Below are 70,979 nucleotides of genomic sequence, written 5' to 3'. Positions count from 1 at the left end.
TCACTTAAGCACACATTAGGTGGTTAGTCATAAAAAAGGAATTAAAACAGTAAACCAGGTTGCCTCCCGGTAAGCGCTGATTTTTAAGGTCCCGCACGACCCTACTCAAATTGTTAATCAGAAGAATCCAACGCCTTGAGTAGTTTATCAAATGCCCTTGCAAACATATCATTGAGCACTACATATGGCTTGAGTAAAACCATATTCATCCTCTCAAATAGGGTATTAGATAAATAAGCAGAAAAACCAAAATCAAAAGAAAAAGAATCAGAAGAAGAAGAAGAAAAAGAAAAAGAAAAAGAAAAAGAAAAAGAAAAAGAAAAAGAAAAAGGAGAATATATACAACTTCCCTCTAATTGCTCCTCAGGCAATGTAAACGTTTTAGAATGAGCATCAAGGTCAGCAAGGTCAAATGTATCATGGAATGGAGACCTATTGATAAAGTGCGAAAGACTTAACATGGGGGATGTAGGAAAAAGATCAAGCCTCCTCGAGAACGGGACGTAGGCGGGAGGAGATATAGGGTCAACATTAATGCTTTTACCTATAATTCCACCCTCGTGTACAAACTCGTCACTAAAATCGTCAACCAAAAGTTTCGCAACCAACGGTTTCTCAACCATCGATTCTACAACCATTAGTGATTCTTCATCCTCTAAAGTCTCCGTTATATCCAACTTTTCCTCATCAGTACCAAAAGTCAAACGATAACCTTCCTCTAATGAACTAACATTCTCAACAAATCCACCATCATCATCATCATTATAAAGGATTTTCATGTCACAATAAGATGGTTCGAGTTGGAAATTTTGCATATCAAATCGAAGGAAAGGGTCGACAATACTAACATATGACTCGTTATAGGGACAAAGAGAAGTATCATGGTCATGACAATGACAATAAGAACAATAATATGGGGGAGGGGTGTGAGTTTGAGGAATAGGAAAAGAGAAATTTTGCAGAGTAGGTTCAACAAACATTGTCGTCTCCCACTCATATGTATCCCTAGCTAATTGCTCAATCAAATCCCAACACTCTTCTGGAGTCTTCTCCACAAATATATAACTACTCATGGAATCCAACACCAATCTTGTATCTTCATTCAATCCCTCATAAATCACCATACATAGTTCCCATTGTTCAAAAAGATGATTTGGACCAAGAAAATCTCCGAGCCTATAATAATATCTCCAAAACACTTCATTCTCAAATTGAGGAAAACAAATAGAAGCCATTTTTTTTTAAAAAAAAGTAATTTTATACACAAACCGAAAAAATATATACAATGTAGCCTCACCAAAGATAAAAGCTAAAAAGAAAAATAAAACCGTCTCCCCGGCAACGGCGCCAAAATTTGATAGGCTGTCGTACACCCGTCAAAAATAAAATCCTAGCGAAACCTCCTAACAATGCAGTAGGGTAAGCAGGGTCGAATCCACAGAGAGATGGCTATTTAAATCTAGCTTTCAAGGTATGGCGAAACTAACAATGTCACGAAATTTAGGATTGAATGTTTAAACTAAAATAAATAGAAAAATAAACTAAAAGATCTAGGGCAACGGTTCACCATGTTCATAGTTCAAAATCAATCAAAACATCATCAACAACTCAAATATTCAAATTATCTAGAGCACAAGTTAATCCTACGGTCGGGTCTTAACACTCTCAATTCAACATATGCAGTACGATGGCTAACATAATCAGAATTGCTACTTGTAGGTAAGCCTCTAAAATTCGATCTTTCGATTCTAAATTCTATTAGCATGATTTAATCAAACAATTGATCAGATTGCAAAGATTAACAATATAAACCTAATCAACTAGAAATATCAACGAATAATCAAACCATCAACAATAATAATAAGGATTCATAATATAAACATGGATTCCCAAACCCTAGAAAGCAAACTACTCAATCATGAAACGAACAATGAAAATCAAATCTAAGAATGAAAACATAATTAAAAGCAATAAATAAAATAAAAAGGAAAATCAATAATACCTCAAAGAATTACATTAATGGAGTTTGTAGAAAAACTATAGTTCATGAAAAAGAAAAGAGAGAAAAAAGAACGTGAATTAGAAATCTAGGAGAATTGAAACCTAAAGGAAAAATAAAGCATGAGGGAAATAAATTAATTCCCTTAAGTATTTATAGTTTCTCTTTTCTAAAATAAAATAAATAAATAAATGTGAAAATAAAAAATAAAAGTCGTCGATGATTGGTCGATGGAGCGATGATGTGGCAGCCAAACCCGAGCACGAGCCGCGCACACGGGAAGATAGATGGCGAGGCATGGGCAGCGAGGGATCTCGCGCACCATCCCTCGCTGGCATCATGATGAGCGACTAGCAAGAAGGTAGAGCAGCGAGGGAGCTAGCGAGCCATCCCTCGCTGCCCTGCGCGTGTGTGTAGCAAGCTAAGCGACGAAGCTATAGGCAGCGAGGGAGCTAGCGAGCCATCCCTCGCTGCCCTGCGCGTGTGTGTAGCAAGCTAAGCGACGAAGCTATAGGCAGCGAGGGAGCTAGCGAGCCATCCCTCGCTGGCCTAGTGAAGTGCAGCAAGAAAAGACGACGAGCAACGAGGCAGCGAGGGAGCCAGCGAGCCATCCCTCGCTGGCCTAGTGAGATGCATAGCAGGCCAAGGCGACGAGCAACGAGGCAGCGAGGGAGCTAGCGAGCCATCCCTCGCTGGCCTAGTGAGATGCATAGCAGGCCAAGGCGACGAGCAACGAGGCAGCGAGGGAGCTAGCGAGCCATCCCTCGCTGGCCTAGTGAAGCAAGCAACTATGAAGCGATGAGGCACGACGATAGATGTAGCGAGCCTACGATAAATGTCTTGCGAGCCAACGAGGGATCTTGCGAGCCAACGAGGGATCTTGCGAGCTATGCACAAGCGATACATCGAGTTAATCATCCCCGGAAAACTCAATTCTCCGATCAAACACTTCGTCTCCGACTCAAACCATCCGGTGATCATTCGTTCCACCTCCAAACACTCCGAAAGCACCCAAATGATTGTAAAATCACCTGAAATATCAAAGAAAACACAAACGGAGCGTAATAGAGTACAATAACGACGACTTATGCAATTATGACTCTAAATGCAACTAAAATGAGACGAATGCCTAGAAATGCAACCTAAATGAGCCTAGAATACCCTATATAAATATGATTCATCAGTATCTATGCAAATGATTATGACATTGCCATGTCCACATAGTTCAAGAAACAGAACTACTAGTCATCTTGCATTCTAATCGTCTAACGTTTTCTATGCGTCCAATTTTATAGAAAACTCCGATTAGGGACCATTTTCAACGTTTGACATTCAAGTTCACTTGATAGACATTTCTTAGTCACAGGACTAGTCCTGACAGTCTATCTTGAATATATCGTCAAATTTGAAGGGACTCATCATTTAATACTAAACCAAGATTAAATGGAATATGAAAATACATTTCATATATGATAAATGTTCAACCCCAATGTTTTACAACCATGGGCCTCAAACCCATCTTCTAAAACAGTTCATGGAATTTCAAAGCTATGCTTGATTTCCAGTGCTACAATGTAAGTGTTGCTTCTCACTTGTTGCATAGGTTTAGTTATCATGCTTTGCCAATCTTAATATCCTTTTCATCGAATGTTCTTCGAGATAGATGATAAGATCTTTTGAGTATGTTTATTTTGTGATCTAGTCTTTCTCGCTACAATGGTGGTTCTACGCATTTCTCAATGAAGAACCATCAAGTTAGCAGACCTTTTTCTTGCTTCAAGAGTGGTTCTACGCATTTTCAATGAAGAACCATCAAGCCAGCAGATAGGTGATCTTCCCAAGTTCAGTGAAGAACTCTTTAAACAACCCTGTTTTATTGCTTCTTAGGCAATAATTACTTTTACTTCAACTGTTTAGGTTGCTAGTGATGCTTTGTTTGGATTTGCTTATCCAAGCAGTTCACAGATATGTGGAAGACTTTCCAGCTATATCTTAGAACATATTTAATTTCCCACGCAACAACTCATGGTCTTCAATCCATGTTGCCATTTCAAAACACGATGCTCTTTAGCTCGTCCTTGTCAATGGTTAACTCCAAAGGGTCTTGCTTGATCCTTTGCCAGTGTTTATGCGTGTAGCATCAATATTTAGCATATCTTTATTTCCTTGAATCAAGAAGTAATCCTATGTACCTTTTCAGGTACCATAAGTTTTTCTTGATCTCAATCTAATTGGTCTTCACTTAGATCAATAGAGATTGGTATATGTTCGTCATGCCTAAAGTCATACGATACGTTTTTGGCGATCCTCATATTATATCATACATGATAAATTCTTTTGCAGAATAATTCCCAATTGAATTCTATTCATGTAACTTTAGCTTATTCAATTTCAGCAGATACTGAATCCAGCTAAATTCTTTGACATATAATATAGGTTAAGAATCTCATTTAGACTCTTTGATGTTTAACTTAGTAAATGCTTATACATAGTTCAAACATCCTTTACTTAGATTTATTCACATGGGTCGAATATCTCCAATGGAGACTTTCGTGTTTGATGCCATTACTTAATCCAAAACAATATCATAAGATTTTTGTAAATAGATCTTAATACCCAGTATGTACTAAGTTTCGCCATGGTCCATCATTGATGAATAATTTCAAATCTAAGTCATTAGCATTTGAATGTTATTTTACAATAGAGAGATATGTGTGTAATACACATAGGACCAATTAAGTTTTAAGTACTCCCACTAAACTTCTTATATATCTATAAGAATCATGTATATTTTATGAAACTAAAATACTTATTAGCTTCACTAAAATACAGTTCTAATTCCCAATTGCTTGCTTAAATCTGGACTTAGATTTCATAAGCTAGCTTTCCTTTTCAAGCATTTATTTGGATCCACAAATCCTATGACATACCATGTACATAGTTTATTCCAACATTTGATTGAGGAATACGTTTTGTCATCCAATTGCCATATGTACCAATATGCAATCATTGCTTTATAGACTTAAGCATTACGATTTTGCATGAGGTTTCAACACAATCCATGCCATGAATTTGCTTGTAACCTTTAGCAACTAATCTAGCTTTGTGTGTGAACACAATTCCATGTTTGATGGTTTTTATCCTTAAAACAAACTTGCAACCAATAGGTGTGAAACTATTCTTGCAAATCAACAAAATTTCAATTTTGTCATCAAAACATTGAGTATGTTTTATGGCCTCTAACCATTTAAAACATTTGAGTCTATATATGGCCTCTAACCATTTTAGGGAATCTAGGTTTCGTCACAGCTTTCTTACAAGTCATAAACTCATTAATCTACATGATAATAGTTTGACTGCAAGTTGTAGGTTTCTTCACTATCGAATAGAAGAATCTCATAGTTTCATTGACCAGAACTCTATGTTTCCTTACTATCTAATAGAAGAATCTCATAGTTCCAGTGACTTGAACTCTATGCCTACTTGGGTATAGAACATCAAACAATAGAATATCAACAGGCACTTTGAGAGTCCTTTGAATATTCTATTCTCCTTGAAGCACTTGTAAAGTCTTCTAAGAGATGTCTATTCTTTAAAAGCTACTTCTAAAGTCCTTTCAGAATAAGTTCGGATTTTCTGAAGCACTTCGAAAAGACTCCGGAATGTCCGTTTATGTTTGTTGTTCGCCTCGAAAACTTTCGAGGTCTATTTTCTCCCACTTGTCATTTTGGAAACGAATCTCCAAAAGGACATTATTTCGAGCAAACAAACATTATGTTCTCAAAAATTCGTGGTAGAAACAATACCCTTGTGTCTCATTTGAATAAATCACAATGAAACATATATCTAGACTTGGGCCTTAGTTTGTTGAATAACAAACACTAAGCTCCCACTGAGTTTAGCAACTCTTTAGATATATATAATTGAAAAGATATCCTGAAATTACTTTTCAATAGCTTTGACGAATTTGGTTTAGTTTGGTGGTAGTTGAGCATTTTGTTTTAGAAATTATAGGAAAAGTCTTTATGACTCATCATTGATCGAATCAAGTACTAATTGACTTCGATCATTCCAACGTAGATATGCCATATCTTATGGAGCTAGATTGTGAAATTACAACACACAATCATTGATGATCATATTTGGTCTCAAGTAATCATCAACATGATCTAACCTAGATCTTTATGATTTCTTGCCGAGTGGATTTTATACTTATGAATCTTTGAACTAGCCAAACAGATTCAACTTATATCACATTTGAGTAAATAAACCTATATTCACTCAAATCCATGTGAAATAATAAAGTCATAAAACCTTTCTTTAGCTTTGAACTCTATCGTCTAGGCGTTCTAACAATAGTTCATATTCTTTGTTACTTTCAACAAGTAAGACTAGCTTGTCTTAAGTTGATCTAGAAATCAACCAACTTTCAAAAGTCCATCAAAATAGAGCTTATGAATGTTAACTTGTTGATATGGTCTAAGCAACAATGCCAAAGATTTAATGGAACTCAAATCAAGGGTTTGATTTGAACCTAGTAAAGTTCTTTAAAGAGTTGTTTGTTTTAATCAAGCATATTGACTCAACCTGTAATTGACCATTTCATTCAAATAAACAAACAAACATTGTTTTTGTTCTTCTGAATGTGAGTCTTTCTGTGTTTGAAACAGAAATTTAGGTATGCTGATTATGGAACAAAGTAGCCATTAAGTTCCAGCCTTTGAAAGGACTTAAAACAAACTAGATGACCCTACAATTAATGTAGCAATGCCATGCTTCATTTCCCACTTGTAGGTCATTAGTGTATCCTAGCTTCCATTGTTTGAGTTATTACCGAAGTAAGAACCTCAAGCGGTATATGATACCAAGGAAGTTTGATTGCTAGGTTACTTCTCTTTAAACATAAACTTATAGGTAGAAACGGAATCGTAAATTCCTTTCATGTGTTCCTTTGTTTTCCTATTTCTTGTACCCTTTCTTATAGTCTTAAGAATTGAATTCTTTAGTGTTGACTTTTATACTTTGTTAGACATGTCCAATGTCACCAACAAGGTTCTTTACCATTTTAATTTATGTTGAATATTTTGTTTCAACTAGATGATCTTACCAGAAGCTTCTAAAGTTCTCTAAGCATCGATCTATTCGAATGTCTAGGGACTAGACTCATTCGAGAATTAAATGGACAAAGATATTAGGTTGTTAACCATTGGTAAAGCTGAGCGTATTAAACTCAATGCTTTATGATCTCAAAACTACATTGCATTTTGAATTCACAATCACCAATCGGTTTGCCATTCGATTTTGATTCTCGAAAACAACCATAAAAGTCGATATAAGAAACGTACATTTTAAATTGCTCATTTTCTCTCATTTCCGTGAATCGTTCTTGGATTCACTACCAATCGAGGAAATTTACTGTTACCTTTCTAAAAGGATTTATTGCAGTGCAAGATATTTAATTATAAACAATAATTAAAACATACATTGAAGCATGCAAAGTCTAAACATTTATCATGAATAATAACTTGAAAATTAAAGCAATCATGCAATTTCAACAAGTTATTAGCATTTTATTCGATTTTATTGTTCCGGCAGGTGTGAATAAAATGATTCCAAGACCCTAAAATCATTGAAGAATTAAGCACAGTTTGTCGACTTAATCCTAGAACATCTTAGGTAAGCAAAAGCCTTTTGCTAATAGTCTAGAAACTATTCTTGGTTGATAGGTACGTCTAAGAACTTATTAGGTAAACCTATCGAATTTGCCACGACATAAAAGGACTCCTTACTTATATCGTTGAGTTTCACCAAAACTAACATGTACTCACAATTATTTGTGTACCTTGCCCCTTTAGGACCAATAAGTAACACCTCGCTGAGCGAAAACTATTACTAGATTGATGTAAAGGATATCCAAGCAAGTGTATATTTTGGCATGACACCTTTTAACTCAATTTTTAAGTTTGGAACTTAAGGCTCTTACTATGTTGGTTAGATTTTAAGTGAACTAAAATCCTTAATCATGCAACATAATCAAGCTTTTGATCTCATGCATTTTAAGACATATTTAAAACAATAAATAACTTAAAACATGCATAAGATATTTGTGATCTAGTATGGCCCGACTTCATCTTGAAGCTTTGACTTCAAAGTCCGTCTTGAAAATCTCCGTGGGAGGCACCATTTTCTTCAAATAGGATAAGCTATAACTAATTACAACTATTTGATGGTTCGCAGACCATATTTGAATTGAAAAATAACTTTGGTACTTTAGACCAATTACATTCAAATTAATGGTACGCAGACCATATTTTCTATCCTATTTGGGCCATACTAGTCACTTCATAACCTGCAAAACAGTACATATACAATATATACCATTCACCCATTCATTATCATGAATGGCCCACATAGCTGGTTAGTAAAACACATTATGCATCACGTAAACATTTGCAGCAATTAATCAAGGGCACCAATAATCTACCAATTATTCAGTCCTTATTAATTCTAATCAAGTTGTTTTAACCTTAAGGATTTGTAGACCTAATCAAGAGTTTATGACTAAAAAGCGCTCCCACTTAAACCAATAAATTCATATGCTTTACCAATTTTAAACATAAAAATGTATTTCTAGTCTAACCGGAAACATACAAATTTAATTAAAATTTAAAGCTCATATAAATTTATAATTGAATCCAAAAAGTTTAATTTAATTTCAGTCGCATTTAAATTAATTCATGATTTTAATTTTAGTAAAATAATTAGAATAAATAACATTTATTATAATTATAATATTCAAAATTAAAATCCAAGAAAATAATTTAAATTATTAATTTTAAAATTAATTAAAATTACGTGAACTGAAATTTTCAAATTAAACATTCAAAACGATCTAATCGTAACGCAAACACCCTACGCGTTGCACGCCCATGGGCCGCACGCACACAGCCATTGCTGGCCATGTGCGCGCAGCCCATGCGCTCGTCGCATAGCTGCTGCATCCCTATCGCAAGCCTCCGCACGCATTGGTGCTCGCTGCGCGCGCCAGCGCTCATCGCACGCGGGCTATCGCTCGCAGTGCGCGCGCGACATCGCTCGCTGGGCGCGCGACATCGCTCGCTGGGCGCGCGAGCCATCGCTCGCTGGGCGCGCGACATCGCTCGCTGGGCGGGCGACATCGCTCGCTGTGCGCGCGAGCAATGCTAGGCGCAGCGCTCGTGGCACGCGAGCTTGCGCTCGCTGCGCGCGAGGCTGCGCGCTCTTGTGCGAGGCAGCGCGCGTTGTGGCGCAGCTCGCTTGCTGCCCACACGCGACTGCCTTGGCTCGCCCTACGCCCATGCCCATTCGTCCATTGGTCGTGGCACACGACACAAGGCAGGGCTGCTGCCTTGTGCTCGTGCACTACGCCCTTGCTCATTGCATTCGTGCCGCACGGGCGACGAGCTCCCTTGCTCGTCGTCGCATGCCCGCATTATACAACACCCCTTAAGGGTAACACGAAGCGTCCATTGCTTCGTGCGTGCAAGTTATATGAACGAATCGCATAAAATTTTAAAATTTATATTTAAAATTAATGACAAATTAATAAATAATATTAATTTCATAATTTTAGGGCGAAAAAAATCGAAAATTTATTATCCAATTGATTTCCGATTGTTATGGATTCAAGTCTAGGTCATAAAAATTTAAAATTTATCGTAAATTTACAATTTTTTACGGTGGTTTTTAATCATAGGTTTCTAATTAAATTACAATTAATTATGAAAATCAAATTAATTCTAAATTATTCTAATTTTCAACAAATTAATCATAATTAATAATTAGATTGCATAATTAACAAGACTAGGCATTCAAACTTGTTAAACATATGCAGTAGGTCAATCAAAAATTCAAGATTTATCAACAAGAATCGCAAATATTTAATTTAACATCTTAAATTTACGAAATTTTGCATTCGAAAAACTAAAACCTTCGAAAAGTCATAGTTAGGCTTCGAATTTGAGAATTCTGGGTTCGGCAGAAAAATACTATTTTTGTCAAAATTTTAGAATGCCTTTTACATGCGGAATTGACACAAAAATCACTCAATTCGGATGAGTAACGAAGAAACTGCCGAAAAACTGCGTACGTATAATTAAATAAACGCAATTTGCAATTAATTAACAATTGCGAAAATTAATCACCCCTTTTAATTCTTGCAAATTTGTAATATTTAACCATGTTCATGCAATTTAGATTATGAAAATAATAAGGGGCTCGTGATACCACTGTTAGGTTATGATACATATGACAATTCATAAATCATGCGGAAAAACCATAAACCCAGGAAAACATATTATTTACACATAATCATTTAGCATAGATTAGATGCATACTCTTTGTTGCGTGCCTTCCCTAGCTGCGCCCGAACCGAACAAGAACAAGTCTTTAGGACTCCAAGTGTCGTCCCTCCGTAGATAGTCCACAGCACGTCCGGATTCGCCTTAAGATTGACCAACTAGAATCGCACTTAAGGTACTATTATTTTCGGCACTTTATAGGCAAATGTGTGACTGAATTTTTTCTCTCAAAAACTCACTTTGAATACTTTGAAACTTGTGTTATAAATTGTGAGCCCTAGCCTCATATTTATAGCGGTATGGAAAGGGAATCGAAATCCTATTCAGATACAAATTAATCAAACCTAGAATCCTACAAGAACTCTAATTTAATTAATTTATCAAATAGAATTAGGAATTTAATCATTAACCGAACTCTGCATGTTTTAGGAAACGTGCACGAACACAAACACTTGCACACACACGCACGGCAGCCACGATGGGCCCCATGCGTGCGCGCGAGCAGCAGCCCACTCAGCGCCCGCGCGCGCTGCGCGCTGCGCGTGCTGTGCGCGCTGTGCGCTGCGCGTGCTGTGCGCGCTGTGCGCGCTGCGCGCTGCGCGCAGCCTGCTGGGCCTGGCCTTGCGCTGGGCCTGGCGTGGCTGTTTGTGCGGCGCGCTTGGCTTGCTGGGCGATGGCCTGGCTTCGTGCTGGGCCTCGTCCGGCAGGCCTCGTCCGATGCTTATTCGTACGATGCGCTTCCGATTAATTTTTCGATTCCGGAATTCATTTCCGATACGAACAATATTTAATATTTCCGATTCCGGAATTAATTTCCGTTTCGAACAAATATTTAATATTTCCGTTTCCGGAATTATTTTCCGATTCCGGTAATATTTCCGATTCTGACAATATTTCCGTTTCCGGCAATATTTCCGATTCTGGCAATATTTCCATTTCCGATAATATTTTCCGACACGTACCATGTTTCCGTTTCCGGCAACATCTACGACTTGGATAATATTTATATTTCCGATACGATCCATATTTCCGTTTCCGGCAATATCATCGTTTCCGGAGTATTCATTCCTTGCCTGTGACGATCTTAGCTCCCACTGAAACCAAGATCCGTCGGTTCCGAATATTCATAGATGGAGTATTTAATGCTATTAAATACTTGATCCGTTTACGTACTATTTGTGTGACCCTACGGGTTCAGTCAAGAGTAAGCTGTGGATTAATATCATTAATTCCACTTGAACTGAAGCGGCCTCTAGCTAGGCATTCAGCTCACTTGATCTCACTGAATTATTAACTTGTTAATTAATACTGAACCGCATTTATTAGACTTATCATAGAATGCATACTTGGACCAAGGGCATTATTTCCTTCAAAATGATGATGCAAGAAAAAATGACGACGCAAAGGAAAGTGATGACGCAAGAAGTGTGGTTCCCTCCCGCATGAAACGTACTCAAGACATAGACATCACCGAACAACAACCTCTTAAAGCAAGGGTTCGTACTGTGGTGTTTACCAATCAGGAGAAGTCATCTGATAATTTTGCGGAGGACGACCGAGAGTTTGTTTCCTCTAATCATGTGACAGCGCAAGAAGTCTCAAATTCTGATGAAGAAATAGAGACCGAGGTGGCTCCCAAAATACTTGAAGATGGGGGGCAGACGACTGTGGACGAACTAAAAGAGTTAAACCTTGGAACTCTTGAAGAACCACGTCCTGTGTATGTTAGCTCTCTTCTCACTCAAGAGGAAGAACATGAGTATGCTGAATTACTCTCAGAGTTTAAAGACGTCTTTGCTTGGAGCTATAAAGAAATGCCTGGTCTCGACCCGAGAATTGCTGTCCATCGCTTGGCGATAAAAAAGGGTGTTAGTCCAAAGAAACAATCTCAAAGACGTTTTAGACCGGAGTTGAACCCTGAAATTGAATCCGAGGTAAACAAACTTATTGGTGCAGACTTTATTCGTGAAGTCAAATACCCCACATGGATAGCAAATGTAGTCCCCGTGAGAAAGAAAAATGGACAATTACGGGTTTGTGTGGACTTTCGTGACTTGAACGAAGCATGCCCGAAAGACGATTTCCCGCTACCAGTCACGGAAATAATGATAGATGCTACGACTGGTCATGAAGCATTGTCTTTCATGGACTGTACAGCCGGATACAATCAAATCCGCATGGCTCCCGAAGATCAAGAAGCGACAGCGTTCCGCACACCGAAAGGGATATTTTGCTATAAAGTCATGCCCTTTGGATTGAAGAACGCAGGAGCCACGTATCAACGTGCGATGCAGAAAATTTTTGAAGACATGATGCACAAGATAGTGGAATGCTACGTTGATGACTTAGTAGTCAAGTCCAAAAAGAGGGAGAGTCATTTATCTGATCTCCGCAAAGTCTTTGAAAGATTACGAAAATGTCAACTAAAAATGAATCCCCTTAAATGCGCATTCGGTGTCACATCTGGAAAATTTCTAGGTTTCATTGTCAGGCATAGGGGTATCGAAATTGATCAGACAAAGATTAAGGCAATCCAAGAGATGCCCGAACCTCGAAACCTTAAAGAACTTCGTGGTCTTCAGGGGCGTTTGGCATACATTCGAAGGTTCATCTCCAACCTTGCTGGGAGATGTCACCCATTCAACCATCTCATGAAAAAAGATACTTCGTTTGACTGGGATGACTCGTGTCGAAAGGCATTCGAAAGCATAAAAAAGTATTTGTCTTCTCCACCAGTGTTGGGGGCACCAGTCAAAGGAAAACCTCTTATCCTTTACATTGCTGCACAAGAGCGGTCGTTGGGGGCAATGTGCGCTCAAGAAATAGAGGATCGCAAAGAGACGGCTCTTTACTACCTGAGTCGGACTTTGGTGGGTGCTGAATTGAACTACTCACCCATTGAAAAAATTTGTCTTGCTTTGGTTTTTGCCATCCAAAAGTTAAAGCATTACATGCAGGCTCATACAGTCCATGTCATCTCAAAAGCTGACCCAATCAAGTATATCCTTTCAAGACCAGTTCTCTCAGGACGACTTGCTAAATGGGTTGTACTCATAAAACAATATGACATTGTGTACGTGCCGCAAAAATCGGTCAAAGGTCAAGCAATAGCAGATTTCTTTGCAGATCATCCAGTGCCACCTGAATGGGAGCTTTCTGTTGATTTGCCTGGGGAGGATGTGTTCTATATTGACGTACTCCCACCTTGGGAAATGTATTTTGACGGGGCTGCTCGTCAAGATGGCGCTGGAGCCGGGGTTGTCTTTTTGTCTCCAGAAAAGCATGTTCTGACTTACTCGTTTGTGTTAACTCAGTTATGCTCAAATAATATGGCCGAATACCAAGCCCTCATTCTAGGCCTCCAAATGGCTGTGGGACTAGGATTAAAGGACTTGGATATTTACGGAGACTCACAGCTAGTGATTAGCCAACTCTTAGGAGAATATGAAGTCAAGAAAGAGGATTTAATTCCTCATCACAGACATGCAACAAAATTGCTTGAGAAGCTTGACACTGTTAAGTTAAATCATGTCCCAAGGAGTGCCAACAAAATGGCTGACGCACTTGCAGGGCTTGCAGCCACTTTGGCACTGGGGGCAGAAGAAACCATGTCAGTACCGGTTTGTAACCGTTGGGTCGTTGCGTCAGACATAGACGAAATTGAAGATGAGGAATATGAGGAAGTCGACATGATCACTGTTCATCAAATTGACCAAGAAGATTGGCGTCAACCAATTGTTGACTATCTAAGTCATCAAAAATTGCCTAGTGACCCAAGGCATAGAATGGAGATTCGTCGTCGAGCCCCTCGATTTATACTTTTTAATGGAACTTTGTTTCGACGATCTTTCAACCACTCATGGTCGAGATGCATCGGAGACGAGGAAACAATGAAAGCCATGGAAGAGGCTCACGCTGGAATTTGTGGTGCACATCAATCAGGTCCTAAATTGTATGATTGCCTTAAAACAATGGGCTATTATTGGCCAACAATGGTGCAAGATAGCATGGACTACGCGAAGAAATGTGAAGCTTGTCAGTTTCATGCTAATTTCATCCACCAGCCTCCAGAACCATTGCACCCTACGGTCTCATCTTGGCCTTTTGAAGCATGGGGACTTGACGTGGTTGGTCCAATTACACCAAAGTCGTCTGCGGGTCAAGCATATATCTTAGCAGCAACTGATTATTTCTCTAAGTGGGCGGAGGCCATTCCTCTTCGCGAGGTCAAGAAAGAAAATTTCGTCGACTTCATTCGTACCCACATCATTTACAGGTACGGTATACCTCGACGGATCATCACTGACAATGGGAAGCCATTCTTCAACACATTGATGACAAGTCTTTGTGAGAAGTTTAAATTCACGCAGCATAAATCGTCCATGTACAACGCTCCTGCAAATGGCCTAGCGGAAGCCTTCAATAAAACACTTTGTAAATTGTTGAGCAAAGTTGTTTCAAAATCAAAACGCGACTGGCATGAAAGGATAGGGGAAGCTCTTTGGGCTTACAGGACATTATACAAAACAGCAACACAATCAACCCCATACGCTTTGGTGTATGGTGTCGAATCTATTTTGCCTTTGGAACTTCAAATTCCATCATTGCGAGTAGCTATTCAAGAAGGGTTGACTAAGGATGATAATGACAAACTTCGTCTAGCAGAGTTAGAGGCACTTGACGAGAAAAGACTGCAGGCACAACAGAAATCGGAATGCTATCAGGCTCGTCTGTCACGCGCATTCAACAAGAAAGTTCGACCTCGCTCTTTTCAAGTGGGGGACATAGTTCTAGCAGTGAGACGACCTATCATTACTTCACGTAAGACTGGAAGTAAATTCACTTCAAAATGGGATGGTCCATATGTTGTGCAAGAGGTATACACTAATGGGGCTTACAAAATCGTTGACGCAGAAGGACTACGCGTGGGGCCTATCAACGGCAAGTTTCTAAAGCGGTACTACTCATGAAAAGTGGAATCTTTGTAAACTCCTAAGTAAGAGGATAAACTGCTCGCCCAAAAGAAACAAAAAAAAAAAGAAAAAAAAAGAGATGGGTGTTGAACTACGTTGGCTTGATCTTGTAAAGTAAATCATCAATTATTTTGCAAGTACGTAGGCAGCTTGAGTAACAAAAAAAACTATTCAAGTGCAGCCACACCAAAAAAAAAAAATCACAAACATTACTACACTCCTGGCCCGCAAGAGTCTAAACTGTGAACGGCAAAATAATTATTCATTACTACACTCCTGGCCCGCAAGAGTCTAAACTGTGAACGGCAAAATAATTATTCATTACTACACTCCTGGCCCGCAAGAGTCTAAAACTGTGAACGGCAAAATAATAAACAAAATATGTTCATGTGATAAGTATGAGTAATGACAAGTATTTAGACAATACATCAGACAAAAAAGAAAGGAAAGCAAATAAAAAAAAGATACGCCTTCACTCCATCCACTCATAGGGCTTAATCATGGATTGAAGCTCTTGTAGGTGCGTCTTCTGTTCTTCGAGTTGAGAGATCTCTTCAGCACTCACAAAAGGCGTTGATTCCAATTCGTCAAGACTTTGCTTCGCAACCTTTACTTGATCCTCAAGAGATGCCAAAGATGTACCACTAGTCGCCAAGTCACCTACCAAGTAACTCTTGATCTCACGAGCTTCCTTCAATTCAACTTCAAGACTGTTTATCTTCTTCGTGATCGCGACATCCTGTTCCTCCAGCTGTTTCTGCCTTTCCCGTGCCTCGGCAAATTCAGACTCGACTTGTCTAATCACCTCAGCTTGGGCGTGTATCTCACGCTCCACCTGGTCAGATCTCTGTCGCTTCGCTGCAGCCTCTTCCAACGCAAGATAAGACTTGACAGACCAAACATAGGAGTCTACCTTGCGTTTCAACAAACTTGGATCACCTCTAAGTTGTTGGATTCCCTTATACACCATGGAAGCTTCTTCATATCTTTGGGTAACCTCGAGAAAGGGTGTGCTCTGCAATAGGCGTAAATATTCTGCACCTATCAGTTTTACTGCATTATTGAAGATAGTAGAAGAATTTGGACCCGGACGAAAAGAACTAACAGACATGGCATGGGTATGAACAGTCTTCGATACATGATTAGAGACATTCACGGGAGAAGGTCGAACGCCCAAAGCCTTAGAAGCAACTTCAAGAGAGTTAGGGCCGTCGACTGATTGTTGACTTTTGGGGGAAGATGATAAGTTGACATTCGAATTCATCTGCGCCGAGCCTAGGGGAGCCAAGTCCTTTATGACAGTCAACCCTTTCCCTTTTCCAGGAGTTGATCTAGGGAGAAACGGGTCGTCACCCTGTGCAAACAGATAGTCAGTCGCAGTATTCCCTATATCAACTTCCAAGTCGAGATCACCGTCCTGCAAGTTAAAAATAAATAAATTGAGGGACGATTATTTTGTTTGGTTGATAGGGTGTTACTTTCTTTACAAGATATGCTAGACAGAAATGTTAAGGAAAAATCTGACAGTAAGTAAATAAGAAGTACTCACTATTTCAAGGTTGGATGGTACAACGGATGATTCGGGAACGTCCAAGAAAAACCTATCAGCGCCCAAGTCGTCGACGTCCATACTTAAGTCATCAGAGTTTTGTCTTACCCTTCGTCTGTGTTTGAAGTCGACATCAGACTCGGCATCGCTAGCAGTCTTATCATTGTTGTCAAGTCCAATCAACGGGCGTTGAGCACTGTCTATTCTGGAAGAACGTCGTTTACGACTGTCGTCAGTCCCCTCCGGATGCATGACATCACTTCTTTGACGAAGTACCCCTTTCTCGTTACCTTGACATTGTTTAGGCTTGGACGTGTCAGACACTGCACCCGAACAAAGAACATCAACACCTTTTCTCAAATCGCCTATACTTATTGTAGGCCACACCTTTTTGAACTCAGGTGTCACCAATTCCTTCCAATTGAGAGACTGACTTGGGGTGAATACTCGAGATCGACTGTCTTTGAAGAGTATGATTGACCAATACCTCAATGCCTCATAGTAAGTTACACTTCGCTCGTCCACACCACGACGAAGTACACCTGTGATCTCTTGACAAAAACCGAATTGTCTACCAAATCGATGAGGGGAATATGGTTCAACATAAAAATGACCATCATGAGATTCACGGCGCAAAACAAGATAACTTGAGCGAAGAGCCATCATGTAACTAAACTTCACTTTATCTAAGTTACCATCGTCAAACAAACGCTCATTCCTATTTTTGTTCAACATCATGCAACCCACATTCATTTTCGCCCCACCATGTATAAGAGTGCGTGCATCACCGTCATTGAAATATTTTGACCCCTGCGCCCCTGAATATATGACCATTAAAGGCCCGAATGGAACAGGATCAGCATCGTGATGAGTGTTGAAATAATATGCAAGCCAAGCATAGAGATAATGAGCTGGGAAGAAAGTCTTGGAATAGGAGGGCTTCGAATTGCTTGAAATGCTATTTAAACCACGGTAAATGCTGGTAAGCACAGGCACCGCAAGACTAAACGTCTCACCTCGCGCCATCAGAGTAGCAGTCTCAAAGGTTCCCGGTCTAATCAGCCTGTCCTCAGACTGAGGAAGCACAAATGTACACAACCAGCACGATAAAAAGGCTCCAACATAAGTGATTGCTCTCCTGTTAGCGCCAACAACTCCAAGAGATTCAAACAAGTCATTTTCTTCTTGTGACCAAGATATTGGTTGAGCTTCAATGTTCACATCAGGGTTGTTAGTAACCTTCGGGCGACTCTCGGTATACCTTCGTCTTTTAAGAGGGACTTTGTGAATCCTTTCCCTTTTGCACCAAAAGTCAATCCATAACTGAGCGGTAACCCCTTTCTTTGACTTAGGATCCTTTGCAAGTCGATGATAGACTGTAAAGAGAATTACGCAAGCTTGAGATATTTGTCGATTACCATTCTCATCTCGCGCTCCAAGCATATGATAATCAGGGATCGTCTCATCATATATTCCTCCAAGAATGGGCAACCCCCCAAGCTTATAAATATCCCATAGAGAAACGGACCATTCCCCAGTCATGGTATGGAGTGTGTTTGTAGTGGGGCTCCAGCTCTCACAAAAAGCACGGATAATGTTGGGGTCTTTATCGTATAAACAAAGAGAAGCCTGAACTGCCTTGTACACTGAGCAAACACGAAGAATGTCTCCAAAGCGGGATAATACATCTTTTGTCCACTCCCACCAGCCAGGAAGAAAAGATGCCTCGCCAGAGACCCTTAAATTTTTGGACTTCCAGCCCACTGAACCCGAAAGAATACGACGACCAAGCATTGGAGACAAGGCATCTAGTTGATACCTATCAGGGAGAGTGCTTTTGAGAACATAAAAAGGGGGATCACTAGAAGTTCCTGGAGTCACTTGGATCGCCATCTCACTGCGAAAGATTGACTGATCAAGAGATGCTCTCATGCTGCCAGTAGGGCGCCGAAGTGACCTTTGAATGATAAAATGGGTTCCAGTTTTTGGATCATCTTCCTCAGCGTCTCTAATCGAAAGATGAATGTCATCACCTTTCTTGAACTCTGAAAGATATACCATTCCTGCAATGACAACAAGAAAGGGTGAGAAAGAATCAAACGGGATTGACAAACAAAAAAACTTGGTTGCTAATGACATTAGGCGGTCTTCAAACGGATCATCTGAGGATGACAGGTTCACTGTGCAAACACGATGACCTGACACCCCTGATGGGTTCACTGAGCAAACACGATGACCCATCACGATAAATCCTCCTTCAAAAGCATCCAGGTCTTCAAACGGATCATCTGAGGATGACAGGTTCACTGTGCAAACACGATGACCTGACACCCCTGATGGGTTCACTGAGCAAACACGATGACCCATCACGATAAATCCTCCTTCAAAAGCATCCAGGTCTTCAAACGGATCATCTGAGGATGACAGGTTCATTGTGCAAACACGATGACCCGACATCCCTGATGGGTTCACTGAGCAAACACGATGACCCATCACGATAAATCCTCCTTCTTTCCATTTGAGCCTCCACTAAGTTGCAAAAAGAAAAATACGCATATACAAAAAAAAAAGTGCAAAAAAAAAAAGAGTCTAAAAGGGTGTACAACAATCACCTTACTTAGTCTATATCCCTGACTGTGTCTCAAGTACGAGGCGGTGAAACAATAAGTCTGTCAGAATTGAAGACCTACACACACGAAATTCAAACGTATCAAGGATACACCCCTTCCCACCTCAATAAGAATATATACGGAGTAATAATGCCAAAATTTGAATTAATATATACTTCGTATCAAACTATTGGTATAGTTATTTGAGGTTCTTTCGACAAACGGCACGCGAGTATCTCTAATTACACATTGGCAAATAAACGCGAACAACAACATACAAATGAGACAACATTGCCGAACAAGAGTCGATGTCGATATTTTTCTTGAAAATTTACAGGATGATGATATTGGGTATGCAGAAAAGTCGATAAAATGCTATTGTAAATAAAGATATAGAAAGTTCGACTTAGTACGCTAAAAAAAAAAATAATGACCCTGATTATTTGACTTTTGATCCTGCGGATGAGATAAATAAAAGGGGCCTCATTATTACTAATCAAGGATGTTGCAGATGGTATGGATGCATGTCAAATGTCCAAGTTCAACAACTACGTCAATCAAAGGATAAAGGATAATTACTCTTTTGATTTAATTAATTACTTATGATGATGATGACTACGATGCCGACGCATTTATCAAATGCAATGCAATGCAAACGGATACAATACACATATCTAATTAAGTCCACTGTCATGAGATTTCAGTTTGGCGGTTTAAAAAAGAAAATTCATAAAATCAGATAAACGCCTAAATTGTCATAAGAGGGCAGCATGTATCAAATATTTAAGTTGAGATATATTACTGGGCATTACAGGTCGTATCAAAGAAGTAAAATGCTTACCGGTTCCGAGTCGAACGATTGATATTTCGTGTAGAAACTCTACTTCCGATTGATATCAGGAAAGGGTGTACAAACACCTGCTACAAAACAGAAGAAAAGGAAGATTATAATCACTTAGTGGCTTAGTTGTTGATCTTTCAATTAAAAATGAAGAGAGAATCGCTATTCACAAAGTTAGATGCTTGCTTGGGGTTTACTTTGCATATTATGAAAAATATATCATGCGTTCAGTGTGCAAATTCGAGATTAAAAAAAAAAGGAATCACAAACCATAGCAATTGCAGTGGCCATAGAAATACCAAGTACGGAGTACACGGCAATGGCATTACCAAAATAAGCCCTAACTATAAAGACGATAATTCTTTGAGAATGAAAGAAATTGATATATTGATAATCAATGTTTTAAGGGTGGAGGGTGACTCTCACCGGGAAACACAAAGCATATTGTTTAATGTGTCAAAACATATCATGTCTTATACATCATCAAAAAAATACAAGAGGGGATGAAGTGATATTAATTACCTCTGATGAAGCACTACTGTCGACCGAGGATGAAGATTTAGAGAGTAATGGGCTCTTGTGCGTGCTTTCTCTGTATTGCAGCTGTAGGGAAGGGATAAGCCCCTTCTTTTTATACGTTGTGGGGATCTCTAAGTGCAAAGTGCAAACCCCAGTACAATTCTAATCTACGGATGACAAGGATTTTGTTGGCGGTGTTATATCTTGGCAAAACCTAGTACAATTAGGATTCTTGGATGTGAAGGCTCTTATATACTGCCGGGTAGAAACCAAGTGAGACGTAAACAGGAGATTGTTAAGTCAATTTTAAGTTGAGAGACTGTCAAGTTATGCTGGTTCGAGACCACGTCACGCTCAAACGCTTCAAGTTGTATATGTGACATAGTCTCGAGGGGGCAATTTGTAGGCACTAAAAATTTATAATGTATTACAATTTAAATTAATTAATTAATTTGGACCGATATCATAATATTAATCCATTTTTATTAATTTAGCCCACCCAAATTAAATATCCGAATTACTCAAATACAATTTGGGTCAAAAGTGTATTGGGCTAAGTCGTACTGTTAGCCCAAAATAAACAAATCAAGTGGACCAGGTTAAAGACTCTTAAGTCACAAAATGGGCCCGAGCCTAAACCTATCAAGTCCAGTAAAGGAGTTTTCATCTCCTATAAATACTACTCGTCTACTTCAGTGGCGGGGGATCAGAAATTCATTATTCTCAAGAGTCCATAAATTCTCTGGGAATTCTCTCTGAAAGTAGTCAATAAACACATCAAATTTGTGTCGACTGCTTAGCCAAACTCAAACTCAGGTTGACATCATCAGACGACTGTCACCCTAAACTCAAACTCAGGTTGACATCATCAGACGACTGTCACCCTAAACCCAAACTCAGGTTGACGTCATCAGACGACTGTCACCCTAAACTCAAACTCAGGTTGACGTCATCAAACGACTGTCACCCTAAAACCAAATCCAGGTGTCACACACGTGTCATCGTCAACTGCGAAACAGAATCAGAGGACTTAGTTTATTTTTTGTAAACTATCAAATACAGAGATTGTACCCAAACATTCAAATATCAATAAAATACTTTGTTGCATTATTTTCTATCTTATTTGCCTAGACTAGAAAATTTGTGTTTACAACCCGGACTCTTCTTTTTTGGTCCTTGACATAGACAACAACCACCCAAATGTTAATGAGATGGGTAATTTTGAAGTTATACCCGATATGATGATTAGGTACAATACCAAATACAGAGTGAAGAAGAACTTGTTAAGGTATATGATCAAGCAAAAAAGACTTAGACGAGGTTATCCTTTACATAAATCTGGGTTGGGGTTTTGTCCTGTGTCGAATCAGTTCAAAATACTTTGAATTCTACAAGGAAAGGGAGTTTGTATTGCAGAAGTACAAACTGTTGGCACTGATAAATGGAGGCATGTTGTTGTTGCTGATGGAATGCTGCAAGGCCTGGAATCAGTAGGTGGTAAACCTGTCAAAAATGGACCCGACTCGAAAACCGACCCGAACCCGACCCGAAAATACTGGGTCCTGAACAAGATTTTGTGACCCGTAACCCGATTTTATCCGAACCCGGGCAACCCGGAAAGTAATGGGTCAAAACCCGATCGAACCCGTTTTAGACCCGACCGATTGAAAATCATTGTATTTATAGTAATAAATGAGATTATGAGAAAATTTAAGCATAATAAACACGTTGTTTTTACTATTTTTGTGTGTAATATGATTTTAATTTGAATTATACGTCATTTTATGGTTGAGTTTGACTAAATATAAACTTGTGTAGGAAAATTTGTTAATTTAGGCACATATTGTGTATTTTTAGCACCCAAATTAATGAAAATATAATGTGCGTTTTAAAATCTCTCAACCCGTTGGGTCGACCCGAACCCGAATGTTCTGGGTCTTGAACAAGCATTTGTAAACCCGAACCCGAAAGTGACCGACCCGATTCAACCCGAACCCGAAAATAATTTTTTACAACCCGACCCGACCGACCCGTTTGACAGGTCTAGTAGGTGGTAGTAATATGATTTTCTTTAACAGCTCGCTTTATGGATACTCGGAAAATACCAAGTGTATATGGTCATTACATTGTGGAAATGAACAATTTTTGTGCATTCCAATACCCGATGAAATACATCAGTCCCATTATCGTTATCACATGTCTTAGGAAATTTTGGTATTTACTACCTTAAAAATACACCACTTTTGTATTTACTACCTTATGTAATTTTTAGTTTAAATTACTACCTTAAACTTCCAATTTTTTTTTTATTTACTACCACTTTACAGATTTCACATTTTAAAATTAAGATATCTCTTTCGTTTCTTAATTGTTTAATGTGATTCAAAGTTCATTATTCTCCTTGCTTTATAGGGATTTCATTGAGAACGACATTTCAAAATAATTCGTTTGATAATTCATATATATTTTAAACTTTTACATATAATATTTAAATCGTTTAACCTTTTGCAAAATTTTAAAAGCAAGATCTCTATGGAATCCTTACACATAAATGAGAAGAATGGGCTTTGATTCACATAAAATGATTAAGAAACGAAAGAGATATCTCAATTTTAAAATGAGAAAATTGTAAAGTGGTAATAAATAAAAATAAATTGGAACTTTAAGGTAGTAATTTAAAATAAAATTTTCATAAGGTAGTAAATACAAAAGTGGTGTATTTTCAAGGTAGTAAATACTAAAAAATCACATGTCTTATGTAATCATTTTGAATTCTTGCCTTTCTCTCAATTCTGTGATGGAATATGGTGATCGATATGAAATTTGGGTTATGAAAAATTACGGTGTGAAAGAATCTTGGGTGAAGCAATTTGTTTTCAACACTTGGATTAGTCGGAGTTTGATGCTTCCTGTTGTGTTGCAATCTGGTAAAATATCATATAATTCTAAACTCAAAGGTATGGTTTACGTTAGTGACGATCATATTGAACCCGGATTCTGTGAGCAGATGAAATCTTTGGAAGGTTTACAAGTTTTCCGTTCGTCGTACTCACATTCAACTCCATGTTTTCAGAGTTGCCAAGGGTAAGGTCAGCATACTCAACAAGATCTTTATCAAAATTATTAAGCCCATGAACTTAATTTTTTTGTTTTTTTTTGTTTTGGTCATAATTCATTTTAATTTTGTCAAATGACAGACTTTGAATAATTTCAAAACAGAGGCCATTGGCTAGTATTGGCCACCATTTTGTCTTCTATTATGTTAAGTAAGTGTTTCTTTTAATATTGAGGTGTTTGAGCAATTGCCGCCGGGAAGCCCGTGATGTACGGGCCAGCTCGTGTCTAAGTCTAGTTTTACTTAATTTGTCGTGCTTTTTGCCAAAAATTTGCAGCCTGAACACAACCCACGACTCGTGCATTGTCGGGCTTTTTTCTTGGTGAAAACTGATTTTGACATACCATTTTGTTAATTCTGACACACCTTTATGTAAGTAGAGCTACCGTTTCTTAATGATCTCACAATGGGTGTGCTAAAATCACTTCTAGTAAATATGTATGACTTCAAAACTCTATCATCAAACAAAGGATATGCGATCTCTTTGATTGCTCAGCATATAATCATCATACAACCAAAATCTATAGAGGACAACAACATCCAACTTATGTAAGCTAGTGATACTTTTCATAATCAACTTGAAAATACAAACATACTTCAGGGAGATCAAACCATGAAACAGAACAACATTTTCGATGCTAAAAAAACATATTTGCATATCTCACAAACAACCAGAATCCTACATTTTCGATCACCTGCAAAAAGTTTCAACTAACACCACATTCTTAGAAATCACACACCAACACAAGATCTATTGATAAACACGTAAACAACAACGCTACAATAAAACAACAGAAAGAGTTTAGGCCACCTTCGATATCGTTTTTTGTTTCCAGTTTTCTACTTTTTACTAAAAACCAAAATATGAAAACCAAACCATAATAAAAAGCAGTTTTCAGTTTTCTGTTCTCAATTTTCAAAATCAACATGATTCAATCTAAATCATAAGACTATTAAAACCAAAAACTGGAAACTAACGTTGATACCAAACGAGCCCTAATAAGCAATCCAATTTCCATTAGGATGCTTGATTTTCCTCTGCAACATGATTACTATAAGAAGTTGATCAAACCAAGACCTATCAGCCTCGATGATGACTATTTTTTGGTTCATGATTCAATCGACTTTTAAAACCAAAAACTGGAAACTGGCAATGATACCAAACAAGCCCTAATTAGCAACTCAATCATCATTAGGATGCTTGATTATCCTCTGCAAGATCACTGTCCTCGCCCTTCTAATATCGCGGCTATACTTATTCCCATGTTCTCCAAGATCATCAATCGCTTTCAAAAACTCGGTTTGCTTCTTCTTAATCTCCTCTATCACTTCACTAACATCCCCTTCTTGAGTAAGTACAATCTCAGTTCTTCCCAACATTGATTCAACCTGAACTTCTAACTTATCAACAAGAACACGAATACTATCCAAATCCTTAATAGCAATATAAGTCCCAATTTGCATTGAATTAATCAACTCTTTCTGAGTTTTCAATTCAATCTCATACTTTTTCCATAATGTGTTCATCCATCTCCCAATTCCTCCCATTGGAGCAGAAGCAGCAGCAGCTAACCCAGAAACTAAAGGAGGTGCAGAAATTGCAGCAGCAACAACAGAACAAATAATCACTGTAATAAAAGTAGCAGCAAATATGATATTTGAAACTTTTCTGTAAATCTTTAAAGATTTCAGTTTCTTATCAAGTTTATGTTTCCTAATCTGCAGTTTCTCAAACATGATAATTTGCTGTTTATAAACAGATTGAAACATTGTAAAGAATTCCTCAGTAAAAGGATCATCAGCTTCCTTAAAACCCCTCAATTCCTGCAAAATTTTCCCAGAAAAATTACCACCATTATCTTTGAATCCCTCTTCAAATTGGAGCAATGCAACCTGTATAATCAATTGTCGATCGCGAACCCTTTTAAGGCATTTATCAAGGGCAGTAAAGAAATCAAGGGTTTGAACACTATACTCGAAATAATCTTGAACTAAACCAAATAATTCCTGATTATTCCAGATATCTTTCTTGCATTCTAGAATTACCCTAACAACTTCTTGATTCATGTCAATTAAACAACCAGCTACTTGTCTAAGAGAATCAAGGGATACAGAACGAACCTCAATTCCTCCTCCTTCTTCATTGCTGCAATTGGTGTTATTAGTAAGTGAATTGATGATGTGGGTTGTGCGTTCATGGAGCTGTGAATCGAAGACTTGAACATCTGGGTCTAATTGACAAGCTTGTAAGTAAGAGCTGAGTTCGCCATTGTTGTTGTTCATCTGGGTATTTGTGTTTTGATCAATTGATGGTGGGTTTGCATTGTTCGAGTCTTTGCTGAATTTAGCACCCATTTTGTTTTTGGGTAAAGAATATGAACCCTAAATTGTTGAATTTCTGGGGGGGGGGGGGGTTAGATTGATTTTGGGGGGAATTGTGGATTTAGTTAAGAATGAAGGAGAATTGGGATTTGGGAAATGGGAAATTAGGGTTTTAAGCTGGAAACAGAGGAAGATTGCTGAGTAAGGAAGTGACTCAGTGAGAGAGAAGAAGAAGAAGAAGAAGACAAAGTGTTGAAACATAAATTATGCACCTTTTTCCTTTTTCCTTTTGACGAGCAATTCAACTTCAACGTCTTAAATTCTTCGTAAGTTGATAATACCTTTTCGTTTTTTTTTTTTTTTTTTTTTTTTTGAGGAGAGCAAAATCCAAGTACAAGAAACTGTTGTCATTTTTCGCGTGTCCGTCATTTCTAAGATGGCGTATCCCCGTACATGTATTGCGTCCGTGTCCGTATCCATTTTGGTGCAACCTAGGTTCACATAACACGTGTGATGTTGTAATAGTTGTATCGGAGTAGAGCAATAGAACCGAAGACATGACTACGTTAGTCTTTGAGCGTAAATCCAAGTCCAAGAAATTAGAAATTTATTATGTTCACGTAACATGAGTGAGGTTGTAGTCGTTGTACCGTAATGAGAATCGGAGATACGACTACGTTAGTCTTCCCGAGTGTAAATTCAACGTCCAAAAAACTAGAAATTTATTACGTCCACATTACATGAGTGTGGTTGTAGTCGTTGTACAATAATAAAGAACTGGAGATACGACTACGGTAGTCTTTAGAGTGTAAATCCAAGTCAAAGAAACTAGAAATTTCTTGCGTTCACATAACACGGGTGAGGTTGTAGTCGTTGTACCGTAATAAGGAACCGGAGACACAACTACGGTAGTCTTTGAGCTTCTTGTTCAACATCGTGGTGTTATTTAACGAATTAATATTAGTTACTCGTACACGTTATACCAATTTTTGAATATAGTTTTGATTTTTTTGGGTCGGATTGAATCAATTTTTGACAATCGGCCTAAACCTAAGTTCAAGTTCTATGTAAAGTACTGTTTACACATAATTGTTTCTGGTAGGGGTAGGATTCAAATCTGATACCTATTGTACACATGCTTTCAATCTTAACCAATAAATCAATGCCTCATTGAATTTGGTACCGTTAAACATAATTGTCGTTTTAACTTTTCCTACTACTTTTCTTAACCACTACGATTGAAATAGAGTTGACAACTGATTGTTCCAGCAAATTCACTTGCTTGCAATATCCACAATGCTGCTAAGCTTGCCTAAGAATGGTTCCAGAATTCAGACGCAGTGACGCACATACAGAAGTACAAAGCCTTGCTACAACGTCTGCTAGTAGTCTAGCACTAGAGGTGATCAAAATTCGGACCGGGCTGAAAATTTACACAAAAACTCAAGCCCAAACCCATAAATTTGGTGTGGGCTTTTTGGGCCACGTTCAGTCTTTGGTCTAAAAAAGCGTATTTGAGGTTGCCAAAACCCGTACTTTTTCGGACCGGACAGGCCGAGCTTCAAGTCGATGGCCCGGCCCAAACCAAGACCACTAGACATCGTGCCGTGCCGCGGACTGAAAATTTCAAAACAGGGCTCATGCCCACGGGCTGTCGTGCCTAGGCCTAATTTTTCTAAATTTAGCGTGCTTTGTGGTGTTCGGCCGGGCAGGACCGTCGTGCTTAAGCCTAGTTTTACTAAATTTAGCTTGTTTTGTCGTGCTTGGTCGAACTGTGCCTTTTCCAAAAAAATGCAGCCCGGCCCACGACCAAAAACTTCGTGCTCGTGCCGGGTTTTTTTAGAGGTCGGGTTGGGACGGGCCTCTCCCCGGCACATTGCCATATTTATCTACATGCATCTAAACAATCTGAAACATAGCAGTAGCACTAATCTCAATACGGAGTATCATAAATTCATAATAGGGATATAGAAGAACATAAGTTCCCTCTGACATTGCAAACCATTGAATTTAGAACTGCATTCATAAGGAAGCCTGACAGACAGGATGACTAATGCAACTACAGATTCTGCATTTATATAAAGATTCAGCAAATTCTCAACATTCCAGTCCAAATCTTTAATCTTTCCCCTAGATTTCATTGATCACATAACATTCAATAGGCAAATCTCCATTTCAAAAAGCCCATCAGCCAAATGCATGAAATAACATGTGTGTATCAATAAAAAAAAAATCACATTTCCTGTACATAACATTCCCCATTTTGTTCTGTGATAACATAACGATTAACGAGGAATAACGGGAAGAATCCATTACATATTTACACAAGCATTCACAAAATTTCACTGTGTTCAATAATCACATTTGAAATGAAGCTTTCAGGGTCAAGGTTCATTCAGTGATACAAGAAAAATATATCGAATCTATACATAAATGTATACTTCAACCACTCAATTCAAGTCGAAGATATTGGTCATAGCATTGTAGTCAAGCATAACTTTACTTCAACAAAATCTACAAATACACGACCAAAACCATGTTCTGAACTAGTATCACAGCAACAAACATACCAAGAAACGAGTTAACTTGGTTTCTGCTTGAATGTTTCACTAACCTGTTGCTACCAGTCAATTGAAGAGACCTCACCCTGCGTATATGGGTAATATACGAGTATTTGAATGATCTTTATATGTTCTCGAGCATCATGTCTTTCAGCTGCAGCTTAATCTCTTTACAATAACTATTGCCAGCCAGTACTAAGGCTACGTTTGGTAAGGTGTAAAACGTTTTCATAGAAGACGATTTTTCCCTTTTCGATCATTTTACTTTGTTTGGTTTGACAAGGGATAAAAGAACAATTTTCCACAACTCCCTCAAAGATGGAAAAACCGTTTCCATTTGAAAGGTAGGGAAATCAGTTTTCCACCTTTCCTCCTCACCTCCCTCTTCCTTCTTTCTCTCAATCTTCGCCATCTTCTCCCATTTTCTTTGAAGGAACCAAACAAAGGAAAAGCCGTTCGGAATTGTGAAAGTTTTCCATAGAAAATCATTTTACATCGAAAACGTTTTACACCAAACCAAACGGAGCCTAAATACGCCCTTCATATCAAGCTTATTCAAGGGGAGAAGTCAAATAGGTGCACTAGGATATTTCGTAATCCAATGCAAGATCACACTCCTAGCCTGTCTGATTTCCCTGCTATATTTACCAGAATGTGCTGTGATACAATCAATCCCTTCCATAAACACACTCAACTTCTTCCTAATTTCATCAATCACCATTGGCAAAGTATCTACCTCCCTTATTGCAAAATCCGCATTAGACAACAACGAATCAATCACAATCTCCAACTTCTCAACCAAAACTCGAATATTATCCAAATCTTTAACAGCTATATAAGTCCCAAGTTGCAACTCAAACACCAAATCCCTTTCACCCTTCAATTCTCTCTCATACTTCTTCCAAAGCGAGTTAAACCACTTTCCAACCCCGCCAATCGGGGCTGAAACAGCTGCGGCTAAGGCGGACGCTATAGGAGGTGCAGCAATAGCAGCAGCAACAACAGAACAAATCACAACAGCTACAAATGCAGCACCAAATATAATATTAGAAACCTTCCTGTAAACCTTAACAGACTTCAATTTTTTATCTAGTTTCCTTTTTCTAAGCTGTAATCTTCTCAACATTTGAACCTGTTGTGTATAAACGGATTGCAATAAAGTAAAAAACTCTTGTCCAAATGGATCACCAGCTTCCTTAAAACTCCTCAATTCCTGCAATGTATTTGAAAACTTATCACAGACTTCACTGCAAAAACCCTGATTATTGTTATTATTATCCCTAATCTCTTCCTCAAACCTTCTCAAAGCAACCTGAATAATAAAATGGCGGTCCCGGGCCCGCTTCAGGCATTGATCAAGAGCAGTGAAGAAATCCAATGTTTTCACACTATACTCAAAGTAATCCTCAACTAAGGAAAGCAATTCTTTGTTCTTCCAAACATCTTTTTTACAGTCAAGAATAACTTTCACAACTTCATAATTCATGTCCATGAGACTACCAGTGACTTGTGTGATTGAGTCAAAGGAGAGAGAACAGACCTGTTGACCCTGTTGTTGATGCTGCAACCCAGAATCGTCAATTGTTGAAGTTGACATAGTGTTGATTACAGCAGTTGCATGTTGTTGAAGCTTAGAATCGAAGATTTTGACATCTGGGTCTTGTTTACAAGCTGCTAAGTAGAAGTTTAAATCATTGCTTGTTACTGAATTGGATCCACCACTGCTGTTGCTGTTGCTGGTTGATGGGGTTGTTGGAATTTTTGACCTTTTTTTGCTAAATATAGAACCCATGATTCATAAACCCTTAAAAGTTAAAATTACCCCAAATTATTAGGTTCTTTTCTATACCCAATTGAATTGAGTACTAGTTTTGACTTGGGGTTACTTTGAAATGGAGAAAGAGATCTAATTTCTGGGTTTTTTCAGAAGGAATTGGGGAAATTTTGGGGGGTTTGAATCCCCAAATGGCAAAAACTGCAACAAAACAAGAAATTGAAGATTGAAGATTGAAGATTGAAGGTGGGAGACTCTTCAAATGTGCCTGTCAATGATCTGCTACAAAAAAAATAACACTTAGAAATTGATAGAAATACTGGCGAATATTCAAAGTGTGTTATTTTTTGGATATTTTGTAGTGATTGGTTGACTGAGGAGGTATGGTAGGTAGACTGGTAACGCAAGACTGCTTCTTCTCTTGACATTCAAGAACAATCGAAGGAAGATTCCTATTTTTGTTGAAATGGACCAATAAAGCGTGTTTGGCGGTAACGTTTAAAGTATTCTAGCGTTTAAGGTACTCTAGCGTTTAGCGATAAGTGGTAGACGTAGCACGGTAGCCGTCGAGTAATTTTTCTCAAACATTAAACAAATTTGCGTTCAAAGGTAGTAGGTAGACCAGTCAAACGGGTTGGTCGGGTCAGGTTGTAAAAAATTATTTTTGGGTTCGGGTTGAATCGGGTCGGTCACTTTCGGGTTTGGGTTTACAAATGCTTGTTCATGACCCAGAACTTTCGGGTTCGGGTCGACCCAACGGGTTGAGAGATTTTAAAACGCACATTATATTTTCATTAATTTAGGTAATAAATATATAAAATATGAGCAGAAATTAACAAATTTTCATACCCAAGTTTATATTTAGTCAAATTCAACCATAAAATGACGTATAATTCAATTTAAAATCATACTACACACAACAATAGTAAAAACAACGTGTTTATTATGCTTAAATTATCTCATAATCTCATTTTTTAGTATAAATACAATGATTTTCAATCGATCGGGTCCAAAACGGATTCGATCGGGTTTACCCATTACTTTTCGGGTTGCTCGGGTTCGGATAAAATCGGGTTACGGGTCACAAAATCTTGTTCATGACCCAGTATTTTCGGATCGGGTTCGGGTCAGTTTTCGGGTCGGGTCGATTTTTGACAGGTCTGGTAGTAGGTGTTAGTTCGATAAAATTAGATTAAAGTTCTATATTGTACTTCGTACATAGCTTCTACTATAATGTATTTTACAATTTTAACCACTACTTTTACATAACATTTTGTACTTCGTACTTTAGTTACCGCTACTTAGATAGTTAACCGTTATCCGCTACCCGTTCACCATTTTTAGTCACTTTAACAGTTGTCGGCTACCACTAGCTTTGCCGAACATGGTTGTATTTGCTGAGATATCAACCCAAGTCCCACATCGGAAGTGTAGGCAAAGTTTGTCTAGGTCCACCTTCTCCAATTAGTATGAGACATTTTGAGAAGGAGTCCAAAAACAAATCCGTGCGGGCTAGGCCCAACAGCCTTCCCGTTGTTGGTTTGAGAAGATGGGCAATACTATGCTATCTGATTTTGACTTGTCTTTCCGATGTGTTGTCAATCCAATTCTCTTCAAATTCTCTTCACCCATTATTGAGCCTGCAAAGAAGATATCTTCGGGTATGTGCTCTGAATCTTGCTTAAATGACAAGAACTCAAAGTGTTATCTGAAAAACCATCATCAGAAAACACTCAAAAATAATTCAAACCCCGGTATTTGCCCGGTATCTATCATTAATTGGTGGGATACAAAAGCACCCATTTAAGTACACCGAGGATGGAAGGACACTGAAGAAGGTTATAAAACATTATACTTGGTACCAATTTTAAACCCAACAAGAATTAATTTACCAAATTTCTTTGAGACAGATCTAGAAATCAAACTGAATCAGTGAAATATGGTAATAAATTACTCCTAACAAAAACAATCTATATCAGAAAGGTAAAAACTTTGATAAAAATGTTACAGAAAGATCAAATCAGCCACAAACATACCTGCTCAGGCGTCTTTTGAGAGAAACCTTGTGCAAGTAGCTGAATATAATTCGGAAAGGCAACTGTGTCCTTCAGCAGTCAGACCAATCCTAAAAGCACAGAGACCGATTGAATAATATCTGGGTTGAAATAAATATCCATATGTTGAATTGTGTCTTGTAAATGACTCATCATCAACAACTCACGAGCAATTGGAAATTCATCCATAATAGCATTGCACGAGCTTTTGTTCCGCTCATCTCCAAATTGGTAAATGAGAGAAACTAAGCTATCCATCAACATCATCATCCTCCCCTTTGTCATCCTCCTTACCAGTGTCTTCATCTTCACCCTCAGACTCAGTAAACTCAGTACCAGACGAATCCTCTTCGTCCCTTTCATCTTCAGACTCAGAAATCTTCCTGAATTTGGTGATCAGATCTTCATATGGCTTATTGTTCTTCTTTAGGTTCTGCTTCATTTTATTCAATGCTTTTGCATTACTGGTGCTCATTTTTTTTTTTAGCCATATCACCACATTAGCTATTTTAGCCGTGCTGAAATGTTATCACACAGTGAAGTATTTATGTATCTCATAGATGTAACACATGCAAAGCTCCTAATGTAAATGTAAGAAATTAGCTATGTAATCTATGAATTGAAAAATGATCTTTCTTATTTCATGCACATCAGCAGATACAAAAAGCTCATCATATCGATCAGCCGGCATACTCAAACATGTTTATTTCATCATAAGTTATTTAGGTGATTAAACGTTTTTTTTTTGTCATTTAACACCTTAAAAAACACTTTTGTAATTTAACACCTTGCTTAATTTTTTTTATATTTAAACACCTTAAAAAACACAAAAAAAGAGAAATAGACACCAACTAACAATTTTCATTAGAAAAAACGTTAGTTTTTAACTATTTTATAGTCTCCAAGGCATGATTTCATGGTAGACAACTCCTTCTACCATCAAATCATGGCTTGAGAACTTTAGCATAGTTAAAAACCATCATTTTTCCTAACGGAAATCATTAAGTGGTGTCGATTTCTAAATTTTTTTGTTTTCTTAAGGTGTTTAATTATAATAAAAAATTAAGTAAGGTGTTAAATTACAAAAAATGGTTTTTTAAAGGTGTTAAATGACAAAAATAATCTTAAACTAATTATGCTAGGTAATTTAGGGGCTAAATCATAATGGTGAAAAGTATAATTAGGATAGGCATGAGCATCTCATGATGCAAGGTGTTGGGCTGCGTTAAAGCGTTCACAAAAAAAGCAGTACATATAGTCAAGAATGGCAAGCTTAAGGTAAGGGGTGGTTTTGGAAGAATGGCCTTGATTTAAGCAAATGATGGCAACACCTAACAAGTAACAACTAAAAGCTCAAGCAGGCCCGGCTATTAGGAGGTCCAGCCGGTGCTATAGAACAGGGCCCCCAATTTTTTGGGCCCAAAACATAAAATTTGCTGGAAATTAAAACTTAAAAAAAAATAAAGAAAACTAAACGTGTGCTTCTTCTTCACCGTAACTTGTATTATTATTGGAACAAGCAAAGCAAACCTCTTCAATTTCTCTCTCTTCCCCATAATTTGATTTCCCAAAAATTAATTCTCTTGATTTTCTCTCCTAAAACACTCTAATTAACTGAATTTATGCGTTCTTCCCCTATTTTTCTACAATTATGGAAAAATACTTTCCATCTTCTCCTTCAAATCTATCAGTCAATTTAATTCTTTTTTCTTAAACAACAACCTAAAACTAAGGTGTTGAACCATCGGAATGCAAGATCTGTCAAGTATCAAATACCCCTAATTTCGATTTTTCCAAAGGGAGAAAACGGGTTCAAGATCTCAAGTTCATCTGTATTTTTGGGGTTTGACGAGCGTTCAATCAACATCCAAGTTATGTCTATGTAACATTTTTACTTTTAATGATTTTTAATTCAAGTTATGTCCATCTTACATTTGTTCTTTTAATGATTTTATGTAATTGTTGTTTGATTTATAAATTTTTGTGAGATTGAAAGTGTAATCCTGTACATGTTGTTTGTAAACCTGTAATGCAATATTAATATGTTCGGTTAATTGTGTTTTGAAAAAAGAATTAGGGGCCTCATAGGGGCTTCGATTTTAAAGTTAGCACAGGGCCACCAAATTGTTGGAGCCGGCCCTGAGCTCAAGTGCCCAGACAACACCAGTTAACAACCTTAACTAAAGCTCTACACAGCAGGCAATCGCAAAAGATAAATCCAAACTAGAAAAAAGTCAACAGTGGTCAACTTTTGTCAAAAAACTGACCAAAGAAGCACCACATCACTACAGCACCTAAGCATGCTATAAAAAAAGTTGCCCAATGATCAGCAGAAAAAAGAAGCCTGAGTGCAAAAACAATTGGGTGGTACTAATGGTTTGCAGATCAGCAGCACCAACAGAAAAACAAAATCATGCAGATCAGTTTTGAACAGATTAGACAGATCAGCAGCACCAACAGAAAAACAACATTATGCAGATCAGTTTTGAACAGATTAGACAGATCAGCAGCACCAACAGAAAAACAACATCATGCAGATCAGTTTTGAACAGATTGGACAGATCAACACCAACAGAAAAACAACATCATGCAGATCAGTTTTGAAGAGATTAGACAGATCAGCAGCACCAACAGAAAAACAACATCATGCAGATCAGTTTTGAACAGATTAGACAGATCAGCAGCACCAACAGAAGAACAACATCATGCAGATCAGTTTTGAACAGATTAGACAGATAAGCAGCACCAACAGAAAAACAACATCATGCAGATCAGTTTTGAACAGATTAGACAGCAGCACCAACTGAACAGCAGAAGAGAAATGAACCTCTGCTGCATTAGTGTTGGAGGTGGGGCATTTCTCAGTCAGCTAACCCTAATTCCCAATCCTGAGGATGATTGTGGATAATACAAGATGAACTACATCAATAATCACCTTCTGAGAATCAAGAGATTGAATTTTACTTTTCATAGAAATTTAATCTACTTTTATAAGATTTTAGTCTACTTTAACACATTTTTAATCCAACTGACTTACTTTTAGTAAACATTTTACCTACTCCTGAAACTATGGCAACTACAGGGAACAATAATATTCATCAGAAATAACTAAGAACCAAAAAAAAAAGTCCCGTCATCTCTCAAAATCAGCCCAAATCGAGCTCCGAAATTCTGAGGAAAAAATCAGCTACAATAACTAAAACATACCAGACAAAATTGGTTTGCAGAAATACCACAATGGGGTACCTATCTATAATATAATATGTAATGCACATCAGGAGGATCAAGATGGGAATATTGCATCAAGGCTATTAGGCTAAGACATCGTTAGCAAGATGAAAATGCAAATGGACATAAGATCTTCAAGTTGACTTCAGCAAATGATTAACAAAATCGAGGGAGACAAGTAACATCTGGTTTCCCACAAGTTTCTAAGCACTGCACTGGTAAGATAATGCACACTAAGGCTCCGTTTCATTATACTTATTTTGACTGAACTTATATTATCTGAACTTATCTGAGTTTATCTGAACTTAACTGAACTTATCTGAACTTATTTAATCTGAAATAAGTCGAACAGAACAGAGCCTAACCCGGAAACAGAATGTCGGGCACAGGACTATTCGAAGTTATACGGTCTAGCATTCCCATATCTCCAACGTGTGCAAATGCTGATCCATTACCACAGACTTGTTAATGGTAATTAACATCCTACAAAATCAGCACAGATACTCAATTACTCATGACATACGTGCTAAAGATGTAATAATTAATAGCTTCATAGTTCCAGATCAACCAACAGAATAAAGATGATTCAATTGACACATCTTCAAAACACTTAAACAGTATCTTCACCACACCAGATAATGATCAGGAGCAGCACAACAGTTCATTCAGATAGAACACAAACAAATAAGGTTTTTTCAACAGCACCAACAATTGATTAATAATGAGAACTGATGAAGGAAAATTACCTCAAAAGATGAGTTTCATTGATTTTCACGAACAATGTGCTACAAATTGGAGAGGGAGTTCCATAAACCCTAAAATTTAGGTATTCGCTCCTGAGATTTTAGGGGTTTTGATCCCAGGTGCATAATTCAAACAAATTGCTTATGAATTCAGATGATTGCTTTCAAATTCAAAACTAAAGATGAAGCACAGAGCTGTCGTATTAGCACATCTCGGGTTTGGATCAACCAGTTTCGGATTGTTAAGATAATCAGCAGCAAAATTAACAAATTAAACAAGAACTAAAAGCAACCAAGAAACACAAACCTGTCATATTAGTATAAACCCCAACCAGATTATACTAAAATCATTAGGACAATTATGCTATAATTTGATACCAAATCGTATCCCTAAACAATAGAGGAAACTCAGTGTTCCTCACTCTAATCAAACTCATCTAAACCAATTACAATTACAATTACAACTAATTTACTACTTTTGTATGCTATTAATTATAATGTGTCATTCCCAAGAATGAGATTCAATTTCAATTCAATTCTGCCTATAAGCAATATAATCAGCAAGAGCAATTAAGGGTTTAGCCTTTTCTTGATCAAATTCTTTAAGCTGTTCTTTAGCATCCTTAATCAATTTCCCAGCATATTCCCTCGATTTCTCAATCCCCATTAATTTTGGGAAGGTGACTTTATCCGCCACCAAGTCTTTTCCGGCCGTCTTCCCCAACTCCTCCGATGATTTAGTCACGTCTAATATGTCGTCCACAACCTGAAACAACAACCCAACTCCGGTGGCGAATTTCCGCAGCTTCTCCACCTCTTCGTCGCTACCGCCACCGAGAATCGCACCGAGGACGACGGACCCTTCAAGGAGTTTGGCGGTTTTATGGATGTGAATGAACTCGAGTTGTTCTAGGTCGACGTCGACGGCCCCTTCGGAGTCGATATCCACCACCTGCCCCGCCACCAGCCCCTCCGCCCCGATTACCCGAGCCAGCTCCCCGATTGCTCGAACGATCTTTTCCGGCGAAACCTCGCCTGTTGGGGTGGCGGCCACCAGATGCTCGAACGCGAAGGCTAGGAGAGAATCTCCGGCGAGGACAGCGACATCTTCGCCGAACACCTTGTGATTAGTGGGTTTACCACGGCGGAGGTCGTCGTTGTCCATGCAAGGGAGGTCGTCATGGATCAACGACATAGTGTGGATCATCTCAACAGCACAAGCGGCTGCCATGGCGGTTGATTCATCTCCGCCGACGAGCTCACAGGCGGCGATGCAAAGAACAGGGCGGACCCTCTTGCCTCCGGCGAGGAGGGAGTATCTCATAGCTTCGTGAATCTTCTCAGGGTGTTTTACAGTCACCGCCATGTCTAAAGCTTTGTGGACCGATTTCGCCTTCCCAATCATGTACTCCTCGAAATTAAAAGTGGTGGCGCCGGTGGTGGTGTTAGTGGTGGTCGGAGTTTCTGGGGGTGGTTTGGTTTCTTGCTTGGTGAGGATGGCGGAGATGGAAGACATTTTGTGGGGTTTTGTTGAGGAGAGAGAAAATGGGGTAGTGGAAAAAGTGGTGTTGCTGCTGCTGCCATTATTATTATAATTCTTCTTCTTCAAAGGTGAAGAAAAAATGGAAGATCTAGATCTGGAATTATTAGAACATGTTTGAAGTACCCAATTATTTCCCAGAAGTAGAGTAGTGCTGCTACTACTGCAACTCATTTTTATTGTAAAATAAAAAACTATTTTATGGAGAAAATTGAACAAAAATTCTGGGTGTGGAATTGCTTGTTTATAGAGATGAACAAATTAGTGTGAAAATGATTGATTACGTTCATGGAATGCAATTAACTGAATAGGGAAAGAAAATATTCCAATTGATTGATTGCCAAAAAACAATTAAAAAGAATAAAAATCTGGGTGAAAATTGAAAAGAGGAGAGAAGGTGGATGATGTTAAAATTTAATCCACCACCCAAAATACAAGTTTGTGCCTAGTGGCACTTGTAAATTAGCAATTGGATAGGATTTTGTGGCCACTTTGCCACTTTACCCACACTTTTACTTATCTACTTGTATAATTCTATATGGTTCAATTTTAATTTTTGTTTTTATTATTTGAGGTCACATGACATCATACTCAACGCTAACAAAATTTGACATGAAGTTACTGAGAGAACTGAATCCTAATTTAAACCCGACCTGAACAGAATCAGAATAAACTGAATTTGATTTGATTTTACCATTTATCATATTTTGTAGTAATATCAAGTTCTAAATTACTTTTTATTTGTTTACCTACGTCCGACCAGAAAACAAACCTGATTTCCACTCCCCATCAACCTAAATTGCCCTTTTTTATACTCCTTGTTATCATAGCATTCGCCTTATTTCATAGAGGTTAATTTTTTTTAGGATTTTTTGTGAATAACCACCTAAAAAAAATCCAAAATTTTGATTTACCACCTAAAAATCTCAAAGTTTTAAATAACCACCTAAATTTTTTTTTTTTTTTTTTTCACCACCTGTTAACAGAATAGTTAACAGGCGTGAAGTATGGCCCACCAAGGATTTTTCGCTCCATATTCTGCCCTAATGTACGTTCGTTTTTTTCAGTTCTCACTGCCATTCTTGTTCATCTTTATTGCTTCTCCTTTATTGCTCTTCAATTCCTCACCACCAATTCTGTACTTCTTGAAGGATTTGTGACTTTGCTTTCTCTTTCTCTCATCCCTAGTCAGAATTTAGAGGATGTGGCACCACACAAACGCAAAAGCTTCATCACCATAATTGAAGGACATAATTGAAGGACAAAAGTTTGGATTTTTCACAGATAAGGACGAAAAAAGGTACGTAATTGCGAACTTATTGTGAAGTGGTCCATACTTTTTGCGAATTATGCAATTTAATTGTTAATTGGGGATTATCTTGGATAATCTGACATTGGGGTTTGTTGGGGATAATCTTGGATAATCTAACATTGTATAATCTGCAATTTAATCTAACAGTGTATTGGGGTTTATTTATAATTGTCTGACATTTGGGGTTGGTTTATCCTAATTAAACAATTCATGATTGAATATGCTAATTTGAATGCTCATGGGTTTTAGTATTGTATTTGTTTTTCCAGAATGCAGAGTGATAATACTGTGGTTATTAAAATTAGGTTGGGAGGTTGTTTTGTGCCGAAAAGTATTGGTAAAAATCGACATATAATTTGCTGGAATGGTGGGGTTGTTTTCTCGAAGAAAAAGGCTAGTATTTCTAAGATGTCAGTGCATTTTATTCGGGAAGCTGTCGTGCATGGTTTTATGTTTTATAATATGAAAGTGCCTAGGAACTTTCATGTATTTTATAAACAGAAAGGGAGAACTTTTACAACCGGTAAAAGGGAAATAGTAAATGTTGAAGAAGTGAAGGGACTTTTGGAAACAGTGAATAAGGAAGGTGTTCTTGAAGTTTTTGTTCCTAGTAAACAGATTGTGAATCCCCTAAACGACCATACATCATTATCTACCCTTGAACCCACACCACGGTTAAATGAGGGAGTAAGTACACTAGAAATAACTCCTAAGTTTAAGACGGTTGCAAGGAAAGACAGTGCCAAGGGTAAAGGAAATCTACAAGCAGAGGGTCCAGGGGAAGGGATTGCAGAGGTTAAGGGGAAAAGTAGAGCTATAAAGAAATTGTTTGATGATGAGGAGAATGGATGTGGGTCGTCTTCAAGCAGTGAATTCAGTGACCTTGGCATAGAGTGGGAGGCAGGGGAAGAGGAGGGGTATGAAGATGGTGAAGAATGGTTTAGGCAAACTACGGGGGAGATTCTGAGTGATATCAATGGTAGCTTTGGGGAGGATGAAGAATCAGATGAAGATGGGAGGGTAGTGAAAGATCCTAGGGTACAGATTAATGATAACATAGATTGCAATGAAGTGAGGATCCAAGAAGAGATTGAGGGTGATTCGGATGAGCTTAGGAGTCTTGCAGGAGATTCTGATGAGGATCTAGACAACAGTCCATGGTTTAATGGAGAAACCGACTTCACAAAACCTATTAAGCTAGTGGAAAAATTGAAGTTCAACAATGTGTATGTACTTAGAAAGGCTTTGAGGGTTCATGCTATTGAGCATAGGTATGAGTTCTATTTCCTACATAATGACGGGACAAGAATTACTACTCGTTGCAAAAAGAGATGTGGTTGTCTTTATAATAAAAAAAGAAGTAGGTTGCCTAAGTGTTCTTGTGAGGAGGGTGTGAAGTGTTTCTTTAAGATTCATGCTACAAAGTTGGTGAAGCAAGAAACATGGCAAATTAAAAGTTTGATATTGAAGCACTTGTGTATGAGGAGTATGGTGAATAATAACGTAACTTCGGAGTACATAGCAGAAAGGTACTTGGAGGAATTCAGAAGCGGTGCCTTTTTTAGGGTGAAGCAGTTACAGGAGAGAGTTTCGAATGAGTTGGGGATTAAAGTGGGCTACACTAAGGCTTGGATAGCTAGGTGCATAGCTAAGCTCATTATTTATGGCTCGGCATCCGAGCAGTACGCAAGGGTGTGGGATTACGGTAAGGCTGTTATGCAAAACAGTAAAGGAAGTGATGTTCATATTGTTGTTAATGGGATTGAGCAGCCAGAACCACCCCTCTTTCTTAGGATGTTCATTGGTCTTGCTCCGCTAAAAGATGGGTTTGTAAGAGGTTGTCGGCCTATTATCGGGGTGGATGGATGTCACTTAAAAGGAGCATACCCCGGGCAAATCCTTGTGGCAGTTTCAAAGGATGGAAATAATAACATTTTTCCATTAGCATGGGCCACAGTGGAGATTGAGAACACGGAGACATGGGAGTGGTTCTTGGAATGTGTAAAGAGCATGTTGAGAAGTGATTAAGGGGATGGCTTCACCTTCATGTCTGACAGACAGAAGGTAACTTTCTGTAGTTTTATATTTTTCTGCATTTTGTGGACTTTTTTTGTTTGAACAAAATAGGAAACTAACAAAGTGGTAATGATGTGACAGGGTTTGTTGGAAGCCCTACAAACTGTTGTACCTCTAGCTGAGACAAGGTACTGTGTCAGGCACATTTGGGCCAATTTTAAGCTCAATTTCACCGGAACAACATTCAAGGAATTATTTTGGGATGCGGCTAGGGCAACTACTGAAGTGAGTCAAGTATATGTTGTTGTTGTTCTTGTTTTATTTATGCTAATATGTTGTTGTTGTTGTTGTTGTTGTTGTTATCTGTTGTGTTGTTGCTATTCTTTTTATTAGCGGGAAATGTGTGCTCCTATTCTATTGTTGTTGCTCTTACTGTGTTGTTGCTGCTCTTACTATGTTGTTGCTGATGTTGTGATTACCATCATGTAAGATCTGCTAGCTAGCTGAACTCGTAAGGCTGACAGCTTTCCCTGAAAAAGAAATGATGAAATTTGTTATCAAACTAAAAGCAGGCTGCCTGGGAGAGGCAATATACAGCATCTTATGTACTGAAACTGATTTGTTAACAAACTGATTTTCATAGACATAAAAATATCTCTAAGGCTCTAACTCTAAGCGTGATTGCTGTAGAATTATAAAGTTACTGCATCCAACTAATGCAACTGTTTCTCTGAGTCCATCACAAATAAGTCTGTAGTATCTTTATATTCAGTTAAAACAATAAACAACCATTTTCTCAAACAGATCAGTAAATTAAGCAAAAAATAGAGAACTTAAAACTCAAACACCATTAAATTCAGTTGTATATTTGTATCAACTGAAACATACCTAGTGAAAATTCAGTTGATATTCAAGTACCTAGTGTCTGTTGTATATTCAAGCTGATGTTTTGTGTTTTGTTTGGTATTATCAGTTAGACTTTGAGGTGGCAATGGAATGCATTCATTTCCTATCCGAAGATGCGCATGAGTACCTAGCTAAAATTCCCCCCCGTCATTGGTCTAGACATGCATTCACGCAAAACTGCAAGTCCAACATGCTTTTGAACAACTTGTGTGAGACTTTCAATGCAGTGATCAAAGATGCTAGAGACAAACCTATTCTCACTCAAATGGAGTGGTTAAGACGATACATGATGAAAAGGAACAATGACAAGTGGGAGGCAGCAAAGAAAGTTGAAGGGAAGTTCATGCCTTATGTGCAAACTGTGTTTGATGGACTAGAGAAGTTAGCTAGGTCATGCATAGTGCAACAATCAAGAGATGATAATTATGAAGTTCAGTTAAAGGGTGATCAATGTGTGGTTGACTTAGAACAAAGGACTTGCAGTTGTTATCAGTGGGAACTAACCGGGATACCTTGTGTGCATGCTTTTGCTTGTATGCTAGAAAAAAGAGTGGATCCAGAGTTGTATGTTCACCCTTATTACTCTAAGGAGACATACCTGTTAGCATATGAGTCTCCTATTAAGCCTATGCCTGGACCTAAACATTGGGAAAAGGTGAACATGAGACAACCACTCCCACCTGCATTCAAGGTTCAACCCGGAAGACCCAAAGGAAAGAAGAGAAAGCTTGAAAAGGGAGAAGGAAAATCTCAAGTTGCTGATGAGGCTAAGAAACCAAAGAGGAAGAACCAATGCAAGAATTGTGGTGGTTTTGGGCATTATGCCAAGACTTGTAAAATCCCGTCTACAACGGAATCAAGAACGACAATGACAAATGTCGGTAGACCACCACTGCAAACTCCATGGGTCAAAGAACAAAGGAAGAAAAATGAAGAAAGGATTGCAAGGAAGGTTAGTGCAGATTTCTTGTGTGCTTTTTGTGCCTTTTCTTGTTTATGATCATACTCTAATCATATATCTTTCTCATTTCCACAGGCTTCTTCTCAAGGGGCGGGGCCAAACAGCATCGCTAACAAGACTTTCCCCCAAGAAGTAGCTAGGCAAGCATCAACAAGCACAGCACCTCCCCCAAGAAACCGAACTACTTCTAAGCTTTCATTAGTTAGGAGCACTCAATGATTAGAGCTAGGTTTCTCGGGTTTTAGTTGCGTATTAATATGTATTTTATTGGGAAAACTTAAGAGAAAAACTTAGTTATGGTAGTTAATGTATGTGCCTATTTATGGCTAAAGACAAGAAGATTTATTTATGTTAAAGACAAAGCATGTGTGTGGATTATACAGGTTTTTGGTTGTCGTAGTTGTTTTTGTTTTTTTTATTGTTAAAGACTGATTAGTTGCTGATTGCACTGATCTGCTGACTGATCAGAGACTATACTGCTGCTGCTCCACACTGATCTGACATACTATATTGCTGCTAATGACTGTACTGCTGCTGACTAGGCCAGGAGTTGTTGCTGACTGGTCTGGAGTTGCTGACTGGTCTGGAGTTGCTGCTCAAGCTGAATAATCTGCTGCTGAAGCTGACTGGCCTGCTAACTGATCTACTGTTGCTGACTAAACTGCATCCACATGGAACAACTAAACATGCTGAAGTTGACTATCTACTGCTGCTGACTAAATTGCCTAGAGTCTTTTCCCCCTGGGTGTAATTTACCTCTATTTATCAATTGTACTAATCAACATCTTTCAATTTGAAAGTTTTTCATGCTAGTGTTCCCAAACTATACATTGATTCTGTACATTAATAACTGAAATGAAAGCCTTGCATTTTTTTGTTATATCGATTTTCTAATCAATAAGTCACGGTATGCTCTACTCTCACGAGCTCGAAATAAAAAAATAAAAAAGTATAACGCAACTGTGTTTAATCAGAATATCTCATGTTATTTTTGCACAAAACTCTTAGATCTACGATACATTACACACTCTTACATTATTCCTGTGAGTGTTTCATCCCTTCGGTGAGTAGCATATTCAGATTGAGCATACATTTGATGTCTTAATGGTTTCATTCCTTCCTGCATGAATGATGTGCCTAGGCTCCGTGGGTTGAAGCTGTTTGTTCCTGCTTGTTGTGCACCCAATGACAATCTCCTGTTTGAAGGACTTCCACTCAAGTTCCTGTTTGTAGGAGATGCATTGCTGAAACTTCCATTTAAATTCCTGTTTGGTATACGTCGAGCGTTGGTGCCTGGTCTGGAGCTCAATGAGAGATTTCTAACTGAAAAATTCAAAGAAGGGCCTATATCTTTCTACTTGTGCCACTATGTAGTCTTTGTTTCTGATAGAATCACGAGTCATGTTTAATAAGAAACTAAGTTTTATTTCATTCAAACACCAAAAGCTTACATTCAAACACCAAAAGCTTACATTTTTCAAGCCATTTCAACAACCTAAATGCTCTGTTTCATTTGAGCATGACTTATCTTACCTTAACCAACTGTATTAGCCTAACTTATTTACTAAAAACATTCCCAAGATCAAGAAAAAACAACAAATTGCAACAATAATAAAATAGGTATTCACTTCCATGTTCATCTTCTTTCCATCAGAACTTAAAGCCCTGTTTTTCACCTTCAAACCATCAATTTCATTCAGCAAACACCTCCTTTGCCCACGCAAATCATCAATATCCCTCTTCATCAGTTTCTTATCCAACAACAGATTGTTGATAACTTGTGTTTGCCAAGTTGTCCCATCCGGTTCATCCACCCATTCAAAAGCTTTGCATCCCCGTTTTTCTGTGATTGGATCGTAGAATTTGCATGACCTGAATTTTCTCCCCGGATTCTCCCTAGTCCAACCAGTTAACATGGCAAATGGAACTCCACAGGCACATTTTTTCTCTTTTGAAGGTGAAAATTTCGATGTAGACATCAGCTCGATTCTACAATTGACATCAAATAAATATTTGTATTAGTTTCTAATAATACGAATCAACATTCCCTAACCTCAATTTTTAAATACATTACACATTCAACAAATCCCCAATTTTTTCTTCATATGAACCCTAACTTTTTTTTGGAAATTTTGGGGTTGCTTTCATTGATTGAATCGATAATTCACAAACCAAAATATAAAATTCGCATACCCAAATCATTCACACACAAATATTGGCTCAATTTCTGTCAAGTTTATCATCAATTTCAACATGAAAATACCTACGAAATTTCAACAATTGATCTAAATTCATACCTTATTGTACCTTGATTCTTCTTCTTTCGCCCAAAAGATTACTCGAAAATAAAAAACTAACGAAATCCCTCAATCAATTTCAAGTTTTTTTATGGAAATTTGTGAATTTCATGAAAAATTCGAAGAGCAGTTGAAGGGGAAGGAAGAAGTTAATGTCAATCTGATGAATAAGAAAGGCACGAGGAAGCTAGCCGTTGGGGGTGGGCCTCACTTAACGCCTATTAACTGTTCTGTTAACAGGTGGTGAAAAAAGAAAAAAAAAAAATTTAGGTGGTTATTTAAAACTTTGAGATTTGTAGGTGGTAAATCAAAAATTTGGTTTTTTTTTAGGTGGTTATTCACAAAAAATCCTTTTTTTTATTGATTATTAATATTTTACAGGGTAAAGTGCATATCTTCTGTAAGATTCAGTTGTTAATTATGGATGATGTCAAACAGCCACTAACTCATTTTGAGGAAATTACATCCCGCCATGTGTATCAAAAAAACCAACCGTGCAGCAAATTATGTTACAGTTATAGATTATCACGTCTACACACGTCAAAAAATTAACCCGATAATTTTCTTATTTCAGTTTTAAAAGAGACTATCCAAACTTTTTCCTACCTTCATTTTCAAAGAAAATAAATGATATGGAATACTACGTACACTCTACTTGACATTTAAACAATAAACATGTTTTATTGACGTAAGTTTGAAAATTATGCTAGTATGTAAGGAGTTCATATTGCAAAACAATTCTGTACGGAGTAGTATTTTTTATGGTGATTTGAACAGATAGAAAATCATCTAGTGAAAATGATATTACTCCGTACAAATGCTGTCAAAACAGGTCATCGGGTCGGGTTATTTCGGGTCTCGGGTCATGATCAGGTCGGGTCGTGTCGGGTCAATATTCCATCCGGGTTGAGTTCGTGTTCGGTTGGGTCGATTTCAGGTCGGGTCATGTCGGGTTTTTTCCTATCCCGGGTTCGGGTCGGGTTCGGGTCGGGTCACATTTCGGTCAGGTTTGATTTCGGGTTCGGGTCTTATCGGGTCGGGTTTAAGTTGGTTTGTAGCAAGTAATTTCGGGTTCGGGTCTCATAGAGTCGGGTTTAAGTCGGTTTGCAATACAATTATTTTCGGGTTCGGGTCTTAGTTTGGATAGGATACTAATCAGATCAAATAGAATTCAAGTCGGGTCACTCTCAGCGACGGGTCAAACTCGGGTCTGATGATTAACCTATACATTTTAATTATTTTATATTCTAAAAAATTTTGTTTAACTTATTTTAGAGTTAAATTTTTCAGTATCTAGCAATAAATAATATCGTTAAAGTTAATATTTGGTCGTGTCATTGATAACTCGGGTAAATCGGGTAGCGGGTTGTCACAGGTCGGGTCAATAGCAGATTTCATCGAGTTACAATCGGTTTCGGGTTGACATCGGGTCGGGTATCGAATCGAGTTCGGGTCATTGTTCGGTCGGGTCAGTTCGGTTATCGGTCATTTTCGGGTCGGGTGTCGGGTTCGGGTTCGGGTATTACAACATCGAGTTAAAATCGGTTATCGGTTTTTTCGGGTCGGGTACAGGTCAGGTTTCGGGTTACCTGATTTACAGTAGTTTCGGGTCATGGTCGGTTACGGGTTCGATCGGTTCAGGTCGGGTTTTCAGGTCGGGTCAGTTTTTGACAGCTCTACGTACAATACTACTCCGTATCCATAACTCAATAATAGTACAGACTGCCTCCATTATCGTTATTTCCCTCGTATAACAAATGAGGCATAATTCATACGAACAATTGAGATACTCCCTCTGTCCCGGAATGCTCGCAACGGTTTGACTTTTTTCACTATTCACATAATTCACTTTGACCCTATTTTATTTATAATATATGAAAATAAGTGTTAGCATATAATATATTGCTGGCTTCATCTTAATATATATTTTCAAAATATTAATATTTTATAAGTTAATATATAATTGAATATATTGATGGTCAAAGTTGTGTATTGACAAGCGTGTCCAGTTAAACCGTTGCGAATATTCCGGGACGGAGGGAGTATTAGCCTAGTCACCTAGTGGTTTAGACATACGGCCTCGTGTACGATATTAAAATCCCCCTCCCTATTTGTAGTTTGTATAGCCCTAAGGCCCATTCAGACCCCAAAAAATGGAAAGATGAAATTAGATTACCTTTCAATTTTGGTGGTTTTGTGAATTGCTACATTTTAAAAATAAAATAAAATTTTACTACCTTATAATTTTGATTTGTTTGACTAACACCACCATTTGACGTTTTCTGTTAATGTTTTCCGTCGTGTATTTTTCTATTCTTTTAAATAGCTGCGTTCCTTTGTCGTTTTTTTCATTTGCCATATTAAATAATTGTTTTAGTGGGGTTTAAAGAAGGAAAACATTAACGAACAACGTCAAATGGTAGTGTTAGTCAAACAAACCAAACTTATAAGGTAGTAAAATATATACTTAAAGGTAGTTTCACCAAAAGAGGTTTCTTGATTATCAACTAAAACAAGTGAAACGAGTTGACAACTTGACACAATCACCAGGTAACCTAAACAAGTGAATGGGCTTCAACACGTTTAGTTAAATAGGTCAAGTTAGTATCATTATCACGAACACAACCCATTTGACATCTCTAGTCAAAGCACATAACTACACAAGCTTACCACAATTTTCTTTAATCATTCATCTCTACCTCATCATACAACCTAATTCTATATTTATAGCTAATTAAAATAATAAAATAGAAAACAAAAGTGAATAAAATTCCCTAATAAACAAAACTAGCCCAATATGATCCTTCTCTCCAGAATTTAGTTGACTCATTCGCCATAGAATAGATTGAGTCAGTTCCCGATCTTGTTATCTTCTTCTCAATCTGATGTTATCGAATTTAGAACTAATCAGCCTAGTCCGGGTTATTGGGCCGAGGTAGAGCACTCAATGGGCTAATTTTGGGCTAATTTGGGCTTCGCTTTAACCGAAGCAAACACTTGCAAGTTGAAACCCATTTTTATAGCCCTAAAATTATTAAACTAAATGTAATAACATCACATAAAATAAGTTTATATCCGTATTAGGCTCTACTTATGGTAGAGGTAGAGAACACTGAAGATAAAGAACGCACCCATCTGCAAGTATTAGAAAACAGGCAATTAGTTTTTACTTTATTCACATCTAGTTTTTCGCAAGTACTCCCTCCGTATTTTAAAAAGAGATACACTTTGACTTTTTGCACTATTCACATAATTTACTTTTGCCCTATTTCATTTATAGTATATGAAAATAAGTGTTAGCATATAATATATTGTTGGCTTCATCTTAATATATATTTTCAAATATTAATATTTTATAAGTTTTTATAATATATATTTGAAGATATTGATGGTCAAAGTTGTGCATTGGCAAACGTGTCCGTGTACCTCTTTTTAAAATACGAAGGGAGTAACATGTAAAAGAACTTTGAGCGTACCGTTGAAAAGGAAGCCCCGTAGTAAGGAAAAGCCACTGGTATGAATCTTTCATATTCGTTATGCTTGTATGGACGCACAGGAATCTGCAGTTAGCAATATTTTAGCGGCTTTCAGTAAAAACAACAATAAAGCGAAGATTTGTGACTAAATTGTACACAAGTCACTCGATACTACTCCCTCCGTCCCTTAATACTCGCACCGGTTTGACCGGTGCGGAGTTTAAGGCATTTGAATTGACTTATTAATTTATGGGTGTTAGTTGATAGTGGATATTTTTTTAATATAGTTAGTGGGAAATGTGTAAGAGGTGGAGAGTGGTGAGTGGGGATGTGAATTTTTAAATGATTTTTTGTAGGGAATAGGGGTGTAGATGGGGTTAGTAAGTGTGAGAAATAATATAATATTGATATAAATTTCCATGTATAGAAGTGGTGCAAGTATTAAGGGACGGCCCGAAAAGAAAGGCGGTGCGAGTATTAAGGGACGGAGGGAGTAACATTTTTTACTACCAATAAAGAGTATGCCAGTATCAATATCGTAAATGACTCGTATTGGTACTATTTAGTAGTGTATTGGTAGACGGTAGACCAATACCAAATTAACGAGTACCAATAAGAGTCACTTGCGTCCATTAAGGACACAAGGCCACTTTTGACATAGACTTCCTCGGGTAGATGAACCGATTACTAAGGTGATGTTTGATTGACAGGTAAAACTATAGGAATTATGACTTCCTAGGAAGTGGAAGATTAGAGTATTGTTTGGTTGACAAAAACATGGGTGTGCAGTGCACAACGAAGGAAGTTGCTTACCTAGATTTTCTCCTAGGTAACCAAACAATATCACCCACTTCCTAGGAAATACTTATACATGGGAAAAACTTCTCCTAGGAAGTTAGGAAGTTCTACTTCCCACGATCAACCAAACGACCCCTAAATAAAATGATAATTGAAGAAAATCTTTCGTTAATGTTCATAGCTAGTACAAATACAATTGCAGCTAATTTTCCACTCCAATAGTTTATGCTACTCCAACAGTGTACCACAAAACTAGGAGTAACGAATAACAAGCAAAACAGACACATCAAAAGGCACTGAGAATATCTGATGCTTAAGTTTCTAAAAACAGACACATCAAAAGGCATTAGTTCTGGCCACTCATAGATAAAAAATGCGGTATTGGTCACGGTCGCGGGATCGGTCGCGGAAATGATGCGTTAGTCGCGGACCGTGTCGCGGTTGTCGCATAGGAATTGGAAATTTGAAATAGAAGCCCCATGTCAGCCCCACTCACTACCTACCCTAGTCCCCTCCCCTAAACCGTACACATGACCTAAAATGAATTCCTTTGTCTACCTTCTCTTTTCTCTCTTGTTTTAGATTTGAAAATGGAGTTCTCTACTATATTTCAGTGGAGTTTCTCCATTTCTTTCCTTTTTCCCTTTCTTTTTGTCGAAAACATGAGAATTCGGCTGAAAACCGAGTAGATGTGAGGTTAATAACGTTTAACGCGGAAAAAATTCGTTCAAATCGGTTGAACCGGCCGAGATCTCGCCGTTTTTAAAAACACCTTTACAACTCGGGATATCTCGTATCGCCAGCCTCCAAAACCTTGTTAACTCGGGCGATACGAGTTAACTCGGGCTAGTTTTTACACCATGGCCACTATCATAACAATGACAGAACCAAGCAACTCTAACTAGTAAAAAGCTCAAATAGTTCCCCTCCCCACATTAAAAAAGTAGGCCTGGTTATTGGGCGGGTCGGTGTTTGTGCGGCTCAAAAGCGGATCGGGTAATAAAAGGGTCAATTTTGGCGGGTCAAAGAGGGCCGCAGATCAATAGGCCGATAGTGGGCGGGTCAATAAACGAACAAGGAAAAATGAACAAAAAGAGATCACTAAGAGATGATTGATTACCTGTTTTGCAAGAGATAAGCTTGTATAACCAAGTCTCTGATACTCAATCTTGAACTGGAAAACCCCATAAATATCTGGAACTTTGAATGATGTGTGATATAATCCCTGCTGACCAGGAACACCAACGAATGAATATTCGATCTGACCAACCAAAAAAAGCAAAAAATAATGTACAATAAAGATGTTTAATAATCTACGAGATTACCCTCTTATCTTTTGATAGGGTTTTCAACACATAGGGGCTCATCATGTAGAACTGCAATTGCACGTCATCGGCTACATAGGGTTCCCAGCTAGTTCCAGACCACTCATATATCTCAACAAAGTATTCCTGAAATTAATTCAACAATATGAGCACGAATTGGTTCCGTTTTCCACCAGTTCAGATGAAATTACTGTAAAGGTCATACCAGGTCATCGTTGATGCGATAAATGGAAGGTTCATTTGTTTCTCCAACTTTATGATGTCTGACGTTGACGGCCTAAATTAAGAGCAAATATTGTCTCAAGTAAAAACCTCAAACGACATAGAAAACCTAAACAAATGCGGAGTAGTCAATTCATGAGTATGACAAAGGAAAGCAAGGCCAACCTTTAAATGACCCCTCTCATGGAATATCCATTTACTTATCTCCGCCAAAAATTGCTCATTACCAGATTTTTCGTACCTGTAGCATGTAACCAGTTAAGAGGACGGAAAATATTGCAGACAGAATTCCACTGTATGTCTGCGGAAATTGCATTACCAACGCTGATGGATTTCTTAAACTCATGCAAATTAAACAAAGTTTCCTTTTCATTGTCGCTGCTTATTTGATTAATGCAATCACTGCTCCACTACTAAACATAATCCCAGTGAACCTTCAGAGATTACAAGCAGAGCCTGATATGTATAGAAGTGAAGAAAGGAAAAAGTCGGAAACTATGGACTCAACAGGCAGTCAAGCAATAAAAGCAATTCCAATGGTTGTAGCTATGGACTTGCTTGCAATTCGCAAAAGTTTCAAGCTACTAGCTTAACCATTGGAGTAATTAGCAAATTAGCAAATTGCTTGGCAAGCTAATTTGCTTGGAGTCCAATAGAGATATATGTAATAATAAAATTAAAATTAAATGGTTAATTGTAAACGTGGATCCATTTAAATATCAACGTAGTCTGGAAAATTAGCTAGCCACTGGAATACAAACCAACTAGAAAGTTAATTGGCTTAAAATCTTAGGTGACATGGCAAGCTTATTTGACAATTAGCTTGCCATTGAAGTTGCTCTGAGTAAACATTAATAAAGACTTAGTAGTGACTTACGTATGTGAGGTCCCAGCTTTTTGGACACTAGATCTGAGAAATCTGTATTCCAAAACAAAAAGTAAACAAATTATAACATGAGGAAGACTTTTAAAATTTTGATATCAACAAAAGAGGCAAAAGGGGATCTTGAGATGCAAAAAGAACATACCGGTCACTAAACATATCTAAAGAGCCAGAAATCAGAACTCGAGCATTGTTTCTAGCCTGCAAGTTTGCATCAATTATCAATAAGACAACATTTGAGACTTTTTCTGATTTAATATATATGCTTTGGTGCATGTCAGGAAATGAATTAAAAGCAACTGAAATCACTGGATTTGATATGAACCAAACAAATAGAGGGAGACTGACATGTGTGCATCATGCAAGTATGAAACTACTACCATAACCAGACATGAATGACATACAGATATTAAAAGATAACCAGAAAATTACTGGTCAAAATATATGTTGGAAATGCCTTGAATATGTTTGTTGCTCCGAGTGACCCAGCAAAGGGGGTCTCAATATTCTTAATTAATTTAGTAATAAGTTATCCCATAAAACCTCATCTACTCTGCCAGGTATTTTAAGATGTGGAAACAAGCTCCAGAATTTGATCAGTTGGTAAGCCACAAGTGGAATTCGAGGATATCAGGGGCTAAAATGTATCAAGTTGTTCAGAAGCTGAAAGCTGCGAAAAAGGAATTGATCTTACTGAATAAGAGAGGGTTTCATGATATTGAAGCTCAAGAACTCATGGCTTTACTGCACATGAATGAATGTCAAACTTCTTTACATGCTAATCCCACATGTGGTTATAGCTGAGGGAATCACTAGACAAGATTATGGGGTGGCACGAATGGCTCTTCTTTCTTTCCAGCAACAAAAATCGAAATTTGCTTGGTTGAAATATGGAGACTAAAACATTGTTTTATGCTACGAAACCACATAAAGCTCCTGTGGGGTCCTCACTTACACCAGAAAATACCCCAAGGGTAGGAAAGGAATTGTTTTTATGTTGCTAGGATGTATGAGTTTGTTATAGTTTGTTAGTAGTGTTGTGTGCACCAAGTAACCGTGGAAATGATGTAATAAATAGAGGAAAGTGCTATGAATTAGCATAGATAACAGACCATAAATCAAGAAACTAATGAAAATTTGATTAATAAACTGAAAACACAAGTAACTGATATTCAAGCATTCGAGAGGCTTGATTTCTCTCCCAATGAGCTCTTAAAAGCTCAACCAAATTCCTCAACAATATTCAACATAACATTCCTTCTCTACAGCTGCCTATATATATAGTACTACCTCCCTGACTAACCCCTAACTTATTCCCCAATCTGCTTGTACTAACTTAAATAGCTATTTCCTAAAGTACCCCTCCATAATATCAGTTCATTGCATTACCGGCCCCCCAAACTTCCACCTTGTCCTCAAGGTGGATAGTAATCAGCACAAAATTCCCGGCCTTGGCAACAATTAGCAATGTCCGTGTGAGAATTGATGCCCGGCTTCCACTGGCGTTCAAGCTCCTCATTGGTGAGTACTTGTACTTCCTTTGGTGGCGTAGCTAAGAAAAAGTTAGCCTTGGAGTTGTCATAGGGTGGAAGTAAAAATTGGTTGAAGTTGGAATTTTCTGAAGTGAGATGGAAAGGCTGTGGGTTGAGGAAATTAAAAAGAGAAGGGCTGAATGGTTTGGGTGTAGAAACTTGTACTAAAAAAGTGAATTTAGATGTGGAAGAAAAAATCAGAAAATTGGGAGTTTGTGGGCTGGACAAGTTGGGAAAAAGAATGGGTTTAAAGATGATTGGGATGAGATTTAAGTCTGGTGGCCCAGAAACGTGTCCTATACTAGTTGGTCTAAACTTGAAGTTAGAAGGAGTGTTGACCTCTAGAACTGGGTTGGGTTGATTAGGTAGATGTAGAGGAGAGAAAGTGGGATCAGAAATTTGGGCCTGACAGTGTCTTTCTTGAGTAATTACAACATTGCCCTTACTAATTGCATCAGCTACATTTAGCTTCCTCCTCAAGCTGTTCAATGACTCAGCATATCTTCTCCCATACACTTTTTTTCTAATCTCCATTTCTGGAATCTTCTGAAAGATTTCTTGAAGCTGCTGGTGCACAGCACCACCTACTGGTTGCTCTACGTCGTTGCTCGGACCATCACCAGTTGCACTCGAATCGGTGTGACCCTCGACAAACTCCTCTTCTCCGCCGGTTAAAACACCAGAATCACCACCCACAACTCTGCCGGCGAAACCCAGATCTCCAAAGGAGCCACTAGCTTCAGATCCACCTTTGAAGAATCCATAATCTTCCCTAATCAGTCCACCGTAGGTTGGAATTCGACCACCAATCTTACAATTGCCGGCCAAAAGGCCAGGACCACCGCCGGAACCACTACCTCCGGCTCCTCCTTTCTCGAATATTCCTCCATCACTATGGTCGTTGCCGATGAGAATGTTTTTCCATCCATCAACATGTCCTCCCACCACTTCCTCCGCCAGACTACCAACAAATTCGCACCCAACTCGACCTCCACCATTAAACCCACCAAAAAAGTTCCCTCCACCTGTTCCTCCATACCTTATTTCCTCCAGATCTGATGTTACTAGCGTCGCCTTCGCCGGTAACGTACTACCTGGTATAGCCAAAGACTCCATTGTAAGTAGGCTACCGGACTCTTTCTCACATGAAGTTTGAAAGTCAATGGTTGTTAAATGAACCTCACTCATACTCACCACCTCTCTTTCTTCCTCCATCAGATCTATTGGCTTGGCCTCCTTTTTATGGTTCTCAGACGGTGAATGATAATTGCCTTGACTGCCGACCATAGCTTCTATAAAAATTGGTAGTCCACCACAGACTTGACTCGAGGAGAAATTCTGGTGTTCTGCCTTGCCGTTGAGCTTTTTCGGAGTTTGTCGTGAAAAACCAAAGCGTCGCACCACCTGGCTCTTCAATTCATGCCAGTCATTAAACGGCCACCGCTGATGTTCCCATTGGAACCACTGTAGCGCGTCTCCGTCAAGTGTTATAATGGCAGCCTTTAACTTCGCCTCCTCATTAAGCCGGAAAAAATGAAATGTATCCTCCAATTCCAGAATCCAGCCCTCGGGATTAACTCCATTGAACTCTGGAAGTTGAAGCTCTCTCCGGATTTTCCGCTCCTCTTCCGGATCTGGAATTCCTTGACCTCTTTTTCTTGTGATGTAGGCAAAATCCTCCCCTATCCATGCTTGCATTCGATGTGTTGCACACTCACCAGCGAACTCCATTGCAGATTTTTTTTTTTTTTTTTTTTTCAAAAACTGAAATTCAGTATTTAATCTCCCTGAATCGACTGCTCTGATACCATTTGCTATGAATTAGCATAGATAACAGACCATAAATCAAGAAACTAATGAAAATTTGATTAATAAAATGAAAACACAAGTAACTGATATTCAAGCATTCGAGAGGCTTGATTTCTCTCCCAATGAGCTCTTAAAAGCTCACCAAATTCCTCAACAATATTCAACATAACATTCCTTCTCTACAGCTGCCTATATATATAGTACTACCTCCCTGACTAACCCCTAACTTGTTCCCCAATCTGCTTGTACTAACTTAAATAGCTATTTCCTAAAGTACCCCTCCATAATATCAGTTCATTGCAGAAAGCTAGAGAGAGAATGGCATGTTGAGAATTGTAGTCAGAGAAACCTTAGGAGGATAATCACCCCTCGAAGAGTGATTGCTTGTAGTTATTGATTATACTGATGTGCAATACAAATAGCTAAGCATTCCCCTACTAGTGTTCTTTAATTCTGTTTACTTGCCTCTTTTGTGGCTGTTGAAAATCTGATTCGTAGCAAATTGGTATCGGAGCAGCAATCTGTGGCAACTCCAAATGCAAATCAGCGTATACATCTGTTTGAAGAGCAATTCATAGCGATGCAGAAGCAACTCTCGGACCAGATTCCGGCATTATCTGTATAAACTACCATCCAGTATGGAAGTCTCGACTAAGAAACATAATGATGAACTCGATGCTGGAAGGAAGGATTGATTGCACCACGGAGAATCAAGAGGTAGCGATGGAGGCCTTTAGGAGTGATCAACAAAAGCTCCAGGAAGAGCCGAAGAGGTAAGAACCACCATAATGGCTGGAACTCATCGCAACTACCGTCGTACCCGGACAACAGTATCAACAACAAAGACAGGCTGACACTGCGCGAGTTTCCTAGGGATATAGAATCTGGGGAGAGGTTGGGGGGTTCGTTCAATTTTGGGATCTCAAATCGCGAAGGACATGGCTGGAGGAGGAAGAAGCTTGACCTACCAACTTTCGATGGATCGCAACCAGATGGCTGGATCCTCTGAGAGGTTCTTCGGAATTTACCGCTTAAGTGAGGACCACAGGATCCTTGTGTAGATTCATAGCACTTTATTTTATAGACCTTTGAAGCAGAGACAACAACAGAATAAGATTTTCACCATTAAAAATGCTAAGGAATTTGGATTAAAGATCCAAAGGAAGTGCCTAAGGATTTTCTAGACTATTATGAGCGATTATTAGGATCTAAAATAGATGGCAGGTTGAAAAGGGTCCTGTTCTTTGTGCCGAGAAGGTTGAGTCTCTGATCTTGCCTTACACCATTGAAGAGGTGAAGCACGCTATGTGTTCTATACATGGAAATAAAGCACCTGGTTTGCAAGTAGCTTTTTCAAGGACTCGTGGAATGTGGTAGGCAAATATGTGAGCGAAGTTGTGTTGGCATTTTTCAAGAGTAAGAAGCTCTTAAAGGAGATAAATACTACTTTTATCACCCTTATACAGTTATACCTAAAGGTAAATGCTCCTAATAGTGTCACAAATATTAGACCCATCTCTTGCTGCAATGTCGTTTATAAATGTATCTCAAAGATGATGTGAGAGACTAAGGGTCCTGCCTTATATAATAGCTGAGAACAGGTTTATTTCCCATAATATAACGGTATGTCAAGACATGGTCAAGCAATATGGTTGCAAAAATTCCCCTCCTGGTTACATACTTACATGTTGAAACTTGACCTTAAAAAAGCCTAGGACACTGTAGAGTGTAGTGGGCAGTTCCTTGAGGAAACTATGCTTTCCCTCAAGTTCCCTACTCAATTTGTGGAAATGGTTATGATATGTGTTACTTCACCTACGTTTTCTTTGATGATAAATGGATCTTTTCACGGTCTTTTCAAGACAGAACGAGGATTGAGGCAGGGAGATCCTCTCCCCCCTTATGTTTGTTCTTTAGGTTGAGTACATTCTGGGAGTTGTGGGAAGCAGTAAAGGGTTCAATTTCCATCCAAGGTGTAAAAGCCTTAAATTGACCCACCTTTGTTATGCTGATGATATTATCATGTGTTGTAAAGGTGAGGTGAGATCAGTCCAACTTTTAATGAAGGGTTCCAGGCTCTTTTCTGATACAGCAGGTTTGCAAGCTAGCCAGATTCTGTTGTTGTGGTATGGGAGAGGATATGGTGCAAAAAGTTTTGGATGTGACAGGGTTTTCAAAGGGGTCTTTGGCTCTTTGCCCTTCAGATACCTTGGTTTGCCCATCCGTGCAAAGAGGATATCTGCAGCTGAGTGTCTGAGTGACCACTTAGTTGATAAAATGTGTGCTAGAGTAAAGGTTTAGGGCTCTAGAAACGAGTCTTTTGGAGGAAGACTTCAGTTAGTCAATTCAGTATTATTGAGCATTCAAGTGTATTGGACTAAGGTACTGGTACTTCCTAAAGCAGTGCTTACGCTATGAATGCAATTTGCAGGGTATACCTACGGCACAGGAAAATTGACAGTCTCCGGGTTATGTAGCATGGAATGTTGTTTGTAGAAAGAAAAAAGGTGGACTAGGAATTAGGGACACTGAAACCTGGAATATAGCAGCTCTGGGGAAACATGTATGGGGCTATGGGCTATCTCCTCTAAACAAGAGAATATATGGGTAAAATGGGTGAATGCCGTCTATATAAAGAATCAGGAGTGGTGGACTTCTGTGCCTAGTAGCAACTGTAGTTGGTATTGGAAGAAGATATGTGCAGTTAAGGAGAAACTGAAGAGCGTTGGATCCCGCTCAAATTGGGCCAGGGTAGTACATTTGGGATTGCTAAAACCTATGATGCTTTGAGAGTTGAAACTCGAATTTGTCATGGGGATAAGTTTATATGGGGAGAAGCTTGATGTCCCAAAACACCGGTTTATGTCTTGGCTAGTTGTTCAGCACATGCTAAAAATCAAGGATAGGATGCTGATATGTGGTATTATAAATAATAGTCTGTGTGGTATGAGTTCTAAAACTCACGAACATCTGTTTTTAACCGTAACTATAGCAGTAAATGTTGTGAGGGATTGCATTAGTGATTTGGTGTTGGAACTCCAATGAGTACACTGAATGGAGCTATGAGAACAACTACCAAACTGGAGGGGATCAGGAAGAAGGTTTATATCATGAGTGCTTTGGCAAAGATATATGGATTATGGTATGCACGGAATGAAGTTCTATGGCACAACAAGCTGCCTTGTGTAGATAATATGGTAAAGAGGATCGTAGGTGATATCAAAAACAGAAATTTTTGCTCTAAATCCAAAGAACATCAGTCTTGTGGATAAAGGCTGGTTTGATAGTTTGATGTTGTAATTGTTTGTAAAGTGTTTTTTTAAGGGTAGTTGCAACCTAGGTAGTCTTGGAGCTTAAGCTGCTCCTTGTTTGTACATTCGTTTGTTGGAAAATGCCATAAAAGTTATCTTGCTTACCAAAAAAAAAAAAAACTAGGTCACTTCCACCCCTTTCTCAACTTATATATTAATCAGCCACCAAATCAAACATGATGGCCGTGATCAGTACAATTGAGAAAATTGTGGAAAGACCAAATCAAAGTAGTTGTTTGTTTTATACTCGAGAAAGAAGTCAGAGATAAATTCATGACCTGTCTACTTCAATATTATCTGGGCAACCCTGATAAAAAGTCTCAATGTCGACTTACTTTCTCATCGAATGGAGTATGATTTATGGAAGCAAAAGCAAACTCACAATTACTTTGGAGCAATGCAAACATGGAGAGAAATATTGGAAGTAGGGGAAAGAATGGAACCTGGACTACAGAAACCAGAGAGATGGAAGTCCCAGTCAAGGCTGGAGGACTTGACAGCTTGGAACTTGGGTTAGCAGAATATGCTGCTGGAGAAGCTGAGAGAACCTTCAATACCTAATTAATGAGTTAAACTTGTTACAAACCTGAAGAAACAGCATATACCTTAACTTTCATGCTTCAGCAATGAGCTACAACAAGCAGATAAGAGCGCTTACCAGACTGCTAGCAGCATTTACTGAATGTGCGATTCCTCTGAAAAGCAGAGGAGCCTGATAAATAACACACAATACCCAGTGACATTCAGATGTGTACAATTGCAATGCAAATATGAAATATCCAAAGATAGTACACATAGTTATCAAAGAAGAAAAAATGACATAGAAACTGACCTGTATTTTCTCCTCCCCAAGAATCACATCGGATTTGATGAAATGATCACTAGCAATCAATGTATGATCCCCTTCAATTTCAGATACAGAATAGCTGGTGTGATCTATAACCATAGCTGATGTATCCTATGCCAATTAAAAAAAGAAATAAGAAAAATGAAAAATGATCAATTTAGTTCAGTCTTCTATTGACTAATCTTAGAATTCGGAAGCTGTTTTCGTCCCATCAAACTCAAATGAATTTAATTAAGTCTTAAATGAACTGTCAAGCTAACACCATGCCACCGACTGCCAGTCTGCCATCACCAAATTTGTTTTATTCCAACCTTAACCAAATCCTCAGTGTCTAATGAATAAGTACTAAAATGAACAATTTGGTCTTATAACTAGGGAAACTACCTAGATTGCATCCTCTTCTCAATAAGTTCTAAAAACTAACTAAACGTTTCTTAATAAATTGATACAGTGTCTTAACAATTAATTTCTTGAGATATCCAACATTGATGCATAAATTCAAAAAGCGAACCAAAAATTAAGTTTTTCTATTGTACGTAGTATAAATGTTACTGCATAAACACTTACATTCTCGAAATCAACACCACACTCAGAAGCAACATTACGGATGAAAATCAGATGCAATAGCATTAGCATTAGCATTAGCATTAGCACTAGCAGCAACAATCAAATCATGACCAGAATCAATAAAGTCCAACACAATATTCAACTTCAAATTTTTAAAAAAAGCCTTAACAATTCTCGAGATAACTTCAAATTTTTAAAAAAAGCCTTAACAATTCTCGAGATAACCAACATTGATGCATAACTTCGATAAACGAACCAAAAATTAAGTTTTCCTATTGTACATACTATAAATGTTGCATAACACTTACATCCTCAAAATCGATAGCGCACTAAGAAGCAACATAACGGATGAAAATCAGATGCAATAGAATTAGCATTAGCATTAGCACTAGCAGCAACAATCAAATCATGACCAGAATCAATAAAGTCCAACACAATATTCAACTTCAACGATTAATACAGAGTTTTAACAATTAATTCCTCAAGATATCCAACAATAATGCATAAATTTAAATGAACCGAGAATTAAGTTTTCCTATTGTATAAATGTTACTGCAGAAACACTTACATCCTCGAAATCGACTCCACACTCAGAAGCAACATTACGGATGAAATCAGACGCATTAGCATTAGCAGCAACAATCAAATCATGACCAGAATCAACAAATTCCAACACATCATTCAACTTCAACGATCCCTCTCCAATACCTTAAACCACACATTATCCAAAATTAATCTTCCGTTATCTCAAAACAATTGAATAATTAGCCAAAACAATTGAATTATTAGCAATCTACAACAAACAAAAAAGAGAAAGAAAAAGCTTACTGTCAACGGAAGGAGAGAATAGAACGAGGCCATCGTACAAGTAGTTTCCATATCGTTGAAGAGCGATTTTGCGATCGTCGGAAAGCTTGAAATCAAGGTCATAACCACGAGATTTTAGAGAATTGAAGAAAATGGAGTGAGAAGATTTGAGAGATGCGTCGTCCAAAATGACAAGGATCCGTCGATCGGTTGGCTTCTCTGGATTAAAGGCGGTTGAGAATGAGATGAAGAGAGAGAAAATGATGAAACAGAAGAATGAGAGTTTTGCCATTGTTAGGGTTTTACTGTAAATTTTTAAGATTACATGCGAAAGAGATGATGGATCCAGATTTGAGGTTTAAGCTTGTACTGCTAGTTCTCTCACTCTACTCAAGTTTCTGACCCTGTCTTTTTCTTCGGTTTTTTTGTTTTCGATTTTCAGTTTATAAAAATAGGCAAAATTTTCAAATTTACCTTTCTACCCCTCTGTTTCTCAAGACTTGCAACACTTGCCTCTTTCGGCAATTTCTTAATACTTAGGGCTTGTTTGGTTGACATGGAAATTAAATTCCCATGGAAAGTTGTAATTCAAGGGAAATTAGTTCCCATGTTCAATTCATGGGAATTTTTTAAAATTGTTTGGTTGACAACATGGGAATTAGAAATTCCAATGAACTTTGATTGACCAAAGGGGGACTAGGTAATTTACTTCCCATGTTTTGTAGGAACTCAAAATTCCCATGAATTTGAACTTCCTCCATTTTTACTTTTTTATGTCAACCAAACAACTAGCCAAATTATGAATTCCCATGAATTTCAACTTCCCTCATTTTAAGATGTCAACCAAACAACCCCTTACAATACTTTCTTTTTTTTTCCTAAAATTACGAAAAAAAATAAAAAAATTACGAACAAATTCAAGTGTTGTGAGTATTCAGAAATGGAGTGAGTAGTTGAGTTTGTAATCGAGTAGTACCTGGTTGGATTTATACATTTTGTCAACTTATAACTTGATTTCACGAAAGTATTATAAACAGTGTCTTAGCCCATTTTCGACGAGAAAGTTAATTGTTCGAACATCACTTCATTTTTCTTCTAATTTTTTACGCATATTATTCACTCACACACAAAATTACACGCATGACGTGCCTTCACTATCCTTCTTTTTCTTAGCTTTTGAGTAATCCACACCTCCAACGATCAAGAATCCCATCATTTTTACTTCTCATTTTTCTTTATTATTACCAAATTTCACTTTTGTAACCCCTTTTTGCAAATTCAACTTTGGTAACTAATTTTTACATTAGTACTTAAAGTGTTCACCTATAGATTAATTTAGCAATTTTCAACAGCAAAACTGACAAGTATTACAGACTTTTGCTTGAAAAATTCATATAGTTGAATCATTCGAGCAATTTTCAACAGCAAAATTAACAAGTGTTACTGAACATTGCTCGGAAAAAAAATCCACATAGTCGAATAATTCGAGCAACTTTCAACATCAAAATTGATAAATTTTTGACCTTAAGGCCAATAAATCCAATTAGTATACAAGAAATAGCATTTTACATTAGCCTAGCTACTACTAGCTAGAGTGGTATCTCGTGGCATTTGCAGGCGCCTTTAAGCTCGTGTGGTCCCACTAACATAGCCCAAGTAAGGTTCCATCCTAAAACCAATTGACAATAGAAGGAGTAAACCAGTTAGGCTATAAACTAGAAACTCGTTGCTTCATCTTCCAATGTGGGACCCAATCCTCACACTTACTTTCTAACATCGAGCGCGCGCTTACATGACCTAGGTCTACAGAACAACAACAAATCCTTCAAAGAAAACAAGATCACTCCTTGTCAATTGCTGAACTAATAGCTACTTCCTCCCTTAATGTAGCCAACCTAGCCTTCTCCCTATCATGCTTAAAAACCCAATACAACGGCGTGTAAAACAAGCAACATAAACCAAAAGGAACCGCCATCATTGTAAGAAGTCCTCGGGACAATGCATACGCCTCTTGACCCGACCCACCACCAACACGGTGAACAGACTTCGGGTCATACCCATATATCTTTTCCGACAGTATTCCAACCAATGGTGCAGCAAACGAAGAGAAAGACCCTTCAAATGCGCGGTCAAATGAGTAGATCATTGTCCTGTGCTTAGCTGGCACGACTTGAGCGAACATGGGTGCGTTCGCAGCAGCCCCGTTCCAGCTTATGATCAGACCCATAAAGAATAGAGTGGTTCCGTAAATGAACCAGCTATTTACAGATTGTGGGATTACTGTAAGGAGAAACCAGGAGAATGGGATGCCCATTGATGCACTGAATTGTGCACAGATTATTCTGCCTGAGTGAGGGTAGAAACGGGTTATTCTGTCTGCGATTATCCCACCGAGGAGGGCCCCGCTTGCTGTTCCGAAAGCAAAGAGACTGAGGAGTCCTGCTGATGAATTGTGATCAAATCCTGAAGGCAACAACAAAAAAACAACAATAATGTCTCATTAGGCCTCGTATCACTGCCAGCTTCCACGGTATTTGGTTCTGAAAGACATATGATTTAGATTGAATGATGAATTAAAAAATATAGTCATACCTATAGTAATCACATTGATTTTTGAAAACTGGCAACAAAACTGAAAAACTACTTTTGATTTTGGTTACCTGAGGCTCGTTCGGTATCATTATCAGTTTTCAGTTTTTGATTTTTTTAATTTTGAAAGTCATATGATTTCGATTGAATCATGAATTAAAAATAATCATAACGAAAGTACTCATGTTGATTTTGAAAACTGACAGCAAAAAACTGGAAACTACTTTTTCTGGTTTTCATATTTTGATTTTTAGTTTTGTAAAAAACACATTAAACTAAAAACAAAATACGATACCAAAACGGGCCCTTAGTTTTTTGTTTTGTAAAAAACAGAAAACTGAGAACAAAAACGATACCGAACGGGCCCTAAAACCCAAGTGACACAGATAAAAACCCAAGTGACAGATAAAATTATGGAGTTACTACTAGCTAGAGTAAAGAAGTATTTACTTTTTTTTTTCTTGTGAACATTAGATTATTTCTACTACAAAGTATTATTATGTCAAAAACTTTGTTTCAAATTGTTGAATGATGTCAATAATGAATACACCACAAGGGATCCATCATGTAATTGGTATTACATTATAAGGCAGTTTTTGAGGAGTTGTGCACAGATGCTTACCAATTAATTCGAACCACATTGTAAAAAACACCATGGCCGTCCACGGTAGTGAACCCATTAGGCCCTGCAAAACAATAACCCGAAATGTTTGCACCTTCATTACAGATTTCATTGCTGTTACTGACTCCTTCCAAATGGATACTGAACTTCCATTATATTTCCCAATCATCAAAGCATTCCTGCAGCAAAATTGAAACAGATGTTATGAAACTTCAAAGAATTCAGATATGGGAAGGTTTATTATGATGACAGAACATATTTATGTATGTACTGAGACATATTTCATCACTAATTACAAGGTGTTATTAACAGTTTGGTAATATGGAAGGTTTATGATGTCAGAAACTTATTTTATGTATGTACTGACATATTTCCTCACTAATTTACAAGGGTTTATTAACAGTTTGGTAATTGAACAAGAAGAACTCACACAAATTCCTTAAATTCAAGTAGGTTTATGACAATATATTCCCCTTCACCTCTGGGCTTCATAAACCAGTTCTAGAGGGCTCGTCAAGCCAAACTAGACCTGATCAAAATGCGGGTCGGGCCACACATTAAAATCTCTGCACAATATGTAGGGCCGGGCCAAACTCCGGGTTGATTTTTTCTGCCCACAGCCAGCTATTTTGGGCCAAGAGATCGGTCTTTTCAGGTCAGTCGGACCAGGCCAAATTCATAACTAGAATTTCAATTTTGAGTTGCCCAAAACCCACCCACATTTTTTTAAAATCGGTCTGGGACCGAAAACGGGCCTAATTTTCTGCCCAAAACATGTTGTTTTCGGGCCGGGTTCATGATGATCAAATTTCTGCCCAATAGGTCAGGCAAGGCCAAACTTCGGGTTGTTTTTATATGCCCAAAACCCGCTAATTCGGGCCAAAAGAGCGGTCTTTTCGGGCCATTCGGGCCGGGTCAAATTTATAACTAATATTCCAATTTTGAGATGTCTGGAACCCACCCGAGAAAATTAAAATAGGGCCAGGCCGAACCCGAAATGGGCCTAAGACTTCTGCCCAAAACCTGCTATTTTCGGGCCGGGTCAGCGGGTCGGGCTCATGATGATCATGTCAAAGCCAAACAGTCTCTCAATTGCAACATGGAAAAAAGCAGGAATGATAATTCAAGAAAGTAAAATACTAAAATGTTTACCTATCAGAAGAATCAGAAGAGGGATACTTTCTCGGATCTTCAACAAACAGAAAAACCAGCAACCCAATCATCATACTCAAACTAGCCATCATGATAAAGGCAACTCTCCACCCTGGCACACCCCAAAACTCATGACCAGCCATAACAGTCGCCACAACACCGCCTCCAATCCCACCAAAACTACCAACAAAACTAAGCAACCCAAAACCAGTCCCTCTTACACCTTCTAAGTAACTATCAGCTATAAAAGACTGAAGTGCTGGTATTACTATTGCAAGACCAAACCCGTTTACAGCCCGCCAGAAAGCAACTTGCATAAATTGCTGGCTAACCCCGACTGCTGCAGTTGATACTGCCCAAAAGGCGGTCCCCACAGCGAGGATTGTGGGACGGTTATAGTGAATGACGAGTATTCCGGCTAAAGGGGATGCTAATCCGCGTACAAAGTTTCTGACAAATGTTAGGTACCCTAGATCAGCAGGTCCAACATTGAAGGCTTGGCTTACTTCTGTGTATACTGAAGGGAGAAGATTTTCATCAGCTTTTTCCATTACAGCTGCCATGTTGATGAGAATGAGGGAGAGGGATATACCGAAGATCTTTCTTCCCCTGCAAAATAATCCATTTTCAGGATGTTAAGTTTATAAATCAAAGCAAGAAGAAATTATTTTAAGACAACGAAGAGGCAAGGAGTATGAATGCCAGCGGGTTTTAGGCTCTGTTTGGTAGGGTGTAAAATGATGGAAAACAATTTTCCATAACTTTCCACTTGAAATGGCGGGAAACCACTTTTCTACCTTTGCTCCTTACCTCCCTCTCCCTTCTTCCCCTCAATCTTCCTCATCTTCTCCCATTTTCTTTTAAGGAACCAAACAAAGGAAAACTAGTTTGGAATTGTGTTTTCCCTTGGACAATGTTGCCAATAGAAAATCATTTTGCACTGAAAACATTTTACACCAAACCAAACAAAGCCTTAATGCAGAACTGCATAAGAGAAAAGAAACGGCCACATAAAAGGATACACAATGCTACATCTTACCATGCTAGTTCAGTTTGCTTATCTAAGTTAACAATTTCAGACTTGAATTTAATATCTTTGAACTTTGTGAAAAAAGAAAGATGAAGAATGACAGAAATTGACTAATATAGACTGGCTCTTCAACGGCTCAACCAAACAACAACATAGTTATCGATGGAAGTTCCTGCTGCAATAGAAATAGTACTGCACATCTTCTACAACAAACATATCTAACTTACTGTTATATTGTTATTATTTCTGCTTTGATGTTGAATACAGAATCAGGGGTAGGAACAAGTCACAAGATCAGATTTTATTTAAAAGGTGCTGTTCTCAGTAAGCGAAGAACAGCAGTATGAACAACTCAGGAGTGATAACCAGATAAGCGTCAGCCAGGGATACCAGATACGCGTATTTCATAAACTCAAGTAAGCGCATCATGAACAGCAGCTTGTTACTCAAGCTTGTGTAGGAACAGTTTATAGGCTTAGAGCCAAGCCACAATAGGCCAAACTCAAGCTCACAAATCAGTATCACATTATCACCCTTTATAGCTCGAATTCTCAACATTAGCAATAATTGAACTAGCATTGTACTCCTTCTATCCGAATAAAAGTAATCACATTGTATAAGAAACTTCAATCACAAACGATTACCATTACTTTCCAAAGAAACCTGACAACTTTTTCCGTCCTAAACGAGTACATGTAACTATAATCCAGACATAGAAATTTAGTGTTCAAGAATATTCATGTTGAGAACATGTCCAATGTTGAATGATCTACTATCAGAACCCTGGAAGCTATCCACTTCTGCCTAAGAAGGAAACAGCAAATATACATACTTCATAATCTACTATCAGAACCCTGATCAATCAATCTAATTAATACAAGTATATTAGGTAACTAGATACTAAATGAAAAAGTCAAAAAAGGGTTTCCCAATATCTTTCTAGTTTTTCATAAAACATATCACACATACATCGCATGCATAAACACTAGTACTATCCACTTCTGCCTATGAGGAAACATCAAATGTACATGCTTCATAATCTTTAAGGATACCTCATCTATCAATCTGACTAATACAAGTATACTATGGGACTAGATATTAAATGAAAAAAGTCAAAAAAAAAGGGTTTCCAAATATTTTCCGAGCTTTTCATACAAAATGTCACACATGCATCACGTGCATATACACTAATCCTATCCACTTCTGCCTATGAGGAAACATCAAGGCGCCGTTTGGTTTGGTGTAAAACGTTTTCAGTGCAAAATGATTTTCAACACAATTTCAAACTAGTTTTGGTTCCTTAAAAGAAAATGGGAGAAGACGGTGAAGATTGACGGGAAGAAAAGAGAGGAAGGTAAGGAGGAAAGTTGGAAAAGTGGTTTCCCTCCCTTTCAAATGGAAAATGTTTTTCCAACTTTAGTTATGGAAATTTGTTTTTCATTCCTTACCGAACCAAAATAATTGAAAAAAGGAAAATTATTTTCCATGAAAACGTTTTACACCCTGCCAAACAAAGCCCAAATGTAAAATTGTACATGCTTCATAGTAATCTTTAAGGCTACCTCATCTATCAATCTAATTAATTTAATTAAAATCCGAAAAGAGTTTCTCCAATTTAATTAAATTAAATTAAAAAAATCCGAAAAGAGTTTCTCCAAATCTTTCAAGTTTTTAATTCAAAATTTCTCACACTCATCACGTGTGCATAAACACTAGTCCTCCACTATCACAACTCACTTCTGCCTAAAAAGGAAACAGCAAAATGTACACACTTCATAATCTTCAAGGCTACCTCATCTATCAACTTAATTAGTCTTTTAATTGTCATTAATAGTAGTTTAGGATAATTAGAACTCTGAACTAAGGCAAAACACTGTTATTTAATCAACAATGTAATTAAAACTGATTAATGTGACAACTAAATCTGGATTGGAGATACTACAATACAAATCCAGAAATACAGCAATATATAAAATGAGAAAGCAGATTTGAACTTACTTCATGGTTGCAAATATATCTGGAAATGAAATGATGATGCTGAAGAAACGATGAGAAAGAGGATCTAAAACAGTGTTAAAAGGAGATCAAAACGACTGAGTTTTGATTGATCTCTGTACATGATTGAATGTACATTTTAGTTTTAATTTAGAAGAGGATGAAGAAGAAGAAAAATCAACAAGATTGATTGAATCGTAATTTGTAAGGGGGATGATTGTGAAAAGTGTTCGTGGGATATTTGATGGAAATTGAGAAAAGTCGTCGGAGTGAGAGAGGGTAATATCGTTAATTCGTTATAAGTTGTTGCTCCGATAACCGCGCTTTTTCGGAGCTTGTCGACGACTAGTATTTGTTTGACCAACTTGGTATTTAGGATAAGTGGATAACAATACGCAAAGGCTTTGCTTACCCTGAGGGTAAGTGGTCCCTTGGTACCCTTGCCTTGTATTGGACAATTCCACGTCACCCATGACACGTCATCCCCAAAATTTGAATCGAAATTTCAGTTTGATTTTGAATTCAAAATTCAAAATTAATATTATTTTCTATTTTTATTTTTTTTGTCGATGATTCCTATGCCAGATCTAATCTTCCCGAAATTGCGTATGCATGAAATTCAACATGTTGCTCTACATAACTAATTTTTTCGATTCCATCTGTATATGAATTCGTAAAAAATAAAAACAGGAAAACACTTTAGATGGTAATTTCACTGGATGGATGTCGGAATTTTGTTGGTCGTTTAATACCTGGATATGTTCATATGAACAATCAATTAATACCTGAATATGTTCATATGAACAATTGCGATATATATTATGTAGAAAGTTGGTTGCAGAAGAAGAAATCGGAGAAGATGAAGGCGGAGATTCACAATCAATTAATACCTTAATATGTTCATATGAACAATTGCGATTTATATTTTGTAAAAAGTTGGTTGCACAAGATGAAATCGGAGAAGATGAAGGCGTAGATTCCAATGTTTAGACATTTTGGTATAAAAAAGACTCATATGAACAATTGCGATTTATATTTTGTAAAAAGTTGGTTGCAGAAGATGAAATCGGAGAAGATGAAGGCGGAGATTCCAATGTTTAGACATTTTGGTATAAAAAAGAAAAAAATGATTGGGGGGTTGAGGATAATATTGTTTGCGTAGAGTCGAACCCAAGACCTCGGCGTAACCAAGTGAAAGAGCAATGTTAGAGTAGTAACCATTGTGACAGTGAGGCAAAACCATTGGCTATTGTCATTAAAAATTGTAATTAAAGGGTCCCCGTATTAATTTACTTGAAATTGTTAGATTCCTTTTAGTTTGTTTCTCAATATTGAATTGAAACAATTATATTGTATAGAAAGCTGTTTAAAAAAAAAAACCAAACGATTATTTAAAACAAATAATTGTATACATTTCTCAGTACTTTTAAATTTTTTCGTTTAATAATGGTTTTAACTTTTGTAAAAAAAATTAAAAAAAATCAGTCCAAACAAAGAACACATGAATACTTGAAAATATATTAAATAAATCAAGAAGTGATGAAAATGCATTAGTCATATTTAGTTATGATATCATAATTGTGTACACAACTTCGACATGATAATACCGTACACAAATTCAAAAACTTTAGGCCATACAAAAGTTGTTAATCTAAACCCTTTTGAAATACTAATTAGTACCGATTTGACTACTTAAGTTAAATCATCTTAATCTTTATGATCAACAAAATGTTACTTGATCGGACTATAACCATAGTTGCATCTCGACTTGAACTAGTATATTAGGTTACCTAATGACTCGATACACAATGTTAGATCGAAATTACGAGTCAACTCTACATATTCAACCAAGAATAACTTGATCGGACTATAACCATAGTTGCGTCTCGACTTGAACTAGTATATTAGGTGACCTCGATACACAATGTTAGATCTAAATTACGAGTCAACTCTACCTAGTCAACCAAGAATAACTTGATCGGACTATAACCATAGTTGCGTCTCGACTTGAACTAGTATATTAGGTTACCTAATGACTCGATACACAATGTTAGATCGGAATTACGATTCAACTCTACATAGTCAACCAAGAGTAACTTGATCGGACTATAACCATAGTTGCGTCTCGACTTGAACTAGTATATTAGGTCACCTAATGACTCGATGCACAATGTTAGATCGGAATTACGAGTCAACTCTACCTAGTCAACCAAGATTAACTTGATCTGACTATAACCATAGCTGCGTCTCGACTTGAACTAGTATATTAGGTTACCTAATGACTCGATACACAATATTGTCATAACTCTACCTAACCCAAAACTAGTTTATAAGATTATATAATGCCTCGATACAC

At 37.9% G+C, this 70,979-nt stretch overlaps 8 protein-coding genes and 1 long non-coding RNA gene across 10 annotated transcripts; 3 read left to right on the top strand and 6 right to left on the bottom strand.

Annotated features, from left to right (window-relative positions):
• Positions 1 to 11,780: 11,780 nt before the first annotated feature.
• Positions 11,781 to 15,308, top strand: LOC130470215 (uncharacterized). The gene has a single exon (XM_056839859.1). It carries the CDS (start codon positions 11,781 to 11,783, stop codon positions 15,306 to 15,308), a length of 3,528 nt encoding a protein of 1,175 aa, XP_056695837.1.
• Positions 15,309 to 24,404: 9,096 nt separating this feature from the next.
• On the bottom strand, positions 24,405 to 26,569 carry LOC110787517 (UPF0496 protein At4g34320-like). Of its 2 annotated transcripts, XM_056841069.1 has the most exons (2): positions 26,066 to 26,569; positions 24,405 to 25,837 (listed from the first exon to the last, which is right to left on the bottom strand). In XM_056841069.1, the coding sequence occupies exons 1-2, from the start codon at positions 26,297 to 26,299 to the stop codon at positions 25,127 to 25,129; spliced, it is 945 nt and encodes a 314-aa protein (XP_056697047.1). In that variant the 5' UTR covers positions 26,300 to 26,569; the 3' UTR covers positions 24,405 to 25,126. The 2 variants fall into 2 exon arrangements, with proteins under 2 accessions (XP_056697047.1, XP_056697046.1); XM_056841068.1 differs by having other exon boundaries at positions 24,405 to 26,568.
• A 1,846-nt stretch (positions 26,570 to 28,415) lies between these two features.
• LOC110787516 (UPF0496 protein At4g34320) lies at positions 28,416 to 31,072 on the bottom strand. The gene has a single exon (XM_021992153.2). It carries the CDS (start codon positions 30,617 to 30,619, stop codon positions 29,396 to 29,398), a length of 1,224 nt encoding a protein of 407 aa, XP_021847845.1. The 5' UTR covers positions 30,620 to 31,072; the 3' UTR covers positions 28,416 to 29,395.
• A 5,837-nt stretch (positions 31,073 to 36,909) lies between these two features.
• On the bottom strand, positions 36,910 to 38,668 carry LOC110787515 (geranylgeranyl pyrophosphate synthase, chloroplastic). Its single transcript, XM_021992152.2, has one exon. The coding sequence runs from the start codon at positions 38,338 to 38,340 to the stop codon at positions 37,159 to 37,161; it is 1,182 nt and encodes a 393-aa protein (XP_021847844.1). The 5' UTR covers positions 38,341 to 38,668; the 3' UTR covers positions 36,910 to 37,158.
• Positions 38,669 to 39,748: 1,080 nt separating this feature from the next.
• LOC130470214 (uncharacterized) lies at positions 39,749 to 41,757 on the top strand. Its single transcript, XM_056839858.1, has 2 exons — positions 39,749 to 41,542; positions 41,636 to 41,757. Exon 1 carries the CDS (start codon positions 39,749 to 39,751, stop codon positions 41,504 to 41,506), a length of 1,758 nt encoding a protein of 585 aa, XP_056695836.1. The 3' UTR covers positions 41,507 to 41,542; positions 41,636 to 41,757.
• Positions 41,758 to 42,474: 717 nt separating this feature from the next.
• Positions 42,475 to 43,716, top strand: LOC130470231 (uncharacterized). Its single transcript, XM_056839909.1, has 2 exons — positions 42,475 to 43,352; positions 43,437 to 43,716. Exons 1-2 carry the CDS (start codon positions 42,486 to 42,488, stop codon positions 43,578 to 43,580), a joined length of 1,011 nt encoding a protein of 336 aa, XP_056695887.1. The 5' UTR covers positions 42,475 to 42,485; the 3' UTR covers positions 43,581 to 43,716.
• A 1,049-nt stretch (positions 43,717 to 44,765) lies between these two features.
• On the bottom strand, positions 44,766 to 45,874 carry LOC130470602 (uncharacterized). Its single transcript, XR_008931318.1, has 2 exons — positions 45,659 to 45,874; positions 44,766 to 45,350 (listed from the first exon to the last, which is right to left on the bottom strand). It is a non-coding gene; the product is annotated as an uncharacterized lncRNA (long non-coding RNA).
• A 2,450-nt stretch (positions 45,875 to 48,324) lies between these two features.
• LOC110787514 (dolichyl-diphosphooligosaccharide--protein glycosyltransferase 48 kDa subunit) lies at positions 48,325 to 61,657 on the bottom strand. The gene is made up of 13 exons (XM_021992151.2): positions 61,257 to 61,657; positions 60,997 to 61,136; positions 59,847 to 59,972; positions 59,673 to 59,726; positions 59,458 to 59,571; positions 52,508 to 52,563; positions 52,357 to 52,398; positions 51,645 to 51,720; positions 51,463 to 51,534; positions 51,258 to 51,383; positions 51,053 to 51,157; positions 49,135 to 49,218; positions 48,325 to 48,793 (listed from the first exon to the last, which is right to left on the bottom strand). The coding sequence occupies exons 1-13, from the start codon at positions 61,525 to 61,527 to the stop codon at positions 48,746 to 48,748; spliced, it is 1,314 nt and encodes a 437-aa protein (XP_021847843.1). The 5' UTR covers positions 61,528 to 61,657; the 3' UTR covers positions 48,325 to 48,745.
• A 1,050-nt stretch (positions 61,658 to 62,707) lies between these two features.
• On the bottom strand, positions 62,708 to 68,962 carry LOC110787513 (uncharacterized). Its single transcript, XM_021992150.2, has 4 exons — positions 68,627 to 68,962; positions 65,599 to 66,207; positions 64,447 to 64,625; positions 62,708 to 63,698 (listed from the first exon to the last, which is right to left on the bottom strand). Exons 1-4 carry the CDS (start codon positions 68,629 to 68,631, stop codon positions 63,076 to 63,078), a joined length of 1,416 nt encoding a protein of 471 aa, XP_021847842.1. The 5' UTR covers positions 68,632 to 68,962; the 3' UTR covers positions 62,708 to 63,075.
• Between the last annotated feature and the right edge of the window lie 2,017 nt (positions 68,963 to 70,979).

The sequence above is a fragment of the Spinacia oleracea genome, chromosome 3, assembly GCF_020520425.1.
Source record: "Spinacia oleracea cultivar Varoflay chromosome 3, BTI_SOV_V1, whole genome shotgun sequence".
NCBI classification, from domain to species: domain Eukaryota; kingdom Viridiplantae; phylum Streptophyta; class Magnoliopsida; order Caryophyllales; family Amaranthaceae; genus Spinacia; species Spinacia oleracea.
This window is presented reverse-complemented; position numbering and strand designations above follow the sequence as displayed.

Excerpts from the sequence above, each read along its gene's own strand:
- LOC130470215 (XM_056839859.1), top strand. The coding sequence starts at position 11,781 with ATGAAACGTACTCAAGACATAGACATCACCGAACAACAACCTCTTAAA.
- LOC110787517 (XM_056841068.1), bottom strand. The coding sequence starts at position 26,299 with ATGGGTGCTAAATTCAGCAAAGACTCGAACAATGCAAACCCACCATCA.
- LOC110787516 (XM_021992153.2), bottom strand. The coding sequence starts at position 30,619 with ATGGGTTCTATATTTAGCAAAAAAAGGTCAAAAATTCCAACAACCCCA.
- LOC110787515 (XM_021992152.2), bottom strand. The coding sequence starts at position 38,340 with ATGAGTTGCAGTAGTAGCAGCACTACTCTACTTCTGGGAAATAATTGG.
- LOC130470214 (XM_056839858.1), top strand. The coding sequence starts at position 39,749 with ATGCAGAGTGATAATACTGTGGTTATTAAAATTAGGTTGGGAGGTTGT.
- LOC130470231 (XM_056839909.1), top strand. The coding sequence starts at position 42,486 with ATGGAATGCATTCATTTCCTATCCGAAGATGCGCATGAGTACCTAGCT. Across the intron at positions 43,353-43,436 it reads AAGAAAGGATTGCAAGGAAG|GCTTCTTCTCAAGGGGCGGG; the intron begins GTTAGTGCAGAT and ends TCATTTCCACAG.
- LOC110787514 (XM_021992151.2), bottom strand. The coding sequence starts at position 61,527 with ATGGCAAAACTCTCATTCTTCTGTTTCATCATTTTCTCTCTCTTCATC. Across the intron at positions 51,721-52,356 it reads AAAGCTGGGACCTCACATAC|GTACGAAAAATCTGGTAATG; the intron begins GTAAGTCACTAC and ends TACATGCTACAG. Across the intron at positions 51,384-51,462 it reads ATCGCATCAACGATGACCTG|GAATACTTTGTTGAGATATA; the intron begins GTATGACCTTTA and ends AATTAATTTCAG.
- LOC110787513 (XM_021992150.2), bottom strand. Across the intron at positions 64,626-65,598 it reads TCTTCTGATTCTTCTGATAG|GAATGCTTTGATGATTGGGA; the intron begins GTAAACATTTTA and ends ATTTTGCTGCAG. Across the intron at positions 63,699-64,446 it reads AATGTGGTTCGAATTAATTG|GATTTGATCACAATTCATCA; the intron begins GTAAGCATCTGT and ends TGTTGCCTTCAG.